Here is a 72089-nt window from a genome sequence, read left to right as displayed (position 1 = left end):
CTGTGTTCAGACATACAATGCACACTGATGAATTCCTGTAAATATCTCACATTCATTTATGCAAGCATACATATAAAAGGTTCCCTAGCATTGAGCGTAATATTAGAGATTTTGGCCCTCATTCAGAGCCGTACGCTCTGAGCAGAGCGCACGCTCTGAATGAGGGCCGGGCTCCATTTTCATGGAGCGTCCTCCTGGACGCTTGTATAGCTGTGGGTCACCACCCACAGGCTATACGAGCGTGCATTGTGATGGTCGCGATGGTCGAGACCATCGCGACCATCGAATTTGCGAGCCGGAGCCTGCGGTTGAGGTTTTCAACCGCAAGCTCCGGAGTGATTTTGGCTCTATCAGAGCCAAAATCACTCCCACTGACATCACTAGTGATGTCAGTGGGCCGGCTTCTGACGGGAGGCGTTCCCGTGGGAACGCCTCCGTCAGGGAGGCACGCCCCCGGCACGCCCACCAAAGGGGGCGTGCTGTCAATCAACATTGACAGCATGCCCCCTTTGATCGGACACAACAAGCGAAGGACTTTCCTTCGCTCGTCGCGTCTGGCGCATGCGCACGACGGAGCTCCCTCCGTCGTGCGCATGCTCAGTCCATAACATCGACCCACTTGCGAGCAGACAGCCGCTCGCGAGTGGGTCTGAATCAGGCCCTTTGTTAGCTAATCATTATGGTGTAAAATGTACATATATGATATGTAAGGTATAGAACTTAGTAGACATGTCATGTTTGGTATCATACTGACACCCTGTTTAATTCCAGATATCTGAATCTATCGGCGAAGGAGTCGCATCTTGTGTTCGGTGGTTATGGATTATAGTGAATTATTGGTTAAAATATGTACTTTGTATGTAGTGTTATCTCATCTGGAGGGATGGACCATATCCCTGTTGTCACCATATGAACTGTCCTATGACCTGCATCGTACCAGAATGACAAGAACAAGAACCAATGGAATTATGCCAGCTCGTTCCTATTGTGTTGTCCACTATATATTCGAGCGCTCTCAGTCCTGTAGTCAGTCATCTTCTTTTCTTTCTTATGACGGAGGCTTCACATTTGATGCCGGGGATCTGGATTCAGAGTGCTTGCGTATGTATTTGCTGTACCTTTTGTATTTAATTGTCTTTGCGCTAATTGTGCTAGATCACAGTGTGTACCTTTCTTTTTGAATGCAATAAGAATTTTTGTGCTTTGTAACCACAATTATTGTCTGGACAGCGATTATTTCTCTCTAGCAATTTAGGGGTATTCGTAATGGTTCCTCACTTCTTCAAGGGAAGGTGGACACCAGCAGAAGCTGCTCTTCCAATACACACATTGGAGCTTCGAGCAGTGTTCAAGGTTCTCCAGCAGGCAAGACAGGTCCTGCACGGAAGTCCCATGCAGGTACAGTCAGACAACGCCACCATGGTGGCTTATATAAATCGCCAAGGAGGGACCCGCAGTCAGGTGGCTCTGACAGAGGTGTCCTGCATTTTAGCCTGGGCAGAAAGGCATCTCACTGCACAGTGTTCATACAGGAGTCCTCAACTGGGAAGCAGACTTTCTCAGCCGTCAAGACGTACATCCCGGAGAGTGGTCTCTTCACCAGGAGGTGTTTCAGCTGCTGGTGAACAAGTGGGGCCTACCAGAGAGAGATGTCATGGCCTCTCGACACAACAACAAACAAACAAGAACAAGAGATGCAAAAGCTTATCTGGTGGATGCTCTGTCGGTCAGTTGGACCTTCCAGTATGCGTACCTCTTCCCTCCGTTCTCCCTTCTTCCTCGAGTGATACGGAAATTGAAGAAAGAAGGAGGCATGCTGCTACTGATAGCTCCAGCATGGCTCAGATGGCACTGGTAGTCAGATCTTCGGAGTCTCTCAGTAGACACTCCGATGCTGTTGCCTCAATGTCTGGACCTGTTATCTCAGGGTCCTTGTCATCATCCGGACCTGGGTCGGCTGTCTTTGACAGCGTGGCTATTGAGACTGCCCTCTTGAGATCCAGGGGTTTTTCCAGCTCGGTGGTCAACACCATGCTACGAGCTAGGAAACCTTCATCTGCCAGCATCTACCATCGAGTATGGTGTGCTTTCTTTCAGTGCTGTCGCCCTAGTGCTGTTGCTCCTCGGATTTTTCGGTTATCCAGGGTGCTGGCTTTCCTACAGGCAGGTTTAGAACAAAGTCTTCGCCTTGCCTCTCTGAAGGTGCAGGTGTCGACACTGTCTGTATGGTTTCATTGTAGGATTGCTACGATTCCTGATGTCCACACCTTTATGCAAGGTGTACTGCATATTCAGCCTCCCTTTGTTCCACCCGTGGTGCCTTGGGATCTGGCTGTGGCCCTAAGAGCTCTTCAAGGTCTGCCATTTGAACCACTGGGCTCAGTGGACTTGAAATGGCTTACGCTTAAGACAGTTTTCCTTCTGGCCATTGCATTGGCCAGGAGGGTTTCGGAATTGGGGGCCCTGTCATGTCGACCTCCATTTCTCATTTTTCTTAGAAACAGGGCAGTGCTTCACACTCATCCTGATTTTCTTCCCGAAAGTGGTGTCTAGTTTCCATATCGACGAGGAAATTATTGTGCCGGCCTTTAATTCTCTGGACCTTTTGGTTGGTGAGGCCACCTTGGATGTGGTGCGGGCTTTAAAAATTTATGTTGACCGCACTGCTTCTTTTAGGAAGTCCTACTCTTTGATTGTCCTTTATGGCTTCTGAAAGAAGGGTAGGCCTGCCACTAAGCAAATGTTGGCAGGATGGATTCGACTGGCTATTTCTGAAGCTTATGTTCATGAAGGTCTTCCTGTTCCATCTTCTGTTAGGGCTCATTCCACTAGGTCTCTCGGTCCTTCATGGGTAGCTCGACGTGTCGCCTCAGTGGTTCAGCTTTGCAAGGCAGCCACGTGGTCATCTGTCCAGTGTTATGCTTTTGATACTTATGCCTCTCAGGATGCTTCCTTTGGGCGGTGGATTCTCCTTTTCAACACAGGAGTGTCCCCACCCTTAAAGGATACTGCTTTGGGACATCCCCAAGGTATCCTGTGGATACCCTATGGACTCTGCAGTAGAAAATAAGAGATATGGTAAGAACTTACCCTTGTTAACTCTATTTCTATGAAGTCCTTAGGGTTCCACAGGACTCCCGCTCTGTCACACCTGTACTGCAGATGGGCTTTGCTCTGGTCACCGGTTTTTCCGTCTCCTTCTGGTGAGAATGTGATTTCTTGTGTGTTCCAGACTTTCTTCTCTCTTTTCTCCTCCTCCGGCCTATGGCTTGGGACGTAACTGAGTGCCTGAGGCTCGGGGGTGGGGTATAGGAGAGGGACCCCAGTGCATCCTGGGAGGCTGAAAACTTAACTCTGTGATGCCCGGATGTCTGCCATCATCGCCTATACCCCAAGGTATCCTGTGGAACCCTATGGACTTCATAGAAATAGAGATAACAAGGGTAAGTTCTTACCATATCTCTTATTTTTCTTCCAACACAGCAAATGGTACATCTGGGAACATTTCTGGATTCTCAGGCACAAAGGGTGTTTCTGCCAGAGGGCAAAATTACAGCCTTATTATTGGGGATACGCAAGCAAAGGGTATCCATTCTATCAGCAATGCAGGTCCTGGGATTAATGGTATCCACCTTCAACATGGTGGAGTATTCTCCGTTCCATTCCAGGCCTCTGCAAAGATTGATTCTCTCCAGGTGGAACGGACAGTATCATCTTGTAAGGTCCCAGAGGATCCTTCTCATTCCAGAGGTTCGCCTCTCCCTCCTGTGGTGGCTGAAAAAGGACCATTTGAAAAAAGGGTGTCCATTCTAGAATCCAAATTGGGTGCTTCTCACCACGGACGCCAGCCTTCACGGATGGGGGGCAGTGACAGGTCATCACACCTTTCAGGAAAGATGGACAAATCAGGAGAGTCATCTGCCAATAAACATTCTAGAACTGCGAGCAGTATACAGAGCACTGATCATGGCACAGGACCTGCTCCAGGGCAGGCCGGTCCTGATCCAGTCTGACAATACGACTACAGTAGCCTATCTAATCATCAATGAGGCATGCAAAGTCTTGCAGCAATGAAGTAAGTGACAAGAATTCTGATTTGGGCAGAACGTCATCTTCTGGCTATCTCAGCAATATTCATACCGGGAGTTCTCAATTGGGAAGCAGACTTCTTAAGTTGTCAGGACATACATGCCAGAGAGTGGGCTCTCCATCTGGGAGTATTTCAGCTCCTGGTAAACAAGTGGGGTCCACCAGAAGTAGATTTCATGGCGTCACGTCACAACAACAATGTCCCCAGGTACGGGTCCAGGTCCAGAGACCCATCAGCAGCATTCATGGATGCACTGGCAGTAAGATGGGACTTAAGGCTGGTGTATCTCTTTCCCCCCGATTTCCCTCCTCCCAAGAGTTATCAGGAAATTCAAGCAGGAACGCGGAACAGTAGTACTGGTGGCTCCGGCTTGGCCCAGACGTCATTGGTTCACCGACATACAGAATCTGTCCATAGACAGTCCGTATCATCTACCTCTGTGGCAGTTTCTGCTAATGCAGGGTCCCTGCCGACATCCGGACTTACCTCGTTTGGCTTTGACAGCATCGTTCTTGAATCTTCCATCTTAAGAGCAAAGTGTTTTTCTAGCTCTGTGTTTCATACAATGTTTAGGGCATGAAAGCCTTCGTCTGCTCACATCTATTAGCGTTTGGAATGCCTTTGGTCAAAGGTGTTCCCGTAGGAATTGTGACCCTAAAGTGTTTAGGGTTTCCTGGGCTCTGGCTTTTCTCCAGGCTGGATTAGACCTTGGTCTCCGCCTGGCTACATTGAGAGTACAGGTTTCTGCACTCTGTCTGGTTCCAAAGAAAGATTGCTTCTTTGCCAGATATTAGAATTGTTTTTCACGGAGTTCTAGGAGTTCAGCCTTCTTTGTCCCACCGGTTGAACTGTGGGATCTGTCTTTGGTTCTGAAGGGGCTACAGATTTCCCCATTTGGACTTCTGGACTCTGTAGACTTGAAATGGTTGTCAGCAAAGACACTTTTTCTCCTCGCTATCTCTTCTGTGCACAGTGTGTCTGATTTGGAAGCACTCTCTTGTTACTCCCCAGTTTTGATTTTTCACCAGGATAGAGCTGTTCTTCATAGAAAGGAGGGTTACCATCCTAAGGTGGTGTATGTTGTTTTCATGTTAGTGAAGAAATTGTAGTTCCAGCTTTTCAGGCTCCAGACCTTTCTGTAGGTGAAGCCTCCCTGGATGTAGTTTGTGCTCTCCGCATCTATGCGGAGCATACAAACACTGTTGAAAAATCAGATGCTCATTTTGTATTATATGGTTTTCACAAACAAGGATGGCCAGCTAACGAGCAGATTCACAGGCTGATAGACCCTGAAGAAGAAAATAAGAGTTATGGTACTTACCTTGATAACTCTTTTTCTTTGAGGTCCACAGGGCACCCACCCTGACGCACCTGGCTTCTTTGGGTTATTTTTTCTTTCGGTCATGGATTCCCTCATCTTGTCTGAGAGTGGTTCTTGTGTATGATTATTCTTCCTTCTCCTCTTTTCTTCTTAAAAAGTGACTTTTCTTTATTCACAACGAGCAGCTCTCTGTTTTAGACCATAGCATTTCAATATACCAACTTGTGGCTGTCATATCATATGCACTCCAAAGTTGTTTTTTCAACTACATTAAACTGGTAAAACGAAAGAGGTTGAACTTTTTTCAGCTGTGAATGTAAAAGTGATACAATTATTTCACGTTATACTGTCTGGCAACTCTGTAACAGCAATTAGAAGTCATAAATAACCTTTTCTGTTGTTACTATTGCATTGTATATTATTTAATGAATCATTTATATGTACTAAAAACTTCTTCTAGCTTGCTTTACTGCACCTTTGCTGGAGTGTGGTTCTACTGGGCCTATGGGTTCTGATGTGAGGGCCCAGGAACGTCTGTACATCTGGTTTTCAGTTATGTTTTTTTTTTATCCCAGCAGTATGGGATAGCAGTAGTGTCTCACGCCAACTTCGATGTCCATTTATCTGTTGGAAAAGGTCAGAGTCGCACATTCTGCAACCCCTCTACAAGCTTGTTCTGATGTCTGTTCTTGTTTTCCACGGTACGCTCGGTTGTGCTTACCGTGGGTTTTCCAAGGCTTCTCTTCAGCTACAGGAATTGGTAGTTTCCCTGCTGTATGTCCATCTTCCTTGTTCAGTCTCGGGCCTAGTTTCTGTGAAGACTACATTAGCCCTGGCCTTGTTTTTTTTTTCTGGAGTTGGTCCTCTAGACAGGCTGGTTGTTCCTACTCTGGTCTAAGACCTACAATGTGGCTATCACTGTTCGCTGGGGTCCATTGTTACCAAGAGTTTCTGATTCGGGAGTTGGAATCTCCACTGCTCTCTACATTGCCTTGGAACTGAGCCTGTCCCATGTGGACTTATGCACTGGGTCTGGGCTGCTTAACGTGTTGTTTTCATTGGGGTGTTAGGAGCATAAAGAACCATAGGTCTCTGTCCTATGGTTTTGTATTTTGTCTCCGCATTTTAAGAGGGAGATTATGTGTCGAACTGGCTTAGGGTCTGTATCCTCTTCTTTTGTGGTAAAAAGAGTATCTAAATCCTCCTGAATCCAATTTCTCTTGCTGGGCGTGCATGCTGCTTACATGCCTTATGTTTTGGGACTCCCTGACGTTTTCTCGGGATGCTTATTCTGAATGTTGGGTGCAGTTTCCTGACTCCTTAGTTAGTCTTCGCAAAGGTCTGCTTACAGTTCAGTCCCTTTGATTTTCTTGTCCTTGAGGCGGTAGCCTGGACTTGATCAGGTGGTTTTGGACTTGCCATTGCCGTGGTGGCTATATGGGGTGGGCTGAATCCGCTTGCATTCCGGTTTCTCCAAATTGTTTTTCTACTTGATTATTATTATTATTTTTTTTTAAGCTGCTTCTGTCAGAGACTTGCACTCTGTACTCGTGTTTTCTAGGTGGCCCGACACTGTTGTACGTGTTGGTACTCAGTTATTTGGGAGACTCTGCTTGTTACAGTAGTTGTCTTGGAGTTTTGGCCTCTGCAGATTGGGTATCCATGTTGAAGTCAATGTCAGTCTGGTGGCTCTGGTTGACCTTGGGTTCACCAGGTTAGGTGAGACAGGTTTCCTGGCCCAAGTTGACCACATGGCACGTCTAGGCCCCGTGTTGATCATACGTGGGTTTAAACGTAGGCTGGGCTGGTATACTACAGTCTTGACAACAAATCAGGACACTGTCTTTTTATTTGTTTGTGAATGCGATTTATGCTTGTTTCTTTCCACTGGGAGTAGTCCTTCGTTGTCTGGTATCCACGTGGTCCTGGCGGGACGGCTCCCTACTGAACTCACAGGGGCTGTCCAATTCTGTAAGGCTCCATCTATGCGAGCTAGGCTTTTCTGTGGAAGTCACTCCGCCAGTGATGGTTAGGTTAACTGTTCACCAGCAGGTTCACTGTGTTTTTTCTTTTGCTCTCGTGAGTTTGCATCTAAGAATGCTAGTTTCGGTCGGAAGGTCTTACGTTCAGGTTTTTCTAGGGGCGGCTTTTGAACGCCCCCATGGTCCAGTGTCTCCCAGATCGGATGAAAGAGGAAATTGGATTTTTGTTGAGTCCTTTTCTCTGAATTCATCTGGGGGACACTGCATTCCCACCCTTATGCTCAGTTCTTTGTGAGTGGGTTGTGGTTAATCTGTAAATTACAATAGGTGATTCACCCTTGGTCTAGGGCTACTTTTGAAGTTGTACTGAAGACCATGGTTTGCAGACGGTTGGAGCTACTCCCTTAAAGTTATATTAGTATAAGTGCCAGCTCCTTCAGACCCTCAAGCAACCTCATGGTCCAGTGTCCCCCAGATGTATTCAGAGAAAAAGATTCAATGTAAGTGCAAAAATCCAATTTTCTAGGTTCACCTCGGAGATTCTTTTCCACCGGTCTCCTGGCCTCTTGACACAAATTGATAGCCTTAAAAGGATACTGTGAACAAACTTTTTTCTCAAGTGGACATCCCAGTTAAGAGGGTGGAAGGGGGGTTATTAGAACCTCTTTATATCAAAGCAACTTGGTACATCTCATACTAAGGGGTATATTTATCAAAGTTCGATTTTACTTTCGTTTTGAAGTTCGATTTAGCTCACCTCAATCCGAACCAAATCGAAAGTACAAATCCCTCATTTACTAAAATGCGATTTAGAACCATTTTCTAAATCGAATTTGGTTCGGTTTTGAACAGTGATTTGCTGTTCGAATTGGCATGTTCATGTACTAATCGAACTGTAAATCTCACTTCAAAATGAACTGCAGATCCCCAACTGACTAGAACTGCTTCATGCTTTCACTTTCAGCATGAGCAGTTCGTTTTCACACAGATACATGCATACATCAGTGAGATGCATGCATGTATCTTACTGGAACAAGCTTACAAAGAGTTAATTTTTTTTTTTAAATGATGTGGGGTTCCCCCTAAAACAGACCAGTCTCGGACTTTTCATAGCCAGTCCTGGTTGTCTAAGTACAGGGGAAAAATGTTTCCCCTGTACTTAGACAACCCTGTACTTAGCACAACCAGCACTGGGCTCTGATCCTGTCCTGGTTCTGGAATTACAGGGGAAAAAATTGTGTAGGGTCTCCCCCATGTTATCTCCAGAACCAGCACTGGACCCTTTCTAGCAGGGGGCTGATGCCACAGGCAGGGGAGTCCTATCACCGGGCCCCCCAGACGCAGCATCAGCCCTGACTGCTAGTCAGCCCAGGCCAGAGATCCATGGGGAATTGGGGACCTGCCCAATAAAGGGGTTCTCCAGGGCACCCCTAGCCTAGGCTGATAGCCCGGGGCTATCCCCGCCATTTTGGGCGGTGGGTGGCGGATTGATACTGTAAGTTTAGTGTAAAAATAGAAAAGTGTAAACATTGTCTTTACAGTAGAACTGCAGGTCCCAGCATGCCTCCCCGCATGTGGGGAGCCACAAGTACAAGCATGCGGGGCATTAAGGGCCCGCTGGTACCTGTAAAGAAATGTTTAAATAAACACAAGACCCACACCATGAAATTAAGGTTTTAATACATACATACACACACCTACATTACCTGAAGTGTGGCAGGGATAGCCCAGGGCTATCAGTCTAGGCTAGGGGTGCCCTAGAGAGGGGGACCCCTTTATTGGATGGGTTCACAACTCCCCAGGGATTCCTGGCCTGGGCTGACTAGCGGTCAGTGCTGATGCTGCAGCTGGGAGGCCAGGGGGCAGTTACGCTTTGTCAGACTACTGTGCCTGACAGCAGGGCCGCCATCAGGGGGGACTCCACAGGCCCGTACTGTGAGGGGCCCAGGTGGCAGTGGCAGAGAATACACAGGTGACAGGTACTGGCACTGTCAGGGAGAAGGCGCATCGGGTGCAGCGCAGCAGTAGCATTAGAAATATGGAGCCAGACGCGAGCCAATTACAGCTTGCAGGACGGCAGCCAATCAGGAGTGGCTGCCGTTCCACGAGCTATGATTGGCTCACAGCCGGCTCCATATTTCAGATGCCGTTGACATGCTGCATCCAGTGCTCTTTCTCCCTGCCAGTACCTGTCACCTGTGTATTCCCCGCCACTGCCACTCGGGCCCTCTCTCAAAATATACTGGAACCTGTGTTCATTTGTAAGAAAATACAGGTATACTGACTCCTCTAGTTCAGCCAGCCTTTCCTGCTGTGCCCCAGCCCAGCCAGCCAGCCACCCTTCTGCCCGCACCCCCTCCCACAGTCCAGCCAGCCTGCCTTGCGCCCTGCCCCAGTCCAGCTAGTCTTCCAAGCACCCTACCCCTAGTCCAGCCAGCCTGTCTTTCCTGCCCTGCCCCAGTCCAGCCAGCCTTCTCTGCACCCCCCCACCCACCAGTCCAGCCAGTTTTCCCAGCACCCTAGTCCAGCCAGCCTGCCTTCTCTGCCATACCCAAGTCCAGCCAGTCTTCCCTGCACCCCCCTTAGTCCAGCCAGCCAGCCAGCCTTCCCTGCACTCTGCCCCTACTCCAGCCAGCCTGTCTTCCCTTCCCTGCTCCAGTCCAGCCAGCCTGTCTTCTCTGCCCTGGCCCATTCCAACCTGTCTTCCCTGCTCTGCCCTAGTCCAGCCAAACTTCCCTGCACCACCCCTAGTCCAGCCAGCTTGCCTGCCCTGCCCTCACCCAGTGCAGTCGGCCTTCCCTGCCCTTTGCTCCCCTAGTCCAACCAGCCTTCTCTAACAACTGCCCCCACAGCCCAAACTTTGAGGATTTTGAAACTGGTTTACGCACCAATTGATGCCCCATCCCCGAAATAGCTCCACCCACATTTTCCATGGCTCTGTCCACCTCTGGGGTGGAGGGTGGGGGGGTCCTACATATTTTATCTATACTGGGCCCCACAATTTCTGATAGCAGCCCTGCCTGACAGGAATGTTTACTTTTTATTCCTTTTTCTCTGCTGTAAGAGGTGTTCTACTCCTCCATTTTTAGTTTGGTCTCCTGTGGGTCAGCCCACTTGTTTTCCTATTTCAGAATCCTGACAGTACAGCAGTTGGAGTTGAGAGGGGTTTCATCGCTCCATCGTCGCAGATGAAGCCCCAGCTGAGGAAAAGGTCCCGCCAGTGACGAAAACCCTGCTGGCAACCACACGGGCAGAAGAAAAGACCGCCCCAGAGGAAGAGTGCTTCAGGACCCCTCCTGCTGCTGTGTTTGTTTGTCTGCCGGACAGAGCTCCTGTGGAAAGGGATTTTGCACCAGTTGCTCCTTGTAAAATACCTGCCGGAGGTCTGCAGCTGGGAACTCCGGTGCGGTGCCTAGCATCCCGGACTTTCCCTGGACATCGTGGGAGGCTGAACAGTCACTGCCAGGGGTGAGATCATACCAGAACCTCCCTATACTCTGTCCCTCCACAGCTCCTATCTTCCCTCCATTAAGGCCCTGCCCCTCTGTACACCTATCCTATCTGGGACGCCTGGGTCTATTACATTATCCTTTACCTTGTGGCTAACCATGATTAGGCTGGGAGACTAGGTTTTGTGTAAAAGCTGGGACCGGGGGTTAGAATCCCACACAACTGGGTTAGAAAGGGGTCATCATGTCTTAAATTAGGTAAAGTGTGTTTGTAGTGATGAAATAGGGGGGAAGTAAAAGATAGGTCACCCCCTCTTTTCCCCAAGTATTGTATTTCCTGTGAACCTCTGGCTCATGTCCAGGAGGGGACGTGCCTTATGGGTGTCGGCTCATGTCCAATGCCACTGTGGGTGATGAATAAAGTATTTTATGTCTAGCTTTAAACTAAATGTAATGCCATGTGATATGTATTTGGCTCGGTTTACTGTTTGACTCGTGTGTTAGCTAAAGTGGTTGATAGTGGCCCTTTATCTGTTATAGCACTCTGTAAAGCTGTTCACTGCTCGCTGTGTTATTATTGTCAATGCTATTTGCCTCTTATACACTGTTTGGCCCGGTATCCATTTCAAAGTCCATTCATGCTGATGTAATGTATATTACTTGTGCTGTCATCTCATTAGCAAAAGGTGCATGTTTACTGTGAATCTGTTACCTTGTCAATTTCTGTGGTGTAATGTACATTACTTGTTTTATTTAGCCCTGTGTAACCCCGGCTGGCAATTCTGGTGGTAGTAATTTGTGGCATAGGTGTTTAGGGAAACTGTGTTATATTATTGCTGCCGGTGAACTACTGCTATCAGCATAGCCTCAGTGTTGTCCTTATTTTTCTCAAGGCCCAAAAACTGTGTTACATTATTGCTGCCGGTGAACTACTGCTATCAGCATAGCCTCAGTGTTGTCCTTATTTTTCTCAAGGCCCAAAAACTGTGTTACATTATTGCTGCCGGTGAACTACTGCTATCAGCATAGCCTCAGTGTTGTCCTTATTTTTCTCAAGGCCCAAAGACTGTGTAAATTACTGCAAGTTTCTGGGGAATTACTGCTATCAGCACAGACTGTGTTTCAAAGCTATAGGCTGCTGGTGCACTACTGATCCAAGCCTAACCTACATGTGTTTTTCCCACGTTTTTCTTAGCAAAATGAAGCGTAGCACAGACTGGATTTTAAAGATATAAGTTGCCGGTGCATTATTGATACAAGCTCGACCAGCAGGTTTCATGTTTAGGTCTCTCATTTGTGTTAGATAAATTAAAAGTTCTGTAGGAATTGTGGTTCTTGTTGGTGACACTTGCTTGCCAGCTGGGGTCACCGGTAGAGGACGGGGAGGTAATAAATAAATACCTTGACATTGAAAAGTGTAATTTATTTCATTCAGTCTGTGAATGGTAAACATTTCCTGTGTTAATTGTTAATCTTTGATTGGTTACAGTAAAATTGTGTTGTACCTTCCTTTCGGTCTGGTCACTGTGTCTGCAAAAACAAAAGGGAACATTAGCAAACTTGCCTCTCTGTCACGGTGTGTCCTATATAAGCTACGAAGAACTCGGCCACCTAAGCATTTCTAAACACACCTGAACCCGGTGCTAGTGGTGCACCAGTCAGTACATCACATAAATTTTTGGCATCCATGAACAGGATCAGAGATTCCAGGCAAGTTAATCCCTACAGACACAATGGATAAGGAAAAGGCCACAAGTAGTTGCGACACCAAGGAAGGAGCAAAGAATTTAACACTGATAACCATGCCATATTACTTCGGAGCACCCTGACTGCCATGTTACTCGGGAGAAATAGAGAATAAAGAAACTGGGAATTTGAAAGAGTTCAAATCTAAAATTAAGTCAATGTTTAAATTATATTCTCTAACAGATGGTCAGAAAGTGGAAGTACTGAAAGGGCAATTGAAAGGCCCAGCTCTAAGAGAAGTTAACTCCTGGCCGGATCGTGAGAAAAAGACCGTGAAACAGATCTTTGAAAGATTGACAACTATTTTTGAAATAAAAACTATTTCAGAATGAAAAATGCGCTTTTATGCGCGAACGCAACAATACGGAGAATCATTAAGAGACTTTGCCCTCAGCCTGCAAGAGGCACTAAAAGCCATCCAACAATTAGACGATGATGAAATCCAGGATGCTGATAACACACTAACAGAGCAGTTTCTTGAAGGAGTCAGGGGGAAGCAGCCAAAACCCAACTCAAGATGCTACAGAGACAAACTCCAGACGAGACATTTCTGGATTTTAAGGAGAATGCAATTAAAATCCTAGGCTTAAACATCGGAAAAGAAAATCACATACCAAATGCGTCTGCGGACCGGATTGCTCAGAGTGTTCAAAAAACTCCAGGAGACTCAATTGAGGTATTAAGCAAGCAAATAGCTGAACTTACGCGGGAGATGAAGTCTTGGAAAGAAAAACAACAGGAATCTCAAGGAAATTGGAAATCAGAGCAACAAGGAAATTGGAGAGCGACACGTCGGCCATACAGGGATAATTGGCGTAACCCAGAAAGGTCAGGGTGATGACCCACCGACCAGTTCGACCAACAAGGGCGTCCCATATGCCGAAAGGTGTTTACAAAGCGGATACCTGGAATGTGAATGCTATGCAGAGGCATTAAACTCCGAAGTCCTGAGGCCGACGACCAACCCTCAGGAAGAACAGAGACAATAGGTCCACTCTTGGTAGAAGGACAATCCAGGACCACAAATCCACGCAAGAATATATCCACAAGCGCAAGAAGAATGCTGGGTCAGGTGGTGTGGTTTAACGTACAATGCGGATATGGTTTTATAAACCCAAATAACCTCACGTTGGATGTGTTTGTACACTTCACGGCCATTAAGAAGAACATCCCCAGGAACTACCTGTGCAGTGTGGGAGATGGAGAGATGGTTGAGTTTGAAATTGCAATTGGCGAGAAAGGTGCTAAAGCCAAAAATGTGACAGGTCCTGGAGGTGTTCCCATACAAGGCAGCCAATATGCAGTTCGTCGCAACAGGCATTATCCTACTAACAGAGTGTGTCACAAACGGAGGTCTAACAGAAGAAGCTACCATGTTCCAACGCAGTCACAGGAACATCCACCACAAGTCCCCAGTGTGTCCACTCCCATTGAAAATAAGGAAGTTAAGAAAATAGACAAAGGCGTAGGAACAGACATTGAGTGGTCAAGAATAGAAAACCTGGTGAACAACTTAGATGTGGAACTGGATGAGCAGGAGGATGTAGTGCTTGACCTAAAAACGGACCAATACAGTGAGACAGATCTACTGCTTCCCTGCCAAGAGCCAATGCATGACAGTCAATTGAGGGTGAACGACAGCGATGCTGGGATGGCCTCATGCAAACAACCTGAATTTCTGACCAAAGACCAAGAAAAAGGTCCAGACCAGGTAGCTGACTCACTTGTGACAGAGAGGTCTAGTTTCCCTGCAGACCCTACCATTAGCAATCCAATGGATGTGCTACTGCTCACAGACTTTCCAGTAAGGTGGAAGAGTGTCGACACTCAGGTCCCCAAGGAGACAACTCTTGAAACCGTGACAGGAGAAGAGGAACTCAGACGATCAGAATGAAGCACTAGGGGTATTCTTCCTCTAAGATTCAGGGAATAGGGAATAATCGATAATGCAAAATGTGACTAAAGGTTTTTATTGAAAAAATGCTATGCTAAGATTAACTGAGTAACTATTGTCATCTTGAATGGATTTACTATCTTGCGTATAGTTTAATGTGTTGTGAAAAAGAGTTGTACCCAGCCCTAGAGTTCTGTTACAGATACTTGAAGGGACACGTATTAATTTAGGGGGGGCTAGTTATGGGGTTACCCCTTTAACTAGTTAGGGGATATAGTTACCCCACAAGCCCGTTATTTTTTTTTATATAAGATCATATAGCACCATTGGTACCATAGGATAATACAGTGAACTTTTGCTTACCTTTCTCCCTCGGACCTTACTGAGCATGTGCAGACAGGGAGGTAGAAAGTGCCCCTTGGTCAGCAACCCATTTTTGGAGGGAAAATCCTGCCCCTTTGATAGGCAGCCCTAGTGTCCAGGCAGAGATCTCTGTAGGCAGCCTGTTGCTGGGTCCCCCCTGTCCACTCATAGATGCCAGATTGACAAGGAGGAGAATATGGGAGAGCTTATAAAATACCATCCCCAGGGCTGTCCGTGCTGAGTCTGGGAGGAATTTCTGAAAAAAGGATTGTCTGTGAGGTGTTTATGTGGAGTGTCCCTGGATCTGTACAAATATAGGGGTGCAGTAACCCCTCTCATTTACCCTGGATTACAAATACTGCACCTGGTGCTGTCTGTAATGAGTTGCTGTGGAGTGCCCTTGGATCTGTACAAATAGGGGTGCAGTAACCCCTCTCATTTATCCTGGATTACAAATACTGCACCTGGTGATGTCTGTAAGGAGTTTCAGTGGAGTGCCCTTGGAGCTGTAAAAATAAGGACGTTATAACTTTTATGTTTGCCCTGGATTACAATTACCAGACTTCATATTAGCCCAGAAGGCTACCTATCTATCTGCCAGGAGAGGTGCTCTGATGCTGGATGTGAGTCCCTGGAGGAAGCTTGCCTAGGGATTTGCATAGAGAACCCTGCTTTGGTAGAAGCCCCCTCTGAATAAAGGACTGCCATCCTAAGTGCCTGTTATCAAGAGGCGCTGCATGTGGAGTCTACACATGCTGGGAGAGAAGAGGAGCTGTGTCAGGGTTCAGCCTAGGATCGGCCTCTCTCACCTCCTTGCCGGCTTCCCCTGACTTCCTTGCGGTCAGACGTCTGGTGCAGTGATGGATGTGGGGCTGAGTATTCTGCCTTAGGTGCTTTTTGCGAGCTTCCATGGTTGGCTATGTGTGCTGGGGATCGGAGTTCCCATCATGGGCGTCGCTATGACAGTTCCTCTCATGTGACAGTACTCCTAACCTATGGTAGCATGATTTCAGTCAGCTGATGCTGTGCTCCAGTAATCTGCTACCCCTGGGTATAAATCCGCCTCCAGAACTCCAGGAAGTTGCTGTTCAACTTCTTCTCTGTTCCAGTGATACCAGCGTTGTTCTGTGCTAATCTTTCAGAGAGTTACTTCAGCCTGTTCACAGTTCTCCAGTTTCCAGTATTAGCTTCCAAGCTATTCATAGTCTGAGAGTAGTTCTCTCCCAGTATCCAGACTGTTTTGTTTTCTATGTCTGTGTGTCTTTGTATATGTGCTGCTAGTATTGCAGCTTCCTTGTGTCACTGAGGTGTCAGATTACCTGCTGGTATTAATTAGCTCACAGCTGGACATCCCAGCACATGTCTGTGTCAATCTGCCCTGTGTCTTGTCAGTGCAAATCTGCACTTGCATTTAGCACTCTCCTAGTGTATGCTTGACTTCTCTTTGGGTCTTGTCTGTGCACCCAGCACCTACATTTATAGTACCCCAGTATATGTCTGTGTTCTTTGCTCAGTGTCTTGTCTCTGCCAATCATTTCCAGCATTCCCATATATTCCCTGAGTCCACTCTGCTCTTGTCTGTGCAATCTCCAGTATATGTCTGTGTTCTTTGCTCAGTGTCTTGTCTCTGGTAATCAACTCCAATCATTTCTAACATTCCCATATATTCCCTGAGTCCACTCTGCTCTTGCCTTTGCAATCCCCAGTATATGTCTGTGTTTTTCTGCATATTTAACTGTTTCCAGTCCATGCCTGTGTTATAGCATTCAGTTCCATTTCCAGAGTTCAATCATTCCATTCACCTCCAGTGCTATTGCATTCATTATAGTTTCCGGTCTTCTGCCATTCCCAGGTACCTGTCCAGAGGGCCGCTACCTGCTCACTTGGTGCAGCTGAAAACCAAATCCCAATTGGAGGGGTCACTGGAGAAAACCACCAAGTGAGTTAGACTCCAAGCCTCTGGGCAGGTCTAGCCAAACCTGGGTTTGTTCGCAACTAGGAGACCTAGTCTAGTCACTCCCCTAGTCACCCGAACCCCTCGGCTCACCGTCCTCCACAGAGGTATTCTTGCACTGGATCGTGACAGTTTGAACAGCCTAATATGCAAGCCGCCGGGTTCCAGGGTGTTGCAGGGTTTCAGGATTTACTCTTTTGTGTGGCTGCACAGGAGACAGCTTTGCAATCCGTCAGACAGCAGCTGCAAGAACTCTCTAGTCAAATGATGGCTATTCATTCAGTTCTAGCTGCTTTGTCCCCAGACACACCACAAGTTCCGCCAGTGAATTCTCCACAGTTTTGTTCTGAAGTTTCAATTACACCTACAGATGAAAAATTTTCTGTGCAAGCTAGTGAACCTCTCAAGTGTCCTCTGGTTCCCCGATTTTCTGATATGCGTGACCCTGAACCTTTCAAGAGTTTCTACTGGCTTCTCCCAAGCATTCTAGTGCTACTCCTGACTTGACTAACAGCTTTTCCAAACAAACTAAAGTAAAGCATCAAAGTTTCCTGCGCCCTAAACTTACTGAGGTTGAACGTCAGCGATGCCGGGAACTGCATTTCTGTTTATATTGTGGTTATGACTATCACTTTCTTAAGGACTGTACTCTGCGCCCACTGAGAAGTGGTGATAAGTGTGTGACTCCGATTGTCTGCGCTTTCAGTTCTCCCCATCATCCATCAGTGATTCCCGTTTCTTCAGTTACAGATAAGGAGGTGATGTCCACTGAGCAAAAGAAAGTTGAAGTTTTCGATTGGGGCCCTGCTACAAGATGCTTCAGGGACTCTACTCATTCCATTTCTACTGGTCGGTCCGGATTCCATTTCCATCGGTCCCAGTCCGGATTCTGTTTTTCCCAATACGGGACTCCAGTCAGTAGCCCCAGGAGGGGTCTCAACTTCCTTACCCCGAGTGGAGGTCCCAAGTCTCGCACCCCAGGAGGGGATCCCAAGTCTCGCACCCCAAGAGGGGGTCTCAAGTTCCACACCCCAGAAGGGGGCCTTCGTTTCAAGTTTCATGCCCCAGGAGGGGGTTTCAAATCTCTCACCCCAGAAGGGGGTTACAAGTGTTGTACCCCAGGAGGGGGCTTTCATTTCAAGTTTCATGCCCCAGGGAGGGGTCTTCGTTTCGAGTTTCATGCCCCAGGAGGGGGCCTTCGTTTCGAGTTTCACGCCCCAGGAGAGGGCCTTCGTTTCGAGTTTCATGCCTCAAGGGGAGGCCTTCGTTTTGAGTGTTATGCCCCAGGAGTGGGCCGTAATTTCAAGTGTTACTCCCCAAGAAAGGGTCTCAAGTTCCATACCTCAAGAGGGGGTTCTGAGCCACTCACCCCAGGAGGAAGTCTGTGTTCTTGCATCCCAAAAGGGGGTTTCATATTGCGTACCCCAAAAGGAAAAGCCAAGTCAGCTTCCCCAGAAGGGGGTTTTAGGTCCCATACTCCAACAGGGAGTGTCAAGTTCTGTACTCCCGGAGGGGGCCTTGAGTCTCTCACCCCAAAAGAAGGTTTCAAATCTTGTTTCCCAGGAAGGGGCCTCAAGTCAAGTACCTCAGCAGGGGTTTCCTGACTCTATACCCCAGGAGAGGGTTTCAAGTGTCGTACCCCAAGGAGGGGCCTCTAATGCTATACTCCAAGAGGGGGTTCCTAGTGTTACACCCCAAGAGGGAGCCTTATATATTCTTCCCCATAAAGGGATTTCAAGTATTCCACCCCAGGATGGGGTTTCCAGTGTCATACCCCAGGAGGGGAATTCAAGTGTCTCACACCAGGATGGGGTTCCCAGTGTTGTGCCCCAAGGGGGAATTTCAAGTGTTATTCTCCAAGAAGGGACCTCAAATGTCTCACCCCAGGATGGGGTTCCAAGTGTTGTACCTCAAGATGGGATTCCCAGTGTAATGCCCCAAGATGGGGTTCGTGGCGTTATTCCCCTGGAGGGGACTTCAAGTGTCTCACCCCGGGATGGGGTTCCCAGTGTAATACCCCAGGAGGGGATTTCCAGTGTTATGTTTCAAGAGAAAGTTCTTGTTTCAAGTTCTTCACCCCAGGATAGGGTTTCTAGTGTTATACCCCAGGAGGGGATTTCAAGTGTTACACCCCAAGAGGAAATCCTCGTTTCAAGTTCTTCACCCCAGGAGGGTGTTTCAAGCCTCTTACCCAGAGAGAGGGTTCCTAGTGTCCTTCCCCAGGTGGGGACTTCAAGTGTCTCACTCCAGGATGGGGTTCGCAGTGTCATTCCCAAGGAGGGGATTTCGAGTAGTATATTTCAAAGAACAACTTCCGCTAATTTGTCCATCCCAGTTATACATTTTTCTGTTCCTATGTTCAGGGGATCTTCACAAGTCTCACGCTCTTTTGAATCGGAGTCTAGCGTTTTTGAACAGACTTCCCAGGAGATTGATAACCACTTGAAAAAATTGACTTTTGTGATCTCAGAGGTCCCTGGGCTTCTGGGGAAAAAAGGACTCAAGTCTCTAGTTGAGGCAGTTGGAGTTAGAGTTGTGGAAAATCTTAGTAAAGAAACCAATTACCTCATCATGAGCCCCAACGGTGATAAATCTAAACGGAAAGTGGCAGAAAATCTTGGTATCAAGGTCATCGACGAGGACCAATTGTTTGAATTAATGTATTCTTCGTCCAATGACGTAGTAGGTACTGACCATATAATCCCTGAGAATAAATTTTTTTTTAATTCAGGTGCAGATAAAGAACATCAATTAATGCCAATTACATCTCCTGTTTATCAATCGATGGATCTCCAGTATAATTCCATGTCCACTCCTAACTGTGTTTTGTCCATTCCAGTATGCTCAACTAAAGTGTCTGAGGTATCTTCAATTCCAAAAGGGAAAAGCCCTAAATCAAAGACCAAAGAAATTTCATGCTCACAACCAGTTCTCCTACCTTCCTCTGTGGATAAAACCAGTTCTTCAACTAAAGACCTTATCTCTGAGCAAAATTTTTTGGGAACAGATAATTGCCTGAAGGACTTGTCTTTTGTGATCTCGGGAGTCTTAGAATCTGTTGAGAATAATGAAGCCAAATCTTTAATAGAAACTTATGGAGGTAAAGTTTTTGAGAAACTCAGCAGTAAAATCAATTCTTATTTTGGGACGTGATGGTGGGAGATCCAGGCAAGCAAAAGCAAAAGATTTGGGGGTCAAAGTCATTAATGAGGATAAATTTTTTGAATTGGTGGACATTTATTTCAGCAAACAGTTACTTCTTGAACAAGCCTCCTTATGTAGTATTCCAGTACTTCCAGTCTCTAAAAATGGATACGAAAGTTGGGAGGATATCTGAAAAGTTATTTTTTCTAGTCTGCTGGAACCCAGTTCTTATTGTGTCTTCAAGCAAGATTTTTTTTTTTGTTGTTGTTGATGTTTTCAAGTCGGATTTTCGAGTTTCCTGTGTTTTTCAAATATATTTTTTGTGTCTTTCTGAGGAGTTCCAGTTGAGCCTTTATGGGTGTTCGGTGCCCACCCTAAAAGGAGGGGGTACTGTCAGGGTTCAGCCTAGGATCGGCCTCTCTCACCTCCTTGCCGGCTTCCCCTGACTTCCTTGCGGTCAGACGTCTGGTGCAGTGATGGATGTGGGGCTGAGTATTCTGCCTTAGGTGCTTTTTGTGAGCTTCCGTGGTCGGCTGTGTGCTGGGGATCAGAGATCGGAGTTCCCATCATGGTCGCCGCCATGACAGTTCCTCTCATGTGACAGTACTCCTAACCTATGGTAGCATGATTTCAGTCAGCTGATGCTGTTCTCCAGTAATCTGCTACCCCTGGGTATAAATCCGCCTCCAGAACTCCAGGAAGTTGCTGTTCAACTTCTTCTCTGTTCCAGTGATACCAGCGTTGCTCTGTGCTAATCTTTCAGAGAGTTACTTCAGCCTGTTCACAGTTCTCCAGTTTCCAGTATTAGCTTCCACGCTATTCATAGTCTGAGAGTAGTTCTCTCCCAGTATCCAGACTGTTTTGTTTTCTATGTCTGTGTGTCTTTGTATATGTGCTGCTAGTATTGCAGCTTCCTTGTGTCACTGAGGTGCAGATTACCTGCTGGTATTAATTAACTCTCAGCTGGACATCCCAGCACATGTCTGTGTCAATCTGCCCTGTGTCTTGTCAGTGCAAATCTGCACTTGCATTTAGCACTCTCCTAGTGTATGCTTGACTTCTCTTTGGGTCTTGTCTGTGCAGCCAGCACCTACATTTATAGTACCCCAGTATATGTCTGTGTTCTTTGCTCAGTGTCTTGTCTCTGGTAATCAGCTCCAATCATTTCTAGCATTCCCATATATTCCCTAAGTCCACTCTGCTCTTGCCTTTGCAATTCCCAGTATATGTCTGTGTTTTTCTGCATATTTAACTGTTTCCAGTCCATGCCTGTGTTATAGCATTCAGTTCCATTTCCAGAGTTCAATCATTCCATTCACCTCCAGTGCTATTGAATTCATTATAGTTTCCGGTCTTCTGCCATTCCCAGGTACTTGTCCAGAGGGCCGCGACCTGCTCACTTGGTGCAGCTGAAAACCAAATCCCAATTGGAGGGGTCACTGGAGAAAACCACCAAGTGAGTTAGACTCCACGCCTCTGGGCAGGTCTAGCCAAACCTGGGTTTGTTCGCAACTAGGAGACCTAGTCTAGTCACTCCCCTAGTCACCTGAACCCCTCGGCTCACCGTTCTCCACAGAGGAATTCTTGCACTGGATCGTGACAAGCTGCCTGGGAAGGAGGTTTCATCGCTCCATCGTCGCAGATGAAGCCCCAGCTGAGGAAAAGGTCCCGCCAGTGACGAAAACCCTGCTGGCACCCGCACGGGCAGAAGAAAAGACAGCACCAGAGGAAGAGTGCTTCAAGACCCCTCTTGCTGCTGTGTTTGTTTGTCTGCCGGACAGAGCTCCTGTGGAAAGGGATTTTGCACCAGTTGCTCCTTGTAAAATACCTGCCGGAGGTCTGCAGCTGGGAACTCCGGTGCGGTGCCTAGCATCCCGGACTTTCCCTGGACATCGTGGGAGGCTGAACAGTCACTGCCAGGGGTGAGATCATACCAGAACCTCCCTATACTCTGTCCCTCCACAGCTCCTATTTTCCCTTCATTAAGGCCCTGCCCCTCTGTACACCTATCCTATCTGGGTCCCCTGGGTCTATTGCATTATCCTTTACCTTGTGGCTAACCATGATTAGGCTAGGAGACTAGGTTTTGTGTAAATGGGGGTTAGAATCCCACACAACTGGGTTAGAAAGGGGTCATCATGTCTTAAATTAGGTAAAGTGTGTGTAGTGATGAAATAGGGGGGAAGTAAAAGATAGGTCACCCCCTCTTTTCCCCAAGTATTGTATTGGTGGTCATTTTCTTTCCTGTGAACCTCCGGCTCATGTCCAGGAGGGGACGTGCCTTATGGGTGTCGGCTCATGTCCAATGCCACTGTGGGTTAATGTCTAGCTTTAAACTAAATGTAATGCCATGTGATAGGTATTTGGCTCTGTTTACTGTTTGACTCGTGTGTTAGCTAAAGTGGTTGATAGTGGCCCTTTATCTGTTATAGCACCCTGTAAAGCTGTTCACTGCTCGCTGTGTTATTATTGTCAATGCTGATTAATATTTTGCTTGCTTGAAATGTTTGAATATTTACTGGTACTGGTGTTAATGCAAATTGTCTCTTATACACTGTTTGGTCCGGTATCCATTTCAAAGTCCATTCATGCTGATGTAATGTATATTATTTGTGCTGTCATCTCATTAGCAAAAGGTGCATGTTTACTGTGAATCTGTTACCTTGTCAATTTCTGTGGTGTAATGTACATTACTTGTTTTATTTAGCTCTGTGTAACCCCGGCTGGCAATTCTGGTGGTAGTAATTTGTGGCATAGGTGTTTACATTAGTACTGCCGGTGAACTACTGCTATCAGCATAGTCTCAGTGTTGTCCTTATTTTTCTCAAGGCCCAAAAACTGTGTTACATTATTGCTGCTGGTGAACTACTGCTATCAGCATAGTCTCAGTGTTGTCCTTATTTTTCTCAAGGCCCAAAAACTGTGATACATTATTGCTGCTGGTGAACTACTGCTATCAGCATAGTCTCAGTGTTGTCCTTATTTTTCTCAAGGCTCAGAGACTGTGTTACATTATTGCTGCCGGTGAACTACTGCTATCAGCATAGACTCAGTGTTGTCCTTAATTTTCTCAAGGCCCAATGACTGTGTAAATTACTGCAAGTTTCTGGGGAATTACTGCTATCAGCACAGACTGTATTTCAAAGCTATAGGCTGCTGGTGCACTACTGATCCAAGCCTAACCTACATGTGTTTTTCCCACTTTTTCTTAGCAAAAAGAAGCATAGCACAGACTGGATTTTAAAGATATAAGTTGCCGGTGCATTATTGATACAAGCTCGATCAGCAGGTTTCATGTTTAGGTCTCTCATTTGTGTTAGATAAATTAAAAGTTCTGTATGAATTGTGGTTCTTGTTGGTGACACTTGCTTGCCAGTTGGGGTCACCGGTAGAGGACGGGGAGGTAATAAATAAATACCTTGACATTGAAAAGTGTAATTTATTTCATTCAGTCTGTGAATGGTAAACATTTCCTGTGTTAATTGTTAATCTTTGATTGGTTACAGTAAAATTGTGTTGTACCTTCCTTTCGGTCTGGTCACTGTGTCTGCAAAAACAAAAGGGAACATTAGCAAACTTGCCTCTCTGTCACGGTGTGTCCTATATAAGCTACGAAGAACTCGGCCACCTAAGCATTTCTAAACACACCTGAACCCGGTGCTAGTGGTGCACCAGTCAGTAAATCACACTTCAAATATGGTCCCTGATAAAAAATATTAATCCTTCAAAAATTTTGCCTGCTTGACCAGATCAGGAAGCCTTATGTGCAGCTTGTGAGACAATGAGTCAGCATCCTAGTTCACATGTGAGAGGTCCTCCGAGGGATGCAACCCAATCTTAGGTTGGCATCTTCACTGAAACTATGGCATATTTATCAAAGCAGTTAGCTGCAAATAGCAGTCATCTAGGAGTTTGCCTTCTGAAAGAAATGTGCCTTCTGCTCCAGCAGAGCAGACTTCCGGTTCTCATTCTGCACCATCACCCTTTTCATCAGAGCCTGCATAGGTTCAGAATTTAGTGAAGTGAGTAAGGGGTTTAAAACAAGTATCCACTTCTCTAAAGGAGATATTGGATCTTCCTAATATAAATGTCAGGTTCCTGGTGTTTTTCGGTCTTGGAATGATGCAGCTTCTGACTTATCTCAGCCAGAAGAGAAGGCCTTACCGGGCTTTGATCAGGAGTTCTCTTCTCAGGTATGGGACGTGTCCATTAATAACTAGGAAGTGGAGACTTTGGCCCTCATTCAGAGCCGTTCGCTATTTGCGGTCGTTCGTTTAAAAACAAGGGGTGGCTATTCAAATGATCCGTACGCACATTGCAGTCTGTTCACACCTCTAAGTCTGAACGAACGAGCAAAACATACGCTCGTTTATTTGTTAAAAACGCCCCCTGGCCGCTCGCACCATACGTCATGTCCGCTATTTATTAGATTAATCGAGTACATCGACCAGCGTATGAACTGCTCGCTATTCTTGTGGTTGGTGTTTGCTACCACAAATTTGCGAGCAGTTCTGGCTATAAAATAACCCAGTGACGTGGACAATGACGCTGCTGTTTTAAATATACACACCCATAAAACGCCCGTTTTGACCTTTAAGCACGCCTGCGTTCGGATCTCCACTCCCCATTTTCAAGCACCTTCCCCTGTTACCACCCACATACGCCTCATTCTGTCACTCAAAATAGCAGGCACTCGCAATATAGCGTACAAACGATTTTCGGCCGCACTGACTGGTTCGCGCATGCGTACTAAAAACCGTACGCATGCGCAGATGTGCAAACATCGCTCGGAACGAGCGTACTGCCGCTAACGAGCGGCTCTGAATGAGGGCCTTTGATAATATACAGTCAGGTGCATAAATATTGGGACATTGACAGAATTTTAATATTTTGGCCTCTATTCACCACCACAATGGCTTTGAAATGAAACACACAAGATGTGCTTTAACTGCAGACTTTTAGATTTAATTTGAGGGTAATTACATCCAAATTAGGTGAACGGTGTAGGAATTACAACGGTTTCTATATGTGCCTCCCACTTTTTAAGGGGCCAAAAGTAATGGGACAAACTAAACAATCCTAAATCTAAGTTTCACTTTTTAATACATTGTTGCAAATCCATTGCAGGCAATTACAGCCTGAAGTCTGGAAAGCATAGATATCACTAGACGCTGGGTTTCATCCCTGGTGATGCTCTGCCAGGCCTCTACTGCAAATGTCTTCAGTTCCTGCTTGTTCTTGGGGCATTTTCCCTTCAGTTTTGTCTTCATCAAGTGAAATGCATGCTCAATCAGATTCAGGTCAGGGGATTGACTTGGCCATTGCATAACATTCCACTTTTTAGCCTTAAAAAACTCTTTTGCAGTATGCTTCGGGTCATTGTCCATCTGCACTGTGAAGCGCCATCCAATGAGTTCTGAAGCATTTGACTGAATATGAGCATATAATATTGCCCGAAACACTTCAGAATTCATTCTGCTGCTTGTGTCAGCAGTCACATCATCAATAAATACAAGGGAACCAGTTCCATTGGCAGCCATACATGCCCATGCCATGACACTACCACCACCATGCTTCACTGATGAGGTGGTATGTTTTGGATCATGAGCAGTTCCTTTCCTTCTCCATACTCTTCTCTTCCCATCACTCTGCTACAAGTTGATCTTTGTCTCATCTGTCCATAGGATGTTGTTCCAGAACTGCAATGGCTTTTTTTAGATGTTGTTTGGCAAACTCTAATCTGGTCTTCCTGTTTTTGAGGCTCACCAATGGTTTACATCTTGTGGTGAACCCTCTATATTCACTCTTGTGAAGTCTTCTCCTGATTGTTGACTTTGACACATATACACCTACCTCCTGGAAAGTGTTCTTGATTTGGCCAACTGTTGTGAAGGGGTTTTTCTTCACCAGGGAAATAATTCTTCTGTCATCCACCACAGTTGTTTTCCGTGGTCTTCCGGGTCTTTTGGTGTTGCTGAGCTCTCTGGTGCGTTCTTTCTTTTTAAAAATGTTCCAAACAGTTGATTTGGACACACCTAATGTTTTTGCTATCTCTCTGATGGGTTTGTTTTGATTTTTCAGCCTAATGATGGCTTGCTTCACTGATAGTGACAGCTCTTTGGATCTCATATTGAGAGTCGACAGCAACTGATTCCAAATGCAAATGTCACACCTAGAATCAACTCCAGACCTTTTACCTGCTTAATTGATAATGAAATAACGAGGGAATAGCCCACACCTGTCCATGAAATAGCTTTTGAGTTGGTAGCCCCATTACTTTTGGCCCATTAAAAAGTGTGAGGCACATATAGAAACCGTTGTAATTCCTACACGGTTCACCTGATTTGGATGTAATTACCCTCAAATTAAATCTGAAAGTCTGCAGTTAAAGCACATCTTGTTTGTGTCATTTCAAAGCCATTGTGGTGGTGAATAGAGGCCAAAATATGAAAATTCTGTCAATGTCGCAATATTTACGCACCTGACTGTATAGAAACCAGGTTCTCACATAGAGGATGTGCCAGAGCAGTAGTGTCACGCTCGGCTCCGAGGAATCCCGTACAGGGGGGTTGAAAGCCAGGGTCCTTGGTTGAGGATGGAATCGGAGGCGAGGGGCCTGAATGTAGGTTCTTCTCATCCACAAGTATTGGATGTTGGCGAGACCTGACCAAATTGTAAAATGGAAGCGTACCGAATATGACTTTTGAGAAAGGTACACTTTAACACATATAGTGGTATTATTTAGCTCCCCCTATAGAGCGTTACCTTCCCCGTCTGGGTGTGCGTCCAATATAACCACCTGGTTATTATATTGTGTACCTTTCTCAAAAGGTCATATTCGGTACGCTTCCATTTTACTTTTTCAATTATATTCCAATAAAGTGTAAATGATTTTATGCTATGGTGGCAACCCTCTTTTTGTTTTGCATGGACACATACCATAAGAAGTCTGCATAAAAGAGAAGCCACATCTAAAGAATGGATATAATTGAAAATTTCTTGGAGTGATGAATCTGCAGTGAACTGGTTATATTTTTATTTAATTTTTAAAGGATTCTTTGGTATAATTTCATAAGGATTGTGTTGTATATCTGCAAGCACAGTGGTATATTACAGCCACCTACGTGGACTTACTAAACAGTGACATATTTTTTTACACTTACTTTTAAACAAAATTATCGTCTTCACGGAGACTGTTACTTCTTTGAACTATTACTATATTCTAGAGTTGAAAATCTAATTCCTATTAGGAGCGCATAGAGACATTTTTGTTTGTTTGTATACTGATATTGGGGTGATCTGTGATAATCACCATTGTTTCAGTGCTGCCCTATTTAATGTGGATCGCATTTGTTGAAACTATCTTTTGTACACAGTTTGTACACAGTGGTGTGTACTTGGTACACAATATGCAACTCCAGACACACCGAAAGATGAATTTGTACACAGAGGTGTGTACAGTGTACACAGTGTGTGAATCCAGACACACCAGAGGATGGTAGCGGGATGCTACAGCAATAACTAGAGAATGAGGGACAGGAACCTGGAACAGAATAACAATCAGCAAACACTGGAAGTGACGACGTTGCACAGGCAACTTCCTGCTGTCCAGAGACCAGTTATATAACCTACAGTTAGCAGTTCATTGGAGGTCAGCATCAGCTGACTCAGACTATGCTTCCCATTGGTTAAGGGAACGGTCAGGTGAGTGAGACTAACATGGTGGCACCTGTGATGGCAAGACACGGAGCCACACATGGAAGTCGAGAAAGCACTGAAGGCAGAGTCCCCAGCGTGTCACTCGCCTCCGCACCTGACATCTTAGCGCACGATAAATCAGGGGAAGCTGGTGCTGGGGTGAGTAGCGGCCGATCCTAGACCGAACCCTGACATGTAGGCTCCTGTACTCTGCTCTCTTTAATTATAAAATAAAGCAGATTATAACTTTCCCTAGGTCTCCCCAGCTAAAGGATCTTGACCTTGACCAGTTCATAGGTTTTAGGACACCTGTTACCGTCTTCTGGAGGTGATTAGGACAAAATAGGAAAATCGCCCTCTGGCTAATTCCCCTATCACTCACCTTGCCAAAACAACCACTATCCAAGTGCTGGGTTCTGCTTCCTAGTACTGTACTGGCTATTCATTAAAAGCTGTTTTTCCAGCTTCCAGTGTTGCTCTTGGGACCATCCTCTCCTCTGCCTAGCTTAACAAGGTGGTTGAAAGATGGGTCGATCAGTTAGAGGAGGGCTTATGTTCAGGTATGCCCCATTCAGATTTTTTTTTTTATTATAAAGTACATCAGAGTATCGACAAACAATTTAGGGGAGGCTGCTATAGCTGCTGTTTTGGTCATGTTTCATCTTCTGCAGCAGCTGCAAGACACGTACCCTTTGGCAGTGGCGGGCTGGGCCGGGGGGCAGGGTGCCATCTGCCCCCCAGGCCGGTACAATTCTAGTGTGTCAGGGCCGGCAGGCAGAGGATGCGATGCTATGGCTCCTGTGCTGCTGCCCAGAGAGAGAGAGCCGATTCAAGTAACGGGCTAACACAAAATGGCTGCCCCCATATCAGGCTACGAAAAGATGGCCGCTGTCGACCAATGGGGAGCCAGGTTTCCCTACCCACAATTCCAAGAGGCTGGAGAATGATAAAGGGGGCGTGGCCTATCGGGGGAGTGGGAAGAGCCTACAGAGGAGCTGTTTATTATCACACCCATGGAGGAGAGAGGGCAGAGATGAGGAGTGCCTGCTTCCTGTCTTCTACACCCATACCAGGTAAGTGAAGGGTTATGTCTAGACTGTACAGGGCTGATGGCCCTGTGACGTCACACCCACGTGACTCGGCCTGAAAGGGGGAGGGGTGGGGATGCTAACGGGGGACCAAAACTGGCCCCTCGCGGGCTCGCTACGCTCGCCACGCTTCGGGAATGGTGGCTCGCTGCGCTCGCCACAGATATTTATTCCCCCTCTATGCCCTAGTGGATGGTAACGCAGGAGCGGTCCAGCCTCCTGCAGCGGTCACGTGGTGTCTACGTCACAGAGGTCCTTTCTCCAACTTGGAAATAGCAGCAACCGTAAGTGAAGGGTGTCACAGTGGCATAAACTTTGTGTTGTTTTGTTATTTAAAATATGTGTGTGCTGACTAAGTGTGACTGTGTGTGTGTGCTGACTAAGTGTGATTGTATGTGTGTGTGCTGACTAAGTGTGACTGTGTGTGTGTGCTGACGAAGTGTGATTGTATGTGTGCTGACTAAGTGTGACTGTGTGTGCTGACTAAGTGTGATTGTACGTGTGTGTGCTGACTAAGTGTGATTGTATGTGTGTGTGTGCTGACTAAGTGTGACTGTGTGTGTGTGCTGACTAAGTGTGATTGTATGTGTGTGTGCTGACTAAGTGTGACTGTGTGTGTGTGCTGACTAAGTGTGACTGTGTGTGTGTGTTGACTAAGTGTGATTGTATGTGTGTGTGTGCTGACTAAGTGTGATTGTATGTGTGTGTGCTGACTAAGTGTGACTGTGTGTGTGTGCTGACGAAGTGTGATTGTATGTGTGCTGACTAAGTGTGACTGTGTGTGCTGACTAAGTGTGATTGTACGTGTGTGTGCTGACTAAGTGTGACTGTGTGTGTGTGTGTGTGCTGACTAAGTGTGATTGTATGTGTGTGTGCTGACTAAGTGTGACTGTGTGTGTGTGCTGACTAAGTGTGACTGTGTGTGTGTGCTGACGAAGTGTGATTGTATGTGTGCTGACTAAGTGTGACTGTGTGTGCTGACTAAGTGTGATTGTGTGTGTGTGCTGACTAAGTGTGACTGTGTGTGTGTGTGTGTGCTGACTAAGTGTGATTGTATGTGTGTGTGCTGACTAAGTGTGACTGTGTGTGTGTGCTAAGTGTGACTGTGTGTGTGTGCTGACTAAGTGTGACTGTGTGTGTGTGTTGACTAAGTGTGATTGTATGTGTGTGTGTGCTGACTAAGTGTGATTGTATGTGTGTGTGCTGACTAAGTGTGACTGTGTGTGTGTGCTGACGAAGTGTGATTGTATGTGTGCTGACTAAGTGTGACTGTGTGTGCTAAGTGTGATTGTACATGTGTGTGCTGACTAAGTGTGATTGTATGTGTGTGTGCTGACTAAGTGTGACTGTGTGTGCTGATTAAGTGTGATTGTATGTGTGTGTGCTGACTGAGTGTGATTGTATCTGTGTGTGCTGACTAAGTGTGACTGTGTGTGCTCACTAAGTGTGACTGTGTGTGCTGACTAAGTGTGATTGTACGTGTGTGTGCTGACTAAGTGTGACTGTGTGTGCTGACTAAGTGTGATTGTATGTGTGTGTGCTGACTGAGTGTGATTGTATCTGTGTGTGCTGACTAAGTGTGACTGTGTGTGTGTTGACTAAGTGTGATTGTATGTGTGTGTGTGCTGACTAAGTGTGATTGTATGTGTGTGTGCTGACTAAGTGTGACTGTGTGTGTGTGCTGACTAAGTGTGATTGTATGTGTGTGTGCTGACTAAGTATGACTGTGTGTGTGTGCTGACGAAGTGTGATTGTATGTGTGCTGACTAAGTGTGACTGTGTGTGCTGACTAAGTGTGATTGTACGTGTGTGTGCTGACTAAGTGTGATTGTATGTGTGTGTGCTGACTAAGTGTGATTGTATGTGTGTGTGCTGACTGAGTGACTGTGTGTGCTCACTAAGTGTGACTGTGTGTGCTCACTAAGTGTGATTGTATGTGTGTGTGCTGACTAAGTGTGACTATGTGTGTGCTGACTAAGTGTGATTGTATGTGTGTGTGTTGACTAAGTGTGACTGTGTGTGCTGACTAAGTGTGATTGTGTGTGTGTGTGCTGACTGAGTGTGATTGTATCTGTGTGTGCTGACTAAGTGTGACTGTGTGTGCTGACTAAGTGTGACTGTGTGTGCTGACTAAGTGTGACTGTGTGTGCTGACTAAGTGTGACTGTGTGTGCTCACTAAGTGTGACTGTGTGTGCTGACTAAGTGTGCTGACTAAGTGTGATTGTATCTGTGTGTGCTGACTAAGTGTGACTGTGTGTGCTGACTAAGTGTGATTGTATGTGTGTGTGCTGACTAAGTGTGACTGTGTGTGCTGACTAAGTGTGATTGTATGTGTGTGTGCTGACTAAGTGTGATTGTATGTGTGTGTGCTGACTAAGTGTGACTGTGTGTGCTCACTAAGTGTGATTGTATGTGTGTGTGCTGACTGAGTGTGATTGTATCTGTGTGTGCTGACTAAGTGTGACTGTGTATGCTCACTAAGTGTGACTGTGTGTGCTCACTAAGTGTGATTGTATGTGTGTGTGCTGACTAAGTGTGACTATGTGTGTGCTGACTGAGTGTGATTGTATCTGTGTGTGCTGACTAAGTGTGACTGTGTGTGCTCACTAAGTGTGACTGTGTGTGCTCACTAAGTGTGACTGTGTGTGCTGACTAAGTGTGCTGACTAAGTGTGATTGTATCTGTGTGTGCTGACTAAGGCCCTCATTCAGAGCCGTTCGCTATTTGCGGTCGTTCGTTCAAAAACAAGGGGTGGCTATTCAAATGATCCGTTCGCACATTGCAGTCTGTTCACACCTCTAAGTCTGAACGAGCGAGCAAAACATACGCTCGTTTATTTGTTAAAAACGCCCCCTGGCCGCTCGCACCATACGTCATGTCCGCTATTTATTAGATTAATCGAGTACATCGACCAGCGTATGAACTGCTCGCTATTCTTGTTGTTGGTGTTTGCTACCACAAATTTGCGAGCAGTTCTGGCTATAAAATAACCCAGTGACGTGGTCAATGACGCTGCTGTTTTAAATATGCACACCCATAAAACGCCCGTTTTGACCTTTAAGCACGCCTGCGATCTGATCTCCACTCCCCATTTTCAAGCACCTTCCCCTGTTACCACCCACATACGCCTCATTATGTCACTCAAAATAGCAGGCACTCGCTATATTGCGTACAAATGATTTTCGGCCGCACTGACTGGTTCGCGCATGCGTACTAAAAACCGTACGCATGCGCAGATGTGCAAACATCGCTCGGAACGAGCGTACTGCCGCTAACGAGCGGCTCTGAATGAGGGCCTAAGTGTGACTGTGTGTGCTCACTAAGTGTGACTGTGTGTGCTCACTAAGTGTGACTGTGTGTGCTGACTAAGTGTGACTGTGTGTGCTGACTAAGTGTGACTGTGTGTGCTCACTAAGTGTGACTGTGTGTGCTGACTAAGTGTGACTGTGTGTGCTGACTAAGTGTGATTGTATGTGTGTGTGCTGACTAAGTGTGACTGTGTGTGCTGACTAAGTGTGACTGTGTGTGCTCACTAAGTGTGATTGTATGTGTGTGTGCTGACTAAGTGTGACTATGTGTGTGCTGACGAAGTGTGATTGTATGTGTGTGCTGACTAAGTGTGACTGTGTGTGCTGACTGTGTGTGCTGACTAAGTGTGATTGTATGTGTGTGTGCTGACTAAGTGTGACTATGTGTGTGCTGACGAAGTGTGATTGTATGTGTGCTGACTAAGTGTGACTGTGTGTGTGTGTGCTGACTAAGTGTGATTGTATGTGTGTGCTGACTAAGTGTGACTATGTGTGTGCTGACGAAGTGTGATTGTATGTGTGCTGACTAAGTGTGACTGTGTGTGTGTGCTGACTAAGTGTGATTGTATATGTGTGTGTGTGTGCTAAGTGTGACTGTATGTGTGTGTGCTGACTAAGTGTGACTGTGTGTGTGCTGACTAAGTGTGACTGTATGTGTGTGTGCTGACTAAGTGTGACTGTGTGTGTGTGCTGACTAAGTGTGACTGTATGTGTGTGCTGACTAAGTGTGACTGTATGTGTGTGTGCTGACTAAGTGTGACTGTGTGTGTGTGTGTGTGTGTGCTGACTAAGTGTGACTGTGTGTGTGTGCTAAGTGTGACTGTGTGTGCTGACTAAGTGTGATTGTATGTGTGTGTGCTGACTAAGTGTAACTGTGTGTGTGCTGACTAAGTGTGATTGTATGTGTGTGTGCTGACTAAGTGTGACTGTGTGTGTGTGCTGACTAAGTGTGACTGTGTGTGCTGACTAAGTGTGATTGTATGTGTGTGTGCTGACTAAGTGTGACTGTGTGTGCTGACTAAGTGTGATTGTATGTGTGTGTGCTGACTAAGGCCCTCATTCAGACCCGGACGCAAGTGACCGTTCGTACGTTCGGCGTACGTAAAAAAATATTTAAATTCAAGCACACGCTCGTATTTTCGCTCGCAGCCAAACATCCTCCCCAAACTCAGACGACCCCTCCTCTAACTAACGAGGGTGCCAAATAGCGAGCGTACATCCCCGAAGTGGCTTGAAGGGAATGCACGCACTAGTACTACCCGGAAGTTGGACTGTCAGATTTCGATTAACTGCTCGTTTATTCTGCCTACCTCCCTCAATCGTAACATGCCAATCAATATATCAATTAGCTTAATTGTTTTTTTTTTTTTTTTTTTTTTTTTACACAATACAATAAACTTTATTCATGTCCGTGTTTGTGTTTACCCGCAGAATACATACGGCTTAAACATTCGCTTTTAATTGTCAAAATACATGTTAGCCTCAATTAAATAATTGTTCTATTTGTTTTTCAGGCCGCATATTTCCCGGAGTTCATTTCTTTATGTAAATTTGCTGACGCATGTCACTGCATCAAGCCTATCATAAGTCTCAACAGATTTCTGGCCCTGTCGAACACATGACTCATACACTAACCAATAGAATTGCTCCTGTTAATTTCCCAAATACATTAGCCAATCATAAAATTTGGGTGCACTTTATCAAAAATGATTTTTATGAAAAACACCATTGCCATCATGAGAGCCTCCGCATTCACTAGGCGCGAGCTGCTGGTGCTTACGGAGGTGATGGATAGGCGGATCACCAGCCAGCCTACACCCATCACCAACCGCGAGAAGCGTTCCGCATATGCGGAGGTACGGGCCCACCTGCGCTCCTTCGGCTCACGCCGCCATATCGGGCTGCTGGAGCGCAGGTGGTCGGACCTGCAACGGCGGACGCCCCGCTTGCTGGCATGCTTTCGCATGCAGATCGCAGAAAGTAAGTTTTATGGATTGTGGTTTTCATGTTTGTCTTTGTGGCCCTAACTGCGTGTGCATGTTTTCCCTGTATTTCATATTTATTCATTCTCCTCATATCTGCATGGCCATGTTTTCCCTGTATTTCATATTTATTCATTCTCCTCATATCTGCTTTTTTGTTTTTTTTTGGGGTGGATTTGAAATTGTTTTTGGGCGCGGATTTGTGTTGAAACTAACCACAATTTGTTTCACATCTTTTAGGGGCCCAGCGAAGACTACGCCGTCAGCGTCCGGCCAGACGTCGATCACGGCCACTCTCCCCAACCCCCAGCCAACACTCCAACTCCAGTCATTCCCCTATTCCCCACTCCTCCCCAGCCTTCCTAGACCCTCAGCCTGAATTTTCGGGCCTCCTTCCCCTCCGTCCCAATTCCCCCTCTCCTCCAACCACCCCTCTTAGAATGACCCCCTCCCCGGAGTCGGTCATTACCCCGCCCCGATCTTTGGGGAATGGAGTCACCTCCGAGGAGGACGATGGAGGGCCTTCCGTAGCTGGCGTTGGGTCTTCCGGTATGTTTTTCTTTGCGTTTTTTTATCGACACAAACTGTTTGTATGTAATCATGGGTGGTTCCTTTTTTGGGGTTTTTTGGCTAAACTTTTGGGGATTTTGGCGATTGCCTTTACCTGTTACTGCTGTTTTCCACATACACATATCACACCTGTCGGAATTTGTACATAGGCCTTGTATTTTTGGCCTACACCATTTTAGTTTGATGAGTTTTAATGCTGTTTTTTTTTTTTTTTTTTGGTGGAGTTTGGATTTGGCTTTTTTTTTAATGTGGTTTCACTATTGTTGTATTAATCCCCACACTTTTCTCACCCACAGAGGAACAGAGGCGTCGGGCCGAATTATCCGCCTGTGTGGCCCAGATGCACAACAATATCATCGGGGTGCTGGTGGTCCTTGACCGTATGTCGGTCCTCCTTAGGGAGTAGTTGTTTTTTTTTGGCACATTATGTAAATAAATTGTTATTTTTGAAGTAACGTTCTGGCTCATTCGTTTTTTCTAAAGCACAGATTGTTTACCCTGACATAAATAGACTGTTCCTGCAAGGATTTCCATTTTTTTACACTAAGAGTGTGTGTTGTATTTTTATGTCAAACAGCCACAAGAAACACCTAACAGTAACAATCTGATTTCCCTTTTTTGGTGTAGTCACAATTAGACATTTCTACATTTTACAGGTTCCTAGTTGGTGTGCAAGCTGCTTAGGCCAATCTTACGAAGCAAAATGATTGTACAGGCTTCCTTTTGGTGTTGGTTTGGACCCTGAAAAAAAATTACATTTTAGCTCAACTGGCGTCAGTACTGGATTACCCCTTAGTCAAATGTAACGTGTGTGAACCTGGTTACACTTGCTGGTAACGTTCCAAAAAAGGTACAACATTTCACTCTCAAAATATTTATTATCAACATAACTGAAAAATCAAAGTGGTCACTCACAAACAAAACACACAGTGATAATCTCAAATACAACACATACCAAAAAAAACACATCACAAAACAAAAAATCAAGAACTGGTTGACGAAGGACCATGCCAACATGATTCCACAAATATGGCGTTGCAATAAGGGTTCCAGAATATATCCCCAAAATGTCCACATACAGGTTTTGTAAGGGTAGCAGGAAGTAGTCATCATTGGAGTGCCAAAGATTATGTTAAAAAACAGAAGATGGAGAAAAAAATTATCAAAAAATTAGATGTTCTCAAACAAACCCAACCACATTAGGTATCAACACTGTTTATTTTCCAATAATTACCTAAAAAATCTGGCCACCACATCATCGCGTATGGCCCCCCCCACATACTGACCTCCGACCAACCTCGGGGGGGCCATCCTCAGGTAAGGCATCCTCTGGCTGCATTGGGACACCACTCCTTATGGCGATGTTGTGAAATATTCCACACAGGACCACAATTTTCGAAACCATATCCGGCAAATACATGAGTTCGCCACCAGAGCGGTGGAGGCATCTGAATCGGCCTTTTAAAAGGCCAATACAGCGCTCCACCACTTGCCTGGTGGCTGTAAGTGTGGAATTATACTCACTTTGTGGCCCTGGTGTGGGAGCCAAATAAGGAGTGAGCAGCCAGGGCGTGCAAGGGTAGCCACTGTCTCCTGTGAAAAAGAATAGTCAACATCAGGCTCACTCTGTATGAAGCTTAACATTGTTATGTACTAAAGGTCTCCACTTACCCAGAAGCCACGCATCACCAGCTTGTAGGTTGGTTAATTTGTGCCATATCCCTGATTGCCGGATGACGAAGGAGTCATGTGCACTTCCTGGTAATTTTGCATTCAGGGACAGGATCTGGAGGGAGGCATCACATACCACCATTACATTGAGGGAGTGATAGTGTTTCCGGTTTCTAAATATTGCCTCCAGCCGTGCTGAAGGCTGAAGTGGTATGTGAGTACCATCCACAACCCCTATGATGTGTGGGAAGCAGCTATTTGGTAAAAATTGGCCTTGGCCACACTAAGGGCACCCATATCCAAAGGCATTTTAATAAAATGATGGAGGTGCTTGAAAAGTGCCTCCATCACTGCCCTCAGGATCCGGGAAAAGGAGGATTGTGAGATGCCCGACACTATTCCCACCGTTGTTTGGAACAATCCTGAGGCACAGAAATGTAACACCGCCATAAATTCCGTAAGTGGTGGAATTGCTGTAGGACTGTCAATTTGCCGCTCAAGATCACTCTCTATTAATGAGAGAGTGTCTATGATGATTTTTGGAGGAAGACGGTATCGTCTTAAAACCTCATGATCTGGCATTCCAAAAAGGGTGACACGTGTTCGAAATATCTGGGGCCTTGCACGCCTACGATGCCTACGCCTGGGACGAGATTGAGGTTGGTCGGCTTCCGGGAGCAGGGCCAGAACAATCCGACCCATATCAACCTGAAATGGCAACATTGGAATGTCAGGCTTTTTACCCCAACCATTAAAAATAAATTTTACTTAGCTTGAAAATACCATCCATTGATGCTTACATGCCGGGGTATTGTCATGATATGTTGTAACTGCAAATAATCACAACAAAAATATACATCATTTTATGCTGGCCATGTCATTTTCAAAAATTTAAGCAAGAAAAAACAGAAAAGGGGACACACACACATTTGGGCAAAGAGCAAAACGACGTTGCGCACACTACGTCAAATTGAGGCCAAATGTAAGCAACCAATGCTCCCGAAAAAACACAAACAATTTTAAGGGATGAATAAACATTTCACAAAGCGCTAATTAGTTCGCAAATACAAGTCACAATAGTAAGTAGTAAAAATGCGCTAATTAGTTCGCAAATACAAGTCACAATAGTAAGTAGTAAAAATGCGCTAATTAGTTCGCAAATACAAGTCACAATAGTAAGTAGTAAAAATGCGCTAATTAGTTCGCTAATACAAGTTACAACAACGCCGCGTAAATAAAAATTTAAAAAACACAGAGTTCGATTTTGCAGAAACAAAGGTTACATGTGTAAGGCCAACCAAAGTTGCGTAAAGACAAACAAGAACATTTCCAAAACAGTTTAACAAATGAACTTACCAAGAGATAATATATAAGAATCCGGAACAAAATGTCTTTGGGGCAGAGCCAAAATAAAACCTAAGATAGATGAAATGACGGGAAAAACTTATTAGAAAAATCGACACCAGAATGAGAGACAAATTGACCCAAAGTTAGACTTCCCCAAACTTACCAAAACTGGAAACGACCAAAAAAATTCAAAGGGAAAAAAACGAACGGAAATCAAAAAAAGAATAAATCCCCCCCAAAAATGTAAAAAACGCTATCTCCTACACCAGCCAACAATCAACTCCAACCAACGTAACCGCCAACATTCAATAAACGCCACCTCGATTCGAGACGCCCCAAGCCATAAATAGTGTTTCGTTTCCCGCACAAATTAAGTAGGGATCATAGGAACGCACAATCAATGATGCGGCCGCAAAATAAGGACGCATGTATAAATACGTCACGAGACAAAAACACAATTCTGGTGTATTTCTTGTTTGAAGCTCACACATGGCTACAGACCAGGGAAACAATGGACAACAGTCAGGCGGTAAGTATTTCATGCATTTTGACTCAATGATTAATTAGAAACATAATATTGTGCAAGTTGTGAAGTTGACAATTCTCCAAAATTACACACATAGGTGAGGAGGATGACATGGAAGAGGCTGCTGGGCCCACTATTCCGGGCAAAGCTGCCAAAAAGAAAAGGCAGCCACAATTCACAAGAAAGGAGATGGAGGTTTTGATTCAGAAATGTGTGGACATCCTGCCACAGGCAGACAGGAATATGAGTGCTAGCCAGAAGTGGAGAATGTGGGAAGAGGTAGCCGTGGATGTCAATAGGGTGGGTGATTATGCCCTCTAGCCCGGGATGTCAAACGGCGGTAAGTAAACACTTGACCACCCTAAAACCAAAAACCAAATAAAAAAAAAAGTAATGGTTCCAATTTCATCCCACAGATGGGCCGACTTCAAATATCGCCTGAAGCAAAAACTGGCGGACAGGGCTAGGCATGCAAGGGGGACAGGTGGGGGTCCCACCCCTGTGTCATTGGAGTTGACTGATTTAGAAGAGCTGGCACAGGGGTGTGTGCAGCCTGTGGAGGTGTTTGGCATGCCCAACATGGATACGGACATGCCAGACTTTGCGGCTCCTCATGTTGTCCCAGGTAAATGTTGTGATGTCACCAACTCTGAAATGTTATTGTGCCAATATGTAGATTCTAATGTGAGTCTTTTCTCATTTTTCCAACAGAGACACAGGCGGATGAGTCTGCTCCAGAGGGGAGCCTTGGCCGCAGTATTTCTGCTGGCTCTGCAGGGGAGGAACCAGTACATCCGGCTGAGGACCCTGCAGAAGCCAGTCCAGGGCAATCCCCCTCACAGGCAGTGTCCCTCCTCACAGAACTCAATTTTAAATCGGATTTCCATACGGAGATTCTGCAGAGGATGGACGCCAGTCTGGTACGGGTGGCTGAGGCCCTGGAGCAAAATGCTGCGGCCAACGTGACCATTGGTCAGGCCCTGGCGGAAAATACCAGGGCCAACATCCGCATCGCCACTGCCCTGGAGCAGCTCATTCGCCAGCACATGGTGGAGCCGACCTCCCTTCCTGACGGAACATCAGGATCCTCCACCTCTGGCACAACATCAGCCAATCCTCCAAATGTGCCTAGCCCTGTGCCTAGTCCAGAGGCCACAACATCTGTCTCTGGACAGGCCAGCCCGATGACATCCCGGACCCGGTCTGGCACCCTCCCTCCCCCAGCCAAACGGGCGAAAAAACGGTGACACCATTGGCTACTTTTCCCACACTCCTTCTGTGCTTGCCTCATATTCCTTTCTGGCCAAAACTTCCCTCTCCTTTCTTGTGAATTGTTTTTAATTTTTGAATTTTCGTTTACCCAAAAATTATTGTTTGCACAATTAATAAATATTGTGGAATGAACACTGCCAAAAATGTTGGAGTTAAATATGTGTATTTTTTTTTGTGGGATACCAATAAATTTACCACAAATGTACGACTTTGTATTCTGACATTATTGTAAAAATGGGTTACATTTAATCCGGGCACACAAGCCAACAACGTTCAAACTAAAAAATTACACATTGAAAAAAAAGGGCTCGTTAAGGAACGTTTAAAACATTACCTAAGGATGAAAAATCACCTTGCAAACACAAAATGAGGGACCAAACCTAAACATGATGACATTATTGTTACAATAGTCCAAAAACGAACAGATTGCGGCCAAAATACACCCCCACAAATGTACGCTAATTGATTGTGTAATCCAGACATTAGCAGCTATGATTTCCACCTGCGTTCGGTTTTGTGCTATCCAAAAAAACTGCTTTCCAAACACATACCAAGCCGGTTTTCAATCCAACACTAATTGAGTTTCTGACAAGCCGTGATTAATCGATGCTACATCGTGGAGTGCCGGGACGGAGGAGAAGGCCATCGCCACTGTGGTCGAGTTATCCAGCCCCTAAGCTGTGCGAGCATTTTGGCAAGAGCCAAGCGGCAACAATGCTTCTATCGTTCCTCTAACCGGCCGGGACTCTAACAGCTGTCAATAGAAAGGCCGCTCTCTGCAGATTACAAGTACGCTCGGATGGAGGGTCCTTAATACTATAAGGCTACAGGAACGTGGGTCAGTACATGGCTTATGCTAAGTCGTGTGCACTTGTTATTTCTACTGTGATTTCTCATTAGAAGTGAGCAATTGAACTAAGCAGTATTCTTGTGGATGGGACTATACATAACCTTGCTGACATATTCGCTTTGGATATATGAATTCTCCATCAACGACCAGTTAGAATATCATTCTTTAACCTAAGCTCAGCAAGTTCCTCATATACAGCCTTTTTTATGTGAATGTACTCAATGCTTTCAGGATTTACTTGGCCAAAATTGATGCCATATTGTGCTGATTGCGAAATACAAAAGCGAATCCCCACCTATATGGGATCATACCGTTTACATTAATAAGTATTCTCTCCTGGAATTGACTGTTATTCATTGCAACATCATTGATTTATTTTTACAGTGAATTTTTCCTTTTTACAATAGAAGGCCTTCTATTTGGTATCAGTTGCTACTTATTGCAACAATCTTGCTTTACATAGCTTACATTGTAGCACTGTTTATGGAACGTGTTGTTAACTGTTTGTGACCCCACTCTGTGAGGTTGTGATAAATACTCTTGTATTATGTGCCTCCACCTAAGCTTTTAATAAATGGAACTGCTTAGGACAAGTAAATTAATTGTTAACTAAGTGTATACCTTGTTATTTAACTGTAATGTATTCTATATATATGAATTTGTAATGAGTCGTGTGCTCAAATATATACATATAATAGACCAAGCACCTGTTATTTTCTCTCCCACAGGTTTCACGGGACTCCAGCGATGGTGCTCTTCCACTTGCTAGAGGTAAGTACTACACTCCACTCATTTAGGTTAACACTTGTTATCAATAAATCATATATTCACGTTTAACTTCTTGAGTAAATATACATTTACAAGAACATAGTTATTTCCATGTGCAAATGGAACACTCACTTACAATATAAATACCTTAATGTTAAATATATTGCATTGGAACTAGTCTCTGCTTTAAAAGTCTATAAAAATGGCAGACAATTTGAGTCCTTAAATGTCCAGAGCATTAAGCTTAAAGCCAATGACACTTAGCAAAGCTAAAAGAAAGTCTATATATATTATTATAGTTGAAAGCTGTCTTCCATAAGTGCTAAAATTACCCTTTTACATATATATTTTCAGGGTTCATAGTATTTACAAGTAGGTCTATAGAGATGAAGCCAGTGCTATTACATACAGCCAAAATATGCTGTTTTCTGGAAGTCTTATAGATTGGATTTGTAATCCAATATCACTAGTCTATGTTGTCATCCAACAGTTAAAGAATTCAATATCTGTTGCAATAGGTATCCTTTCCTTTCTTCTGTTACACTGCTAGCTACCTCCCTCAGCTTAGGATTCAATGTTTCACAGAAAATTTCCTGTATTTCTTCCTGTATTACCAATAGATTCCTCCCTTATGCTTCCTCTCCTCCCCAAATGTGATTTAAAACTACTGTAACGTTCAGCATATAGCATAAATCACCATGCTGTACTGCTGTTGTATAATCCTGTTCGCTAAGGTGCACTGAAACTCTCTGTCCCTTATTGTATACTAGCTGGAGTACTCGACGTTGCCAGGATTTTAAGAATGTTTGTTTACACATCATCCTCCAACAAACCTCTCCTTAGGCAGGCCTCACGAAAAGTGTGACAAACTTCCCCATCCACAGTCCTAAAGTCTTCGAAGGAAGTAGGACCTGTAACAGTGTAAAGCAAACTTCGGAGATAGAAGCATTAAAAATTTGTAGGATGTACAGTGTAAACACGGCCAAGAGCTTCTGTTGCTCTGATACCAGGATGACCATCTACAGCGACTCCCTGTTTTCTGTGCAGAAAAACTTTGGGAGAAGCATTCCATGTGTAATATTTGGCAGCTCACAGTACAGCAGGGTCCTTGCAAAGTCATAATTTTGACACAGTTGGAAGAAAGAAGTAAATTTTGTTGCATAATTTGGTATACTCGGAGAGCTGAGAATGCTGGCAAATCCTGCTAAAGCTCTCTTCGATAATAAACATTACGATCATGACAAAACATGACAACAAAAAACATTTGTTCCGAGCCCCTATCCAAATGCCGTGGGGCCCCACAATGAATGCCCAGCAAAAATTGTTGTTTTAAATTAATTAAAAATGAACAGTAATTAATTTAGATTTAAAAAATGTTATTTGCCACCGCCACATTTTAATACGCTCGTATGTAAAATATCACGATCTTCGCTTGTAAACTGTGGAAGGACTTTGATATAGTAGAGTAGAAAAGAAAAAAAAATAGAGGAGCTAAATCCTTTTGTAATTCCATACCTGACCTGTAGAGGGCGAATGCCATGCAAAAATTTTGGTTTTTCATTATTTAAAAAGTAACAGTAATTAATTCGATTTCAAATTGTTTTAGTTACCTCCGCCATGTTTTAATACGCTCGTAAAATTTCACGATCGTGGCTTGTAAACTGTGGATTTGTATAGAAAGACAGAAGGACAAATTTTCGCTTTTATATAGTAGATGGAACTCTGCACCAATGTTAAATACTGTGCTCCTGAATGCAGAGAATTAGGGATAGTACTGCTGGTGCATAAGTGCTGCTTGCTGTGCAGTGTGTATTTATTTACTCACTCACTCCTTGGCTGTACCTCTCTGCTTCTCCTACAGAGGGCTGACTCTACCATCTGTGACTGGCAGCGTGAGTTAGCTTGAGCTGCTGTGTGGGGGTGCCGGGTGGTAGCCATGCCCCCTTTCCTACTCAGCTGTCAATGTGGCCAGTCTCCACCATACTCTATGGGCATTGGGCAGCTTGACTCTGACCTGCCTCCAGCTGACAGGATGGCTGCCGCCTGCTCCTCTGACAAGCTTCCGCTGTCCAAACTCTGCAGCTAGCCGGAGCATAGCAAGCGCTGTCTTCTCCCTCAGCTGACGCCGGTAAGTCCTCTCTGGCTCCAGTGCCAACAGGCTCTCCCATTGCTGCCGCTAGTATCTCTGGTGGCTAGGCAGCGCCGGAGAGACAGTGATCTGAGCGCTCGAGGGGGGACAGCAGACTGCCCCTCAGCACTCCATTGGCTCCCTATATACCTTCCCTCCGATCACTCCACTACTTTCCCGCCCGCAGCACGAGCCCCTCTCTAACTGCCCTATTCTAGTCGCATGCCATTTCTGGCACCTTCTATAGCTCGTACTGCTGCCACTGACTTCATTCCCTGACCCACATATTTACAAATAACATATATAGATTACAGTTCATGCCCTCTATACTCTCTATCTAATGCTGGCCATACACTCTGCAATTATCGGGACGATCCGCCCGATATCGGCGGATCGCCGCGATAATTGCAGCGTGTATGCGGGCGACCGAGGGTTAAATATTGCTCGGTCGGGCATGCTGGATTGTCCAGCATGCCCGTCCGATGCGATATTTACCCGGGAAACTGTCGGCCGCATCGGGCAGTGTATGCCCAGCGCGGCCGACAGACAGACATTTCCTGTGTTCCTTCCTACGGAAGGAACAGGGAAATGTCTCCTCCCCTGGGGGCGGAGCGCGGATGTCGGGCTATACACTGTGAGATTTCTCTCACAGTGTATGCCGGCGACATCTGCGGCTGGCAGGCAGCCAGATAAAATGTCTGTCGGTCTGACAGACATTTTATCTGGCAGTGTATGCCCCAGCATTACTAATACAACATACCTATACCTATACCTCCTGTATCTACTAATCTAACCCTCTATACACAACACCTCATTTCCCATAAGTTACTTAAGAATATAAATAAACTGTGTGGTATTTGGACATGTGCTTAGCCATAAATCAATATGGCTACATGTTTCACAGGCCTTCACACCTAGGTATTTCATAACTATTTTATGTTTCTGGTTTTATATTACTTGTCTGTTCTTTCTACTCATTCATTTCTCCTCTCCATATCCTTACTATAGGCAACGTATTTTATCATTGGATAAACTGTGCAATCAATTATATATGATATATATGGTTTATTCAATTTTATGTAACCGTCCATTTATGGCACTTTAACACATTGTAGTATAGTTTTTTTGTCATCTCCACAGACACTCAGCACAGATCTTACCTGTTCCTTGGCTTGTCTTTTGCAGTCCGTGTATCTTTTCTTGCACACATCGACATCTTGCAGTCTTCCAGAGGATGCTGTCATCTTAGAGGCTACCTTGTTCCAGATATTCCTCTTCTCCTTGGCCGAAGTGTTTTGAGCACGATGCCCAAAAATCTTCTCATAATGACAGTAAATTCCCTCAATGATTGCTTTGTTTTCAGATTCGCTGAAGTTGATCTTCCTTGGCTTCTTTGAACTCCTTCCAGATTCTTGCATTGTTACTTGCGATGAATGGATGTCTTCTGTCCTGCTTAGTTAACATGAATATACACACAAAAATAAAACAAAATAAATGACAAAATTCCTACATGTCACTAAAATCAGAACTACAAATGTTTCAGGGCGTATTTAGAGAGGAAGGGGCCGTGTTCACTCACCATCCGGAGCCGCCTCCTCTATATATCCTGCTGCCGCGGCTTACTCACACATTTAGTAGACTCCGTGCACTAGTCTGTGGCTGGAGTCTACTGCGCTTGCACAGTACACCGGGAAAAATCGCACGGCAGGTATTTTCTCTGCAATTTCCCTACTGCGCATGCGCAGAATGCCGGGAAAGTGACTGCTGTGGCAAATTTCCCAGGCATTCTGTGTAGCGCCTCTACAGCCAACGTGGGACTTCAGGTAAGTATCAGTGCCGGGTGTGCGTTATGGACCCAGGGGCCCGTGTGTCCCACGCGGGATGTAGGTAGGATACCGGCGGGCGGGATAGCCTGACAGCCACATCCCGACTTAGGCATTGAAATCCTGACGCCTATCATTAGCCCCACTACTAAATCCCGACACCCGGCCTACCGAACGAAGTGTGACTTAGCGTGTAGCCGTGGGGGGGGGAGGGTTAGCTTTAGGGATCCTCGGGGGGACTTAGGGATAGGCACCCCCCAGGAGGGTTAGGGTAGGGAAAGGGTTAGGGTTAGGCGCTGTCGATATTTGATCTGGCGACTAACAGATGCCGGCATTACATACCGATTCCATCCCGCGCACCCAGCACACATTATACAAATGCTCTTGAAATGTGTGAAATTTTATTAAAAATCATATGATATTAAATAGTGACTACAACATTATATACACAATGGCAATTGAAATCATGATTATCAATAGGCAGAATACCAGTAGATGAATAAATACAAATTTATTATTAATAAACTCTGCCATGACAATAGGGAGAACAGGTTACAGCAAGGTATGTATAGAGTAAAGGCTGGCACTAAAGTTACGCTACACAAGTACAGCTAGAAAAATGTGGATAAACAGTTGCACTACGTTCCACCTGGAAACTTGAATAGGGATCACAGTGGTGATGCATACAGGCTGACACTAACATACAAAGGGGACTACACCCAAGCTGCATACACTTTGGGAAATGATATGAAACTACAGCATAACTCACATCAAAGAAATCATGAAGCACAGCAGTAATCTCTTTTGGATTGTGTCACTCCAATAGGGATTACAGCTATATTGCATAAATAACTGGCTAATGTAAGTTTTACTGCAGTCCCTATTACACTATCTTGTGTATGTAGCGTGGGTCTAGTTCCTTATTTTATGTGTTAGTGACCATGCTGAAGTCACGATTTTAATAGTGTCAAGTTTGTATGTTACACCACTGTAATGCCAATTTTTCTTTTATTCTCCATGGTTGATTTTACTTTGACTGTTTATCCCTATTTTACCAGTAGACCTTTCTCTACCAGTGTTACTATAGTGCCATGCTATACTCTGCCATGACAATTGGGAGAATGGCATACGCCATGGTCTATACATGAGTATAGGGTGTCATTGCAGTAACGCTATAACAACCCCTGCTAGTAAAATAGTGATAAAAAGACGCAATCCATTCTACCTGGAGACTTAAATAGGGATTACAGTGACGCTACACACTCCAATAAGGATTAAACTGCACTGTATGGATACAGTTTAGTAAGTGATGCTGTAGTCTCTGTAAATAAACTGGCTGCACCATAGGTGCTACTATGTAGTCCCCTGTAGTGTAGTGTAACTCACATCAATGAAATCATGAAGCACAGCAGTAATCAGCAGTATGTAGCGCTGCTGTGATCCCTATTTCAGGTGTGAGGTTGAATTTAGTTTATCCCTATTTATTAGCATGGGTAGTGTAGCGTTACTGCAGTGCCAGCCTATACTCTGCATATACCATTGGTGTATCCTGTTCTCCCTATGATCATGGTAGAGTATGGGTAGGCAATGTAGTAGCGCTAATATACATTAGACTGCTGGTAAAATAGGGACAAAATGTCAAACTACATTCAATACCGGACAAACAAATAGGCAAGGGCGTGAACAACAAACCTGACACTACTAAAATAGGGACGTTTGTAGGTTCACTCACTAACAGCTAAAATAGGGGACCACACCCACGCTACATACACTGGATTGTTAAATAGGGACTGCGGTAACACTTACAATGTCACCAGAATTTATGCAGCATGGCTGTGATCCCTATTTGAGTTTGACACACTCCAATAGGCATTACAACTGCACTGTATGAATGCAGTTTAGTAATGATGCTGTAGTCTCTGTAATTACAATGGCTGCATCATAGATGTATTTCCCTTGTAGAGTAGTGTCTGGCAGTGTGCAGCACCACTGTGATCCCTATTTTGGTCTCCTGGTTGAATTTAGTGTAACTGTTTATCCCATTTTTAAAAATAGGGACTACAGTGATAAAAACAAACCTAAATAAATAATAGTTAAAAATAGGGACTGTAGTGATGAAAATACGGCCTGACACTGACATAAAGGGGAAATACACCAATGCTACCAACACGTTGGGGCATTCCAAGGACTACAGTTGCTCTTGCATACACTGAATTGATGCAGCGCAAGAGTGATCCCTATATGAGTGTGTTCCACTTAAATAGGGATAACACTCGCGCTGCATCAATTTGGTGTTCTGGTAGTGCAATTGTAGTCCCTATTTAAATACCCTGTGTCTGTGTAGCGCAGGTGTGTTTCCCCAAATCTGATTACAATACCCTGCTGCAGTTCCTATTTTATTAGTGTCAGGCTGAATTTTGTGTCACTGTAGTCCCTACTTTTATCTCCATATGTAGAAGACAGTGCAACTGCTGAACCCTATTTTGTCCGGCAGTTAGTTTGTAGCAACATAACATGCAGTGCCACCCTATACTCAGATAAATAACTAGATGCAAACGGTAAACCCCTGGTATATACACAGAGTATCGGGTGGCACTGCATGTTACGCTGCAACAAAAACACTGGCGAATAAAATAGTGATTAACAGTTGCACTACCTTCAAATATGGAGATAAAAAAAGGGACTACAGTGACGCAAAATACAACCTGACACTGACATAAAAGGGGAAATACACCAACGCTGCCAACACTATGGGGCATTACAAGGACTACAGTAGTTTGTATATAATAAATAAATTCTTTATTACTGTTAGTGCTACTGTATTCCCCATTTTACTGTGTATGCAGCGCAGGTGTCGTTCCCTTTTTTAGTGTTAGTGACAGTGTATAAGTATGAATGTTATTGTGTGTGTGTAATTGTGTTATAATTACGTTACCTGTGTGGGTCTATCTCCATGGTCCTGTCCTTCTGTTGTCCCCGCCGCACTCCTCTGCCTCTATCATGACCCCTCTTCCTGTGACACCCACCACAGTTGTCTGTGTCTGGGGACCCTTCAGAAGAGCGGTCACTGGTGTCTGGGGACCCTTCAGAAGAGCGGGGCATTTCTTCAATAAAAACCTAAAATAAAATAAAAATGTTATTAATATATATTTCTTTTAATTTTCATAACAATTGGGGGATTTAATAAAGAAATGTAAAAAAAAAAATAAGGTTTAAAAAGAAATTTAAATATTTGAATTTAATTACAATATTTGAATGGATTTAGGGGTACATGTTGTACTATTTTACTATCAAGTAATGTGAAAAGTGATAGATTAGGGGTTGCAGTATATGGTGCATTAGTTTTATGGAGGCCTTATTACCTATAGGGGTGCAGGACTTATTATGGGGGTGAAAGGGTAGACATTTTTTTATGCAAAAGAAGGGGGTATGGAAGAGTTATATATTGCATGCTTGTTTAAATGAAATATTTGCATGCAATTGGGCAAAGTTAACAGCTTGGGAATAGGAAGGGGGGCTATCTGAGTGCAAGGATTACAGGATTTATGGAGGTGCAGATAGTGTGCTTGTGTATAGGGGAGGGTCCTATAGAGGTGCAGCGCTGCCTATGTGAGTGCATGGGTCAGGGTGCAGTTAGTTTGCATGGGCATAAGGTGGAGAGGAACCTATAGGGGTGCAGCACTGTCTATGTGAGTGCATGGGTGAGGGTGCAGTTAGTTTGCATGGGCATAAGGGGGGAGGTGGTCCTATATGGGTGCAGTGTGGGTACATCGCAGCCTATGTGAGTAGATGGGTCAGGGTAAGGTGGCTATGGGATAGGGACAGATTGCACTTGCCTATAAAAAAAGAAATGGGTCCAGAAACCTTTCTCCACAGGCTGGCTTCTCTGCTCCCAGACACTGTCTTCTCTCCTCTGGATCCTGGAAAGCTGCTGTCTTTGCTGCTGCTGCTACTGCTGACCTCTTTCACCAAAAGGTGCCCTTGCCAGCAGTAAAACCAAATTGATCAGGGGTCTGCACACTCTCTCCAGATCAAAATGGTGGGTTGCCAATGCCCAAACAGACCTTATATACCGGGGAGAATAGAGCAACAAACAGCCGATAAGTTTCTGCCCCCGGCAATTCTCCACCTCCCGCATCGTGCGATTAGCTCAATTTCACCTGTATGGGCGCTTCACTAGATTCTAATTAAACAGGGCGGAAACTAAACAGGCGGAACTGTTTTAAAAGACGCGATGACGGCGGAAACGGGATTTCACCTTAGACTTAAATTCTTATTACACCTATCTTTTGTACATGTCCTCTGTGCAGACCTGCCAACAAACCTTTTTTCTATAAGTTAGATTTATCTAATTGTAAATTGTCTACACCAGTCATTCCCAAACTGTGCGCCATGGCACAATGGGGTGCCTCAGGTTGGTGGTCCAGCACCAAATCAAATTATTTATGGTCAATGTCATGTAAATATGTGGACAAACAGAAGCACAAACCTGTCCACCACCACATAACTGACCCTAAGGATGACATGTAAGCACAACTACTACTTTACTTCATTTTTTTCAGAATTTCTCAATAACAGATTTAAACTTAGGGGTGCCGTGAAAACATTTCTAATACTCTAGGGCGCCGTGATTCAAAAAAGTTTGGGAACCTCTGGTCTACACTGTTGAAGTCTCCACCTATTATTACATTTTGGGTATCTCGCGGTATTAATAATTGAGAAACTGACAAGAAGAGTAAATTTCTCTTTAACTATCCTAAGGTCTAATAGCAGATGTCTCTCCCCAGGGTCTGCTAGCTTGTGGTCTATAGTATAATCCAGAATTTTATTTAATATTATTGCTACTCTCACTTTTTGTTATAATGGGTGGTTACACATTCACCTATCAGTAAGACCCCTCGGGTTGTCCCTATCCCAATGTGTTTCTTGTATGTAAGCAATATCTGGTTTGAGATTTTTTTTAGATGATTGGTAACTTTTTTCTTCTTAATAGGCATATTGAGTCCGCCTCAGTCCTTGATATTATGCGGATGTTAGATGCCGGAGCTGTATTGTCTACCACTCTCCTAGCTGCCACGGTTCATCCTTTTCAATTTATCCAACTCTCCGATTCTATTTTCCCTCTGGATTTCCCTCCTTAAGAGAATTGTCACATTCAGTACTCATAGTTGCTTTAACACTATTTAGAAAGTTCGCTATGCTCATAACTAATTCTGTTCCTTTGTTTTATTTTTATGCCAATACCGACTTTTTTCTATTTTTTTCCTCCTGACACTTATAAGTATAAAAAACTTTTGACTGTACAATACTTTTTATGTCCATCATTAAAAAATAGTACAACCATCTCCTCCCCTTTTATATTGCCCACTATATTTCTTTCTAATACCCCTTTCAGACTTGTCGAGATTCCCGGGAATTTGGCCTGCCTCAGCCAAATTCCCGGGTAGCCGCGTCTGTCTGAAAGGTGCCTACCCGGGAACACGTTCCCGGGTAGCCGCCCCTGCAATCGACCAGGGTTTTTCCCGGGACTTAAGCCCCGGGAAATTACCCTGCACTTGTGTGAATGGTGCTACCCGGGAATTTACTCCCGGGCTTCACCAAAAAGCTCCTGATTGGCCTGGACGCGGCTGCCTGTTGATGAGATCATCAGCAGCAGCCGGACAGTGGAGGGCAGACGCCACAGATGCACACAGCACTAAAAAGGCAGTAAAGTGCAACAAGGCAGATTTAGGTCCCACAACAGCTGCAGAGAGACCCTCAACACTACGAGGTGACAGAGGAGAGAGTGCAGTATCAGGTGGTTGGAGAGTGGTGCCAGCTGTGTAAAATTACTGTTTTATTACCTTATTAAAAGAGCTTGTTTCTATTATTATATATGGCATATATGTTAAAATACAGAAATACATTATTAATACACCATACAAGAGATTTATTTTTTAATCATTTGCTTATTTATTTATTATCTAAATTTTCTGGATTTTCTTTAGCGCAGTAATCTTTCTTTTTTCTGTGTACAGGTGGTTGCTGATCATGGCACATTGGAAGGATGAGGAGGTCCGTGAGCTCTTTCATGTGAGGGGAGAGGAGGAAATAAAAGCTCAAATCACAGGCACTGTTAAGGATGCCATGATCTATTGCAACATTACCAAAATCCTGGCCAGCCGGGGTATTGTGAAGACACAGCAGCAAGTCCTTAATAAGCTAAAGAGCCTAAAGAAACAATACACAAAGGTCCATGACCACAATCCTAATCAGAGTGGTGTTGGAAGGATGACCCTTATACGATTTATGCACTTCCGCTTTTGGGCATACAGCACTATGCAACCCCATTGCTCTATCTTCAAGTGATGCTGGCACACTGTCTGCAACAGCGACATGCACGCCTTCAACAACTCCTGAGAGCAGCCAGCAGAGCCCGGCATTATCGCAGGTCCTATTTGATGACAGAGATGAGGACTCATCTAATACCATCATCATTGAACCAAGCACTGGCACAGATGTGATCTCTCCAACGCAAAGGCAAGATTCTGAGTCCGAGCCACAGACCCAGGGAGACAAGCCTACCCTATGCGGTAACAGTAAGTCTAATTCAAATAACTTATGTTCTGCTGCATTAATCTATGTAATGTTGTTGTTCAATTTCTAGTATATAGTAGAAACCATATTGTTTGTGCATTTATCTTGTAGAGGAGGATGGGCACCGCATGCAAAGAGACATGCTGCTTTTTGAATTGGGACCATTTATTGTTTTGTATTTCAAATATTTTTTACATGATCTGCTCAATGTTTTCTCTCTTTTACTTTCAGTTTTCACAGTGCCAACACGTAAAAAGAAGAAGAGCAAAATTGATGTTGCTACCAAAGCCATGACAAATATTCTTTGTGAACAACTACGCGACCTAGATTCGGAATGGCAGACACAAGAGGATGCCAGACTGCAGCGGTTCATGGCCAATGAGAGAGAAATGCAGAGTCATTTGCTAAAGGAAATGATGGCTATGCAGGAAAGGCTTAGTCGCGATAACCGCAAATTTTTTACTCAAATCTTGAGCACAATCCACTACAAAACAACACATGTTCCACCACCCACCCATTTTGGGCACCAAGCTAATTATCCAAACCCATTTGGGGAACAATCCCATTATGTGGAACAACCTCAGTCTCCCACCTCATTTGAGCATACATCGCAGTATGACCAGCACGCTAATTTCCCCACAGCATTTGGGCAAACTACATACAAGTATGCTCAACAACAAGCAAAGCTCCCCCCCAGCATTTGGGCACACATCCCAGTATGCGCAACAAGTAAAGTCCCCCCCAGCATTTGGCAAAACATCCCAGTATGCGCAACAAGTAAAGTCCCCCACAGCATTTGGGCCGACTACATCCCATATATCCAAGCGTCCGCAAACACCTCAGTCATCCTCAACATTTACAGATAATATATTAGATAATGTACTCGAAGGTCAATTTAAAGATACTTTGCCAGCTAATACTCTGTCACAGGAACTTACTCCTGTCAAAAACCCAGAGTTTACAGTTTACCGAAATATTTAACTCTGGTAATTAAATATACAGTATCTAGTGATGTTAACTAGACATATCCGTATCATGATGTTGAAAATGTTATGGTTACTGCTTGTCGTTTTTTTGTTTTAATGCCTCACAGCTATATGCACACTTAACATTGTTCTCATTGTCTACGCTTCGACAATATCAATCCATACAGACAGATGGAGTACTTTGGGTTCAGAAGTAAATGTGCACTTTTATTTATTTTTATACTATTGTTTGGTTTTGAATTGTGTTGTATTTTGTGCAACATTATTTCCTATGTAAGAAATATGGAAATGCTTTCAAACTTCGTATGCAACTTAAACAAAAGGCCTTTATTAAAATAAAAGATTTTTTGAACAATTCAAAAATTAAGTTTTTGTATTTATTACAATAACATAGAATTAATGTTTTTTGAAATGGTGGTTCTAATCAATTCTATGTCATTGGTTCAATAAGCAAGTGAGGTTGATGAAAGGGTAGAAGGATCACTCCCAACAGGCTCCTCCACGATGTCCCACTCTGGCAGGTATTCTCACAGATGTTATGCAAGATACAGCATGCTGCTACAACATCAGTAATCAGCCGAATGTCCACATCGTTTCTTTTTAACAAGCAGCGCCAACGACCCTTCAGTCTCCCAAATGCATTTTCGACAACCATTCTAGCTGAACTGAGGGTATAGGAGTAGGCGATCTGCTCATTCGAAAGCACAACCTGTTGGCTGTACCCTTTCATCAACCACCTCCGTAGTGGATACGCAGCATCCCCAATGATGTGGACTGGTATCTCCACTCCATCCACAAGCTTGGACTTCTGCAAATAGAAACAAATATTACAGTTATTATTAAAGGCTTTACAGGTAATAGTGTTGTATGCAGATACGGTATATCAGAGCAAATTGCAGGTGACATCCCAAAAATCATGTTTTGGTTCGGTATGGAAGATAATACATATCGGTTTTGCAATAAAAAGCATGACGTAAATGTGTGTATAGTTACCTCACGAGGAAACAGCCAACTATTCTGCCTCTCCTCCGCAATCTTGTAGAGATCAGAATTGGCCAGAACACGAGCGTCATGAGCACGACCAGGCCAGCCAATGAAGACATCAGTGAAGCTGTGAGAGCAAGATAATATAAAACTAGACATATAGACCATGTGAAGTAGAATCTGATTGGTTGCTAGGCCCAACATCTCCACTTCAAATAACCCTCACTTTATTAAATATACCCCTAACTTTTGAATACACTACAATATATACATTCATTTATTTCTGATAGAAAGCGTATATAAGATCCGGTTACAACTTTACATATAAACTTTTTAAACACACAACATTTTAGATACTTTACTTTGCATGCAGGTCACAATATATATCTAATTAAAAGTAATAAATGTGGCTTACCAATACCGATGGTCAACAACGGCTTGCAGAATGATGGAATGCCATCCCTTTCTGTTATAGTAGTCTGCTGGGCTGTCTGTGGGAGCAATTATGGGGATGTGGGTGCCATCAATTGCCCCAGCACACTGTGGGTAACCGCGTTGCAGAAACCCGGACACTGTCTCATCCAGTCGCTGCCCATGGGGTAGGGCAATAAACCGGTGGTACAAGGTATCCAGGATGGCCTGGGTCACTTCACGCACCAAAACACAAACCGTGGAGATGCCTACACCAAACAAGCAGGATATTGTGCGGTACTCGCCCGGGGTAGCATACCACCACAAGATGATCGCAAGTCTCCTGCTTGGGGTAATGGGCTGTCTCCATCGAGTAGTGTGCCTGGTAAGTGATGGGGTCAGGAGTTCAAGGATGTAATTAAAGGTGCCTTGCGACATCCTAAAATTTGCAATCCATTGGTTCTCTGTAAACCCCTGAACCGTAGCCCAGAAAGCCTCTCCATGTTGTCGATCTCGAGACCATATTGTGCGAGATGACCCTCCAGTCACTCTCAATATGGATGAGATGCTGGACATTACCAAGGCTCTCCTCCGGCGTAGGTAATGTCGGCGCTTGGATGCCCTCTTCACCACAAAATGCTCCCTTCTTCTCAGGATCTCACACTGTATGATTATGAACAGTGTGAGCAGCTTCAGCCATGCCTCAGTTGCTGTGTAGCACACCAAATCCACCAGACAATAGAAGGTCTCCATGCTACACAGATGCTTGGAAATACAGCAATGCCTTATAGGTGCCCCTCCCAGTCCCCTTATACCAAACCCCCACCTTTGCATGACTCATTAATGTGTGCCAGCATAACGTCCACTTAAAATGACAAAACTCAGATTTTCTGTGTAAAACTCTGAAAAACCCTGCTCTTGTCTGAAAGGGGTCTACCCGGGAATTTCCCGGGTAGACGTTGTAGTGTGAAAGGGGGGGTCTTGACCAAATACCCGGGAATTTCCACAGGAGAAATACCCGGGTCTGAGCAGGAAATTTCCCGGGTCGTATGTCTGAAAGGGGTATAATATTTAGATGTTTTTGCATTAATCAGTTGTTCAGTAACATTTTTTGCTTTAATAGTCTCTTTGAATACATGTTGTTGCCCATTGTTTATTATCTTCAATTCAGCTGGGAACACCAATATAAAGTGGATATGATGTTTATACAGTAAAGAGCATATTGGTGTAAACTCCCTTCTTTTCTTAGAAACTTGAACCGAGAAGTCCTGAAATATCAGGATTCTGTATTCATGTATTGTAACGGAGGGGAGTTTCTGTATGCTCTCAGGATGGTCTCTTTATCTCTGAAGTTCAAGACTCTTGCAATCACTGCTCTGGGTCTTTCTGTTCTCTCTGGGTGTTCTGGGCCAAGTCTGTAGGCTCTATCCATTATGACATCTTCTAGTGAAAGGAGTTTTATTAATTCTTTTTGTAATAAGTCCTGTCCCATTACATGCTCTGGAATCCCCACAAATCTCAAATTATTTCGGTGATGCCTATTTTCAAGGTCATCTCATTATTCTTCCAGGACTTCTACCATTGATGTTTGTATTTAGAGTTGTTTTTGAAAATTTGTTATAATATCTTCTACATCACTTACTCTTTGCTCTATCATATCAATCCTTTACACATTTGCCTCAAGATTTATAATTACCGCATTTAAAGAGTCTTGAAGTGATTCAAACTTTTGTTCAAACATAGGGATGAACTTTTATTCAAGCATTAAAATAAGTGATGCTTCCTTTGCCACTTCAGCTGCATTTATCGCACTGGCAAGACTTTCAGGCCCTGTCGTATTTAATGATTCTGGGGATGTAGGTGTATTTTTAGGTGAATGCGTATCACTCCGCTGGGATTCACAGCTTTGTTTTTCCCCATTTAACATACCTCCTGTACTATCTAAATATCTTTTCATAACAGATTTACTTCTGGGAGATCTTGTTATATATACAAAACCCTGATATCTTGTCCAGATCCCCAGGTACTTTCCCTAATTCTTTTTTCTATATTTCCTTTTTTACAACTTATTCTGGATGCACATAAAAATACAGTTCATAAGTACAATTTCTCATGACATATACATATTAAATATAATTTCTGGTATAGCAAGCTTTTATACATATAATATCTAGCTTTGTCTTCCCATATGTATCTCAACCATAGAAAGCAAATAGGATATATGGTACACTTCCCAGATGCATTTCTGCCAGAACAAATAATATAATAATTAAAAAAAGAAAGGATGCTAGCTTGCATCCCAACTCTACCTACAAACTTTGTATTCAATCAGATTCAAGTAGCTTTTTTAATGTTAGTACAAATCAATCCCAGATTCACATATGGTACACTTCCAATCAGATTTCCCCAGGTCAGTATATATTAAGTATAATCTATCTTATGTCCCGATCGTACTCCTATCTTAATGTTGTCATCCAGCAAATTACACTTGGTATTTAATTAAAGTTCCAGCCACGCGCTTTAGTCGGTCTTTGTAGATTTACTATACAATGAGTAAGCATTTGCAGCTGATTGTTCTATTCGAGATGGCTGGAATATCCCTATATGTTTCAGCTCTAGCTGGTTTCTTCAGCCTAAGGACCAGTCTTTAATTTAAATTAATTATATATACCGAAGTCACCAAGTCAGTCCTATATTTCAAGGGTGGTTTTCACCAAATCGAAAATACAATCCTAGTTATGTCTCAATCTTGACCCTGTTTTTATCTTCCTCTCTCAATGTTCACTGTCTTTCGACTCCTCATAGCCCCTCTTACATACTACATAGCCAGCCCAGCTCAGTTCCCACTGATCTCTGGGTTCACTCACACCTCTAGAAGCCTTTGCCTGCTCAGAGTGCCCAGGCTTCCAGGTGCTGTTGCCTTTCTCTGTCCACTTTCTACTGGATGTGTGCTGCAAGTTTTAGCTGCCACAGGCAGGGTATCAGCTGGTTTGTGCTGGTGCTGTTGTTGCCAGTGACCACCTCCTCTATTCTAGCCGACACTGTAGGAACACCGGCTCCCAGCTGCTCCGGCACCCCCCAACCCGACAACACGGGACACTATCTACAGGAGGTTGGGGGAGAGAAGCTGCCTGGCCGTTGGAGGACCGCTGGCTCCGTACCGCTGCTGCTGCTGAAACCACCTGACCCGACAGCGGGTACCCATTTTTCTGCACTGTATCCCTGTGGCAGCGGCTCGTTAGTTGCACACCGCCCGGTCTCTCAGCTGGCTCCACAAGCACTCATGGAGCCAACTTAAAATGTGCCCTCCTCGAGAGGCCCACCCTCTGCCCACTCATACACTGCCCTCCTGTTAGTGACTTTCTACATCAGTACTAAGGTGTCTTGGGATCTGTTGTTTCAGTTCTGTATTTGGGCCAAGGGGGTAGAAACTTCCCCAACATGATTAGTTTGGGCAGGGCTGAAACTAGGATTTTTGTCACACACACCCGCCATAAGATGGCCTTTTCTGACAAATGTAATATCCATACCTTTAAAAATATTAAATAAGGTTTCTTAAATAAAACCATAAAATATACAAATAATTTTATTAAAATTACAAACATTTACGAAACAAAATTCCACCTCCATTCAACAGTACTGACGTCTGGCTTGTGATTTGTTGTTTGGAGTGAGTTTGATGGTAATCTAGTTTTCTACTAGACTTTACTCAAGCAGCAATTACCTGTACTGGCCTGAGGCCAGTGATTTGCTGTTTGGAGAAGTAATGCATTATATTTTCTACTAGACTTTCTCTTTTAGGCTATTCTTGTTTAATAGAAACATTCTATAGGGTTGTATAGTTATTAAACTGCCATCCTGTCTACCACTGCTGTACCACTATGTTTCATATATGTGCTATAGTCTTTTAAAATTAGTTTAGCCAGCCAGCTTGCTGCAGCCTACAGCCAATATTGGTGTGAGCTGTGAGTTGCCTATTAAAAATGGACGGGAAAGTAATGTTATTGATGCTGATAATAATACTGTAAGAACAAATACTCCAAATTATATGATTTTAGCTGTTTTTAAACATTTTTAAAGAAAACCAAGACATTTGAAGATAGTTTTGCCAAAACCAAAACACGGCGATGATTTAGAGTCAAAACCAAAAGTTGGTAATAATCACAACAATATTGGCTGAAAATATTCTAGCCAATATTGCGATTACTAAATAGACCCTTAGTTTGCTTAATGGGTTTCTGTGCTGACTGCACCTTCATCAGAAGCTATGTTTACACAGCCAGGATGTTTATGTCACTAAATTGTTTCCTCTGCACCATTTAGTATGCTGGAAAGTTTGTCCAGTGGTCTTAACTGATCCTTTAGAGGACAAATAAAGTCCACAAACTGATTTATTGTGAAAGCAGGCACTTACACCTTTTGCCTCATTCGAGCATGGGGAAGCTGCCTTTCCTTTCATAGCATTTTGGTGTAAAGGGATTAGGGATGTTGGTTGCGTGGTGGAAGATATGTCTAAGAAACCAATGACATTCGCACAAGCTAAACAGAAATTCCCAATACTTGATATTCAGTAGCATATACAGTATGTAACACTGTCAGTTCTTTGTCTGCAGTTTTCACAGACTGGTTCGGTGGCCTGGATCAATTGTTGATGTCTCCACATTCTACCAGAAAACCCATTTCTATACACTATACAATGTTAAGGTAACCCATGGAACATTCCAACACTCAGTCAGGTTCGAAACAATGGTTGCTCGATTTTCTGACACTCACCTGTGAGCTTTTACTCAAAAAAATAATTAGTTCTTGTCAAATTATGCCTTTCACGCAATATCAAGAAATGTTCTTAAACATATTCCACAGAGCTTATTATTCGCCCCATAGACAGTATTTCGTCGGGTATGGCCATTTCTAGTGAATGTCGCATGCCAGCAGCAGACCTGCTTCACTGCTTTTAGACAGGCCCATTTATACAGTGCATCCGGAAAGTATTCACAGCGCTTCACTTTTTCCACATTTTGTTGTTACAGCCTTATTCCAAAATGGAATAAATTCATTTTGAAATCTACACACAATACCCCTTAATGACAACGTGTAAAAAATTTTTTTGAGATTTTTGCAAATTTAATTTAAAAAATAAATAAAATGAAGAAATCACATGTACATACTGTAAGTATTCACAGCCTTTGCCATGAAGCTCAAAATTGAGCTCAGGTGCATCCTGTTTCCACTGATCATCCTTGAGATGTTCCACAGCTTAATTGGAGACCACCTGTGGTAAAATCAGTTGATTGGACATGATTTCGAAAGGCATACACCTGTCAATATAAGGTCCCACACTTGACAGTGCATGTCAGAGCACAAACCAAGCATGAAGTCCAAGGAATTGTCTGTAGACCTCCGAGACAGGATTGTCTCAAAGCACAAATCTGGGGAAGGGTACTGAAAAATATCTGCTGCTTTGAAGGACCCAATGAGCACAGTGGCCTCCATCATCCGTAAATGGAAGGAGTTCGGAACCACTAGGACCCTTCGTAGAGTTGGCCAGCCGTCTAAACTGAGCGACCAGGGGAGAAGGGCCCTAGTCAGGGAGGTGACCAAGAACCCAATGGTCACTCTGTCAGAGCTACAGCATTCCTTTGTGGAGAGAGGAGAACCTTCCAGAAGGACAACCATCTCTGCAGCAATCCACAAATCAGGCCTGTATGATAGAGTGGCCAGTCGGAAGCCTCTCCTTAATAAAAAGCACATGGCAGCCCACCTGGAGTTTGCCAAAATGCACCTGAAGGACTCTCAGATCATGAGAAACAAATTTCTCTGGTCTAATGAGACAAAGATTGAACTCTTTGGTGTGAATGCCAGGCATTATGTTTGGAGGAAACCATGCACCGGTCATCACCAGGGCAATACCATCCCTACAATGAAGCATGGTGGTGGCAGCATCATGCTGTGTGGATGTTTTTCAGCGGCAGGAACTGGGAGACTAGTCAGGATAGAGGGAAAGATGAATGCAGCAGAGACATCCTGGATGAAAACCTGCTCCAGAGCACTCTTGACCTCAGACTGGGGCAACGGTTCATCTTTCAGCAGGACAATGACCCTAAGCACACAGCCTAGATATCAAAGAAATTGCTTCATGACAACTCTGTGAAAGTCCTTGAGTGGCCCAGCCAGAGCCCAGACTTGAATCCGATTGAACATCTCTGGTAACGATACTGAATTTGAACCTCTATACACTTCTGCCTATACATTCTAATATCCTTCCTATAAACCTCTAAGGATGATGCTATTTTGCATACACAGTCATACAGTAAATAAAGACTCCAGACCTTGAACCTGTGGTTCCAAAGCACAAAGTATTATTCAAGTAAAAGTACAGTCAGTTACATGCCATGATCTAAGTACAATTTAGCACAAAGAAATTATACAGACCCAAGTACAGTTATACATATGCAAGCGCTCTGGACCAGATCCCGGCATCAGCAAGATAATCTCTGTCAATCAGCAAGAAGACTTAAAACCCAGGGTCAGAGCACACATATTTATACCCCCCCAGAAATAGACAACACAATAGAGAGGCTTGTTGCTGATGCCGTTGGTTCCCAAGGGGGATGCATCTGTTTACAGAGCATTTAACAAGTTGATTCAAATAGACACAGTCCAGCCTCCGACAGCTGGTTGCCTCTGTTTTCTGCCTCATGCAAATCCTAACAGTTGGTCATATAATGTACATTTCGGTGCTTGAAGTCTCTGCGGTCCATAAGTTGAGAATGCATGTTGCGATCTCCACACTGATGATACCGGAATACTGTTGAAAGAGTGCGGATCAGTATAATACCAAGCACGGCATACTATCATGTATTAAACCTGAGCTACTAAATAACCTTTATTTCACAGTAATTATAATAAATGAACAAACTTCGCTAATGTGCGACTAGTTAACAGCGCAATTGTGTGTATTTATGTGTGAATGAGAATGGTGAAAGATGCAGTCGCATGTTGCTAATAGTAATATCGCCATATGTACTTAAATGTGAGTTTAGCTAAAATGGCGTCTTGCGATCTCATTTCCAAGATGGCGTCTTGCGGCCAGTCGCAAGATGGCATCGTTACGATCTAATTTTAAGCTGATCTTGTCTCAGCCAATTATCCAGCTTCGACAGTCCACCCTTTGATAGCGAACAACATGCTATCACAATCTGATTTTAAAAAATTAATTTAGGCTTACATTTATATATTATTTATGTTATTTTGGGATGACACAAGGTGGTTCTTAATTCATCAATAATGTGTCTCTAATTGGAGCCATAAAACTACTATTATATGCACACCGTGGATCATGGAAGATCATGGGGGTGATGTGGGAATGCATCAATCCTATAAAGGCAGTCTTGAAGGGAAATTGAGACTTTACATTATCTGAGTGTTTCAAAAGTAACATTTCAATAATACATTCTATGCACGTCTAAATATAATACATTAGATGATGGTATTTCCTAGTTCAGGGTTGTAATGCAGTTCTATATTTACCTCAATATTCATATTGCCATTACTGACCACCATCATAATTTCGTTCTTTTGTTTTACTCTATTTTTACATTTTCCACACTTCAACACAATAGGAACACACCGGACACTTAGGCCAATTATTATGATGACAATCACTATAAGGATCAAGAATTTGCCTATGCTGATGATCACTTCCTGGACCCATTCCCCTAGGCCTGAGAACCATTTCACTGGATTCAACCATGAGACCCATCCTTCTATTTTCTCCCCTACTTCAGCCACTGAAGCATTATGGTTCTTACAAAGCTCCCATTTTAGCTGCAGAATTTCGTCCATCTTCCGGTCTATCACCTCTTTGGGGTCGCTGGTATCATTGGTGACATAGGTGCAACACTTTACTCTAAATTGGGTGGCCTTAGTTACGCAATACCCTCCAGTAACAGCAGTTAAATAATTTAACACTAGTCTGTGTTGCACCAGTTCTTTCTTGTACGCTTGCAATTCTCTCCCTGTATACCTGAATGTGTCATCATAAATCTCGGTGGTATTATCTATCAATTTAGCAAGTTCCTGAATATATCTAAAATTTAATGTACCCCGAGCGATTCTGGTGGGATCCAGTGCGACTAAAACTTGGAAGCCAGTTGTCTCACTAATTAACTGAGTGGCTTTATGCACGTCACCAGGTATCATATTTCGCTTGCCTCTGTGTTCATACTGCGTTTGAAGATATGGTGATGGTGTGTTTTTATGGATACCAAGCATTTCAACATGTGTGAGGGTCATAACTTCTGGGACTACTCTTCCCAGGTAACACAAACCTTCGGAACTCGGGGAGAGCCACTTATACGCTTTTCTTCCACATATAAAATATACATTATCGGGGAGAACATAAGGAATGGTATGCTTCATTATCATTAAACACATTTCCCTTGCAAGCAATCCTATTTCTGGGTTTCCCATCTGGTACATGCAAGTCTCTGGTTGTATTATTTTAGCACAATAACCATCTGGCACCTTACCAATAATTTCTTTGGTGGAACTCAATGTATACAGGTACCTACAATGCCTCCCACTAGATTTAATTGAGTGTAACAGATCAAGATTTATGGACTCATTATCAGCTCTCTGTGAAAAGGTCATCGTCTGATTATTCCCTGTCACTTCCCAACTCCCGGGTTTATTGGGGTTGGTTATGTTTAAACACAAAAGTGAGCTATCTACTTGGAATTGATAGAGTTTGAAATGAGGTGGTTTGAATGAGAGGAATTTTCCACCCAATGTTTTCCCTTTTTGCAATTCTAAAATTTCCGTGATATTCAGCCGAAATGGCACCAACCCTACGTTATGCTGTCCCTGTGGCACATGTGAACACACCCAGCAATCAGTTTGATTTAATACTTTGCCTACCATGCTATGATAATCCTCTAAAGGATACCCATCCTAGTACGGGTTATATTTAGGTTGGCACCGTTGAATACAGTTCTCATCAACTAGGGACCCACAAAGCTCACATATACAGGAATCTTCAGATGATAAACCTCCACACCGTCCCTGAGTATCCGGAATTATAGCTCTCTTAACAATAACAGTACTAAGATTGGTCAGACACTCCCCTGATTGGCATTGCACTCCTCCTGACTCCACTCCATCAGCACTGCCATCAGCTCCCATCTCCTCAATTGGTCCCCCATCACAGAAACCGGATATCCCTGAACCAACCAGAATGGTGAAAACTCTGGAAAAGAATATGAAAATGAACACAGCAGGCCAGTCCATTGTCACAACAAAGACCTGCAAATTTCTTTTAGTTCAGGTATCTCACTACGACCTTTTCAATCCTCCCGGAACAAGCTTGCGATAGACAGGTCCACGTTATCAGCCTTGTCTCCGACTTGTTTCTCCACCGGTTTATTGACCTTTTTGCAGTGAGTAGAATGGACCAAGGTATCTCTCTCAGCCACCTTCAAAGATGTAGTACTTGTCAGCAGCACCTGGTATGGACCTTCCCACCGATCAGTCAAGCAACCTGAACGCAAGAAATTTCTGATTATAACATATTCTCCTGGTTCAACATCATGACAGTTAGTTTCAGGCATATCATTGGACAACAATTTCAGTTTCTGCTGCTGTTGTTTTAACTGCTTACTCATTGATATAAGATACCTTACAGTTACCTCTTTGTTACCCTTCAAGTCTTCCAGTGGACTTATAATCAAATGAGGTTGTCTACCGAAAAGTATGGGGATAGATTTAGAGGGGTCTAGGAGTGGTTCTTATACTATGCAGAACCAATGGTAACGCTTCTGGCCATCCTAGTCCAGTCTCTGCCATGATTTTACTTAACTTATTTTTAATAGTGCCGTTCATCCTCTCTACCTTGGCACTGGCTTGCGGTTGGTAGGGGGTGTGAAGTCGGCTATTAATACCCATCAGCTTACACATATTTTGAAAAACATCACCTGTGAAATGAGTACCCTGTCACTCTCGATGGTTTTAGGGATACCGTACCTGCATAAAAATTCCCGAACTTGGCAGTAAATGCAGCAGTATTAGTGGCCGCTGGGTAGGCCTCAACTCAGTTGGAAAATACGTCAGTGCACACTAATACATACTTAAGATTCCTGTAGGGTGGTAATTGGATAAAATCAATTTGTATTACCTGGAAAGGTCCATCAGTCGGTGGAATGTGGGATGGTTCGGTAGGGATTGCTTTCCCTATGTTCTTCCTCAAGCAGGTCAGACAGGACATTGCTCTCTTTTCTGCTTGTGAAGAAAAACCTGGTGCACACCAGTATGCCCTCACCAAGTTACACATACCTTGCTTTCCCAGATGAGTCAGACCGTGGGCTGCCTCAGCCAGGCTGGGGTAATATGCTTTGGGGGCTACTGGCTTACCTTGTCCGTCCCTCCAGAGCCCGGAGGGCTCTTGCCCACATCCCTTGGACTTCCAGGTGGACTTTTCCTGGATTGAACACAAATTTTGCATCTCAATTAATTTCAGCATGTCAATTGTTTGAAAAGACATTATTTGTTGACTTGGAGAAAACATTTTCAACCCTGCTGCCCATTTTGCAGCTTCATCAGCTCTGTTGTTGCCCAGGACACTGGATCATCCTCACATGTATGGGCTTTACACTTAATTACTGCCACTGTTTTGGGCAGTTGAATTGCTTCAAATAATTGTTTTATGTGTCTAGAGTGTGCAACTGGTGTGCCTGCTGCTGTCATAAAATTTCTCAGACGCCATAGAGCCCCAAAATCGTGCACCACCCCGAACGCATACCTAGAGTCAGTGTAAATGTTAGCAGACTTGCCTGCTGCCAGTTCACACGCTCTTTTTAGTGCTACTAATTCTGCCACCTGGGCTGAGTGAGGAGGACCAAGAGGTTCAGCTTCTATGATGTCTGTCATTTACAACAGCATAATCTGTACATAATTCACCTGTGTCTGTTTGTCTATAACAACTCCCATCTATGTAAAAAGTCACATCTACATTCTCTAAAGATGTGTCACGTATGTCAGGTCTAGCAGTAAAGGCCTGATTCAGATATTCCATACAATCGTGTGCATCATTATGTCCGCTGAACTCACCTCCCGCCAGCAACTCGTAAATACGTTGCTGGATTCAGCGTGCTACAACGTTTAACAGTGATGTTTGCAGGTGCAATTAGAGCTAGTTCCCATTTGGTAAACCTAGCTGAAGAAACATGTCTGGTTTGGGCAGGGTTCAGCAGAGCAGATACAGCATGGGGAGTGTAGACAATCATATCATGGCCCAATACTACGTCCTCACTTTTACTCACCAATAGAGAGGTAGCTGCTACACTTCTCAAACAGGTGGGGAGTGATCTCGCCACAGTGTCCAATTGGGCACTGTAGTATGCTACAGGCCTCCTGGCATCACCGTGTCTTTGTGTGAGGATACCTGCAGCACAACCATCAGCTTCCGTACAATACAAATCAATAGGTTTTTCATAATCAGGTATTCCCAATGCAGGTGCTTTTGTCAGACTATCCTTAAGATTAAGGAAAGCCTGCTCTGATTCCTCTGTGTGAAGGACATGATCGGGCTTTGAGGAAGAGACTAAGGGCCTGATTCAGACCCACTCACGAGCGCTCGCAATCGGGTCGATGGTGCCCAAGTGCGCATGCGCACGACGGAAGCACCTCCGTCGTGCGCATGCGCGAGACCCGAATAACGATGGCCAAGCCGTCGTTAAGGGTCTTGCACCAAAGGGGGCGTGCTGTCGATGGTGATTGACAGCACGCCTCCTATGGTGGGCGTGCCGGGGGTGTGGCTGCCTAGACAGAGGCGTTCCCATGGGAACGCCTACCGTCTGGATCCGACCCCACTGACATCACTAGTGATGTCAGTGGGAGTGCTTTTGGCTCTGATGGAGCCAAAAGCACTCCAGGGCTTGCGGCAGCGAGACCCTACCGCAAGGGTCTCCTCGCAAGCCCGATGGTCGCGATGGTCAGGAGGCCGCTCCAAAAAGGAGCAGGGACGGCCCTGATTCAGAGCGAGCGCTCAGTCAGAGCATCCGGCTCTGAATCAGGGCCTAAGTCCTGTAAAGGCAAGGCCAAAATAGAAAAACCTGGGATCCACATTCTACAGTATCCACACATTCCTAAGAAGGTACGAATTTGCTGCTGGTTCTGCGGCAGTGTCATGTTCTGTATGGCCTGGATTCTGTCATTTGTGAGATGTCGTAACCCCTGAGTTAGGCAGTGTCCCAAATATTTTACTCTGGATTGGCACGGCTGTAGTTTGTCCTTAGCAACCTTATGTCCTGTATGTGATAGATGAAGCAACAAAAGTTTTGTATCATTCAAACATGACATAAACAAATCAGAACATAGCAATATATCATCCACATATTGAATTAGAACAGTTCCATTGGCAGGTTGAAAAGATTGTAAACAGTCGTCCAAGGCCTGGGAGAAGATACTGGGGCTGTCTATGAAACCTTGGGGCAACTGTGTCCATGTATATTGTACACCTCTGTATGTGAATGCGAATAAATACTGACAGTCAGGGTGGAGAGGCACAGAGAAGAAAGCAGAACAGAGGTCAGTAACAGTGAAATGGGTTGCATTTGGTGGGATCTGCATCAGGATGACAGCTGGATTTGGCACTACGGGGAATTGGCTCTCTATTACTTTATTAACACCTCTAAGGTCTTGTACCAGCCTATAACCCCTCCCACCACTCTTCTTTACCGGAAAGATGGGACTGTTGGTTACACTAGCTGTACGAACTAAAATTCCCTGTTGCAATAATCGCTCAATTATTGGAAAAACCCTCCTACCTCCTGTTTTAGTGGGTACTGGGGAATTTTTGGAGCTTGTCTACCGCCTTTTAAATTTACCATTACGGGACTTACGTTTGCCATTAATCCAGTGTCCTGTCCATCCTTAGTCCAGAGGGAATCTGGAATTTGGGACAACATTTGATCTACCTGAGATGGATTTTCATTTAAACTGGTAGAGTGATACATTATCCTTTGGGGAGTGTCCAACATATCCCGCACCTGGGATATCTAGAAATAAACCATCAGGGGTGCAGTATATGACACATCCCATCTTACATAACCGATCTCTACCCAGCAGGATAGTAGGAGCCGCTGCAGCCAGAAGAATAGAATGCCTGGTATGCAACGGCCCGATAGTAACCTCTGTGGACTTTGTTAAAGGATAATGTTGCACTTTACCTGTTACACCCATTGTTGGTACTGTCTCGTTGGTCACCTGTAAATTAACGGGAGATTTTATCACTGACCTGGTCACCCCTGTGTCTACAAGAAAAGGATATTTAGTACCAGCTACATCAACCATAATGACCGGTTCTTTCCAAGTACTTCCTGTTACCCTGACTATCTGTAGACTACAGTTATGACCTGACCCCCCGCGTTGGCTACCATTCTCCAATAAAGCATTAACGGCCACAATTGGAGCTGGTGCCTGTTGGACATTTGCTGGTCTCTGTGCATATCCTTTATGGGGATATCCAGGTACTCTCTGGTTTGGGGGTCCTACCCTTTTTACCGGACAGTTTCTATTTAAATGTCCTGTTTGTTTACAATTAAAACATGCTCGTGGATCAGATGAAGACACGGGTTGTTGTGAGATTTGAGCAGGGGGGAAAGGTGGTGGATATGGGTAGGGATATGGAGGATAAGGGTGTTGTGGGGGGCATGAAGTTTGTGGGTAGTATGGGACTTGTGGTTGTGTAGGGTATGTGGGATAGAGCTGTGTTTGCTGTTGAGTGGGATTAGTGAGGCGTATAACTGTTCAGGTGTAAGTGTGTGTGTGGGTGCAAGTGTGTCTGCTGGCTGTGATGTTACCGTCATTCCTTCCTGAGCTTGGATACTGACAGCCATTAGTTTTTTGCTCTGGGTCTCTCTCTTCTTTGAGATGTTTTTATCACGTTCTATGGCAGATTCTATGAGGGTATCTATTGTGACTCCCCTCCAGCCAGGCTGTGAGGTCTGAATCCGGGTCTTTAGGTTCTCTTTAAGACCGTCCATGAGTATGGTAACTATCATTCCCCTGTGGTGAGTGCTATCTTTAATATCCTCTAACCCAGTGTACTGGGTGATAGCCTGCACAGCCCGGTCACAATAATCTTCTGCAGATTCACTCTCCTTTTGCTTTATGGTGAAAATTTTGTTCCGGTTAACTATTACTGGAAAATATATACCCAATTCAGTTACAATGCGGGAAATGTTACCTTGGTTTACTTGGTCTGTTAAGGGAATGTCACCATCCAATACACAATCCGTGATAAATTTTGCCACTTCAATATTGCATGGTAGACAGGCCCTTAACACCACTCGCCAATCTTTATTAGTTGGCTCATGAGAACTACCCAAATTCCTCAAAAATCTTTGACATTTGGCTAGTTCCTTTTTGGAATCGGGGAAATCATTTATGATGGAATTTAGTTCTGCTCTTGTCCAAGGACAATGCATTACCACTTCCCTCGTGTGCACTACACCGTTCACATCTGCATTTCCATTCGGAACAGTTATTGTCCGAATGGGATGCAGACCGGCAGCGCTGCTACCTTTGACCTTGTTACGTGGCTGGAGGTTTAATCTGTTGCTGCTACGTATGGTATTAACAATTTCCTCTATGGGTGCAGAGGGCATTAGCACTTCCCTTGCTGTTACCAATGGAGATGGTGGCACCACTCGTGATTGTCGTGGTTCAGCATCTATCATTTGTACAGCATGGGAAATGGCAGACATTACAATAGGCTCATCATCCACATCTTGAACATTTTCTTTATGGTTGCTTAAGAGAGGGTACAAATTGCTTGTTACATTTTTTTTTTTTTTTCGATAACTGTACTTGCACCCCCATCCACCGAAGGTGGCGGTGGTGCACGTGAACTGCTGGCAATACCTTCCGCAATGCTACCTTGCTGCACATGCGCGCCATTTAGCGTCTCGCCCACATTGCAATTTAGCATCGCGGATGTATTCTCAGGCAATGCGCTCGCAATGCTAGTTTGCGTCGCTTGCGCATTTTTAAGCCACGCATCCCCTTCATGCTGCCACAATTTTAAACATTCATAATATTTTACCTTTTTCTCTCGGGAGCGCATCAGACTGATGTAATCCCAGACATTATCCAATACATCTTTATCAAAACTACCAATTCTGGGAAACGGTCTAATACTCTTCATCATTATTTTAAACCATACATCATAATACCTTATTGCATAAGTAACCGTACTTTGTATGTATAATACGATTAGCCGATCCAATCGGCGCTTCCATTAGCAGCACATCATTGTCTAACATCTCTATTGTTTGCGTGGCTCCCATCTTGAGACAACTCCTACGTTCTTCAATAAAGATTTAAACTGGTGAAATACAATCAAGATACTTTCACTTACCTGCGGACGCCTTTGAAAAAGGGTGTATCCACGAACCCTATGAGGGACCTCTAGATGCCCTCTCTCACCTATGGACGGAAGATGCTCCCATACAATAAATCCCTTTTTGACTATGTTTCAACTGCTAGGGGGCAACAAAGTACCCTTTTTGTTCCAGTTGATTTCGTCCGCCCTCTCACCAGCTCACAATCACAATCTAACCAAGATTATACGGTTCAATTATAATGTTCAAATAAGCCTAACAGAACACACACACTGATAACTGAACACTATAATCACGCTGGGAGCCGAACCCTAACAAAAATGACAAACCATACACCTGCTCTGTGTAAAAGTAAACGGTATGCTGCTACCGAGTCACTAGGCCACCTTCCTGCGCCTAGCACTTAAGGGTCCTACGATACCCTTAACATTTAGGTCCCGTGTTACACCCTAAACAAACACTCACAGTTACACACTTTTTTCCTGCGCAGAAAAATACACGTTAACCCAGGTATTGACAATAATTGAAAAAAGAAAATGTAAACTTCAACGGCTTTGTTTAAACATGTGGCAGCACAACCGGAAGTATGTATACGCTATTGTGCGACCAGTCGCATACACAATAATGCGACTACCACACAACCGTTTGACAACCTTTAGCTGCGTACGCAAAAGTGCATCTTCTACTGTGCGCGCAAAACTGTGACTCAGCCGTGTGCGCAATACTGCGGCGCCCCCTTTAAACGTAAGGTTCTCTCAATAAAGGAAAACAAACTTTTTCCTCTCTTGTCCCTGGATTCTAGTCAGCGTCCCTGGCTCACACGATAATGGGTAGCGATCTCTCAGCACCGAGCGGTTGCAGGTAAACCCTGTGTGTGGCCACTCCACCCTTTGGTGAGATATCGATAACCGTATGTATCTTGTGAGTAGGTAAGTGACCTCACTCTATGAGCCCCCAAACTAACAATACTGAATTTGAACCTCTATACACTCCTGCCTATACGTTCTAATATCCTGCCTATACCTTCTAGTATCCTGCCTATAAACCTCTAAGGATGACGCTATTTTGCGTACGCAGTCATACAGTAAATAAAGACTCCAGACCTTGAACCTGTGGTTCCAAAGCACAAAGTATTATTCAAGTAAAAGTACAGTCAGTTACACGCTATGATCTAAGTACAATTTAGCACAAAGAAATTATACAGACCCAAGTACAGTTATACATACACAAGCGCTCTGGACCAGATCCCGGCATCAGCAAGATAACCTCCGTCAATCAGCAATCAGCAAGAAGACTTAAAACCCAGGGTCAGAGCACACATATTTATACCCCCCCAGAAATAGACAACACAATAGAAAGGCTTGTTGCTGATGCCATTGGTTCCCATGGGGGATACATCTGTTTATAGAGCATTTAACAAGTTGATTCAAATAGACACAGTCCAGCCTCCGACAGCTGGTTACCTCTGTTTCCCGCCTCATGCAAATCCTAACAGTTGGTCATATAATGTACATTTCGGTGCTTGAAGTCTCTGCGGCCCATAAGTTGAGAATGCATGTTGCGATCTCCACACTGATGATACCGGAATACTGTTGAAAGAGTGCAGATCAGTATAATACCAAGCACGGCATACTATCATGTATTAAACCTGAGCTACTCAATAACCTTTATTTCACAGCAATTATAATAATTGAACAAACTTGAGTCTTATACTTTAAAGCTTATGGAACCTTGTATGTAAATATGTAATGTGTAAGTATGTGGGGTTTGATAGAAAGACGCTAGTTTACTTGGGGCAGATGCGTGCGCGCATGAGGCTAATAAACAGCATTTTCATACAGGATCTTATGCATTCGCTAATGTGCGACTAGTTAACAGCGCAATTGTGCGTATTTATGTGTGAATGAGAAATGGTGAAAGATGCAGTCGCATGATGCTAATAGTAATATCGCCATATGTACTTAATTGTTAGTTTAGCTAAAATGGCATCTTGCGATCTCATTTCCAAGATGGTGTCTTGCGGCCAGTCGCAAGATGGCGTCGTTACGATCTAATTTTAAGCTGATCTTGTCTCAGCCAATTATCCAGCTTCGACACTGGAGAGATCTGAAAATGGCTGTGCACCAACGCTTTCCATCCAACCTGATTAAGCTTGAGAGGTGCTGCAAAAGAGGAATGGGCGGAACTGCCCAAAGATAAGTGTGCCAAGCTTGTGGCATCATATTCAAAAAGACTTGAGGCTGTAATTGCTGTCACAGGTGCATCAACAAAGTATTGAGCAAAGGCTGTGAATACTTATGTACATGTGATTTCTTTGGTTTTTTTTTAATAAAATTTGCAAAAATCTAAAAAAAAAAACAACATTTTTACACGTTGTCATTATGGGGTATTGTGTGTAGAATTTTGTGGACAAACATGAATTTATTCCATTTTGGAATAAGGCTGTAACATAAAATGTGGAAAAAGTGAAGCGCTGTGAATACTTTCCAGATGCACTGTACGTAGTTTTTGGCTACAAATTAGTTGTTACTCGATGTAACAGTTAGTAAACTACCTGCCTTTTACTGTGGAATGGGCAATTTTTGTAACCAGAGGGTCACCAAAGGCTGTACAAAACTATTTTTGCCCATTAGTACAGTAGCCTGTAAAACTATTTTACAATCATGGATCCTTCCCGTCTTCCCTAACTTTTTTTTTTTTTAAAGAAAACCTGTTTAATGTATTCCAGCTGGATTGGTTGGAAACGTCTCTAGATAAAG

At 44.2% G+C, this 72089-nt stretch overlaps 1 pseudogene; it reads right to left on the bottom strand.

Annotated features, from left to right (window-relative positions):
- Nucleotides 1–23847: 23847 nt before the first annotated feature.
- On the bottom strand, nucleotides 23848–54370 carry LOC148532233 (uncharacterized; annotated as a pseudogene).
- Between the last annotated feature and the right edge of the window lie 17719 nt (nucleotides 54371–72089).

Source organism: Taudactylus pleione, unplaced genomic scaffold, assembly GCF_031769625.1.
Source record: "Taudactylus pleione unplaced genomic scaffold, aTauple2 ptg000080l, whole genome shotgun sequence".
NCBI lineage: Eukaryota > Metazoa > Chordata > Amphibia > Anura > Myobatrachidae > Taudactylus > Taudactylus pleione.
This window is presented reverse-complemented; position numbering and strand designations above follow the sequence as displayed.